The sequence below is a fragment of the Biomphalaria glabrata genome, chromosome 13 (assembly GCF_947242115.1).
Source record: "Biomphalaria glabrata chromosome 13, xgBioGlab47.1, whole genome shotgun sequence".
In the NCBI taxonomy this organism is placed as follows: Eukaryota; Metazoa; Mollusca; class Gastropoda; family Planorbidae; genus Biomphalaria; species Biomphalaria glabrata.
The window spans coordinates 30,536,230-30,599,491 of NC_074723.1; the positions used below are offsets into that span (position 1 = coordinate 30,536,230).

At 35.1% G+C, this 63,262-nt stretch overlaps 3 protein-coding genes across 6 annotated transcripts; 1 reads left to right on the forward strand and 2 right to left on the reverse strand.

Moving 5' to 3' along the window:
• Positions 1-1,458: 1,458 nt before the first annotated feature.
• LOC106062018 (GDP-fucose transporter-like) lies at positions 1,459-11,037 on the reverse strand. Of its 2 annotated transcripts, none has more exons than XM_056008802.1 (3): positions 10,802-11,037; positions 7,909-7,983; positions 1,459-5,626 (listed from the first exon to the last, which is right to left on the reverse strand). In XM_056008802.1, the coding sequence occupies exon 3, from the start codon at positions 5,520-5,522 to the stop codon at positions 4,500-4,502; it is 1,023 nt and encodes a 340-aa protein (XP_055864777.1). In that variant the 5' UTR covers positions 5,523-5,626; positions 7,909-7,983; positions 10,802-11,037; the 3' UTR covers positions 1,459-4,499. The 2 variants fall into 2 exon arrangements, with proteins under 2 accessions (XP_055864777.1, XP_055864778.1); XM_056008803.1 differs by having other exon boundaries at positions 7,794-7,983.
• Positions 11,038-11,602: 565 nt separating this feature from the next.
• On the forward strand, positions 11,603-14,270 carry LOC106062020 (14-3-3-like protein). Its single transcript, XM_013220279.2, has one exon. The coding sequence runs from the start codon at positions 11,749-11,751 to the stop codon at positions 12,514-12,516; it is 768 nt and encodes a 255-aa protein (XP_013075733.1). The 5' UTR covers positions 11,603-11,748; the 3' UTR covers positions 12,517-14,270.
• Positions 14,271-20,702: 6,432 nt separating this feature from the next.
• Positions 20,703-52,256, reverse strand: LOC106062023 (alkaline phosphatase-like). 3 transcript variants are annotated; one of them, XM_056007607.1, is made up of 15 exons: positions 52,146-52,256; positions 50,790-50,913; positions 48,626-48,717; positions 45,336-45,553; positions 44,532-44,706; positions 42,773-42,869; positions 40,653-40,725; positions 32,638-32,754; positions 30,632-30,725; positions 29,830-29,964; positions 28,285-28,476; positions 27,386-27,514; positions 25,184-25,267; positions 22,507-22,631; positions 20,703-20,967 (listed from the first exon to the last, which is right to left on the reverse strand). In XM_056007607.1, the coding sequence occupies exons 3-15, from the start codon at positions 48,711-48,713 to the stop codon at positions 20,854-20,856; spliced, it is 1,641 nt and encodes a 546-aa protein (XP_055863582.1). In that variant the 5' UTR covers positions 48,714-48,717; positions 50,790-50,913; positions 52,146-52,256; the 3' UTR covers positions 20,703-20,853. The 3 variants fall into 3 exon arrangements, with proteins under 3 accessions (XP_055863582.1, XP_055863580.1, XP_055863581.1); XM_056007605.1 differs by lacking the exon at positions 50,790-50,913; XM_056007606.1 differs by lacking the exons at positions 50,790-50,913; positions 52,146-52,256 and adding an exon at positions 49,741-49,881.
• Positions 52,257-63,262: the final 11,006 nt, after the last annotated feature.

Below are 63,262 nucleotides of genomic sequence, written 5' to 3' on the forward strand. Positions count from 1 at the left end.
TGACTCTTATAAAGGGGAAATAATAAATAAAATTAACTTTCAAAATTTGGAATTATATAGGTTGTTTCCCATCTGTTGCTTATAACTATAATGACTTCAATAGAAATGTGGTCTAGTTAGGAAATAGGGGGAAATGATAGATGATAGGCGAGGCTTAACAGTCTGAATCAGATACCAAACTGCTAGACAGCACAAAAGCATGCAGGGCAGTTAACTACATCTTCAAGAAACATGTTTGGAAAACAATATCAATAGAGTATCAAGAACTCAGCTGAATCCTAGGAGATGCTCTCTAGATAATAGACAAACTAACAAAGTGAGACGCTCTCTAGATAGACAAGCTAACAAAGTAAGATGCTCTCTAGATAGTATAGCCGCTTTGCAGCAGCACCAGAGTTTCCTCTCCGGGGCGCATTCCTTGGCCTTAGCATGCGCCATGGTCCCTTTCTCAGCCTTGCTGATGAGATCCAAAGAAACACTTCGCGTTACATTTTGGCACCAACTCAGTTGCAGAAGCTGTCGGAGGGACTTTCATAGTTGATACTCCCAACGACTAAGGGGCTTCACTCCTGATAGACAAACTAACAAAGTGGGGTGTAGTCCACAGATCAACAATTTAGTAAGTGCAAGATTTCATTATAGTCTTTACACTAAAGTGACTATACCAATGAAGGTGAAAATCACATTCCATCCACAGCTCACTGCTTCCTCCAAACACCTATAAGCGATGTACTTAACCAGCTGGGGATCTTCCGCAACAGGACCCCATTTTGAAACACTCAAAAGGAGATGGGAGGCGTGGTGGCTTAGTAGTAAAGCACTTGGCTTCCGAACCAGGTCAATGGTCATTTGCTTGAATCCTCGTGTAGACTGAGAATTTTTTATTTTGGGATCTATAGGGCGCCTCTGAGTCCACCCAGTTATAATGTGTACCTGATATTAGTTTGGCAAAGTAAAGGTGGTTGGTCATTGTGCTGGCTACATGACACTCTCGTTAACCATGGGTCATGGAAACAAATGACTTATCATCATCTGCCCCATAGATTGCAAGGTCTGAAAGAGAACTTTTTTATTTTTCAAAAATGGTGGTCATACTCAAGTTGCCAGGGAACACCAGGTGACAGCACTGTCCACCAGTGATATGGAAGTAGAACAATTTGCATAACAAATATCATCATGTACATAGGTCCCTGATATTTATTATGCTATTATATAGTTCAGTGTTTCCCAAACTGTGTTCAGCGGACTACTGTTCTGTGAGGCCTGAATAGGTGTTCCAAGAAATACTGGAATAATTAACAAGTAGGCCACCACATGAATTAATCTAAAAATTAAGCAAAGTGTTCCATTATTTAGTCAGAATGTGTGAAGTGTTCCGATAAGTAAAAAGTTAGGGAAACACTGATATAATTGTATCCAAGATAAAACAACAGTTTACCCTTACATAAAGATACTAAGTTTATGTTTCAAGTATTTTTATTCAATAGGTTCATTAATTCGCTAACTAAGAATACATACAAAAAATATAACAAATTTGAACATCAGAGCTATCACAGATACTGAACACAAGATTATAATAACCTTTCAACTGTATCAACAATAATCTATCACAGATATTCAACACGGAGTACAACCTTCTAACTGACCCACTCATGTAAGTCAGTTTTACAACAAAAGTAAGAGAACAAACATATAGTCAGTGGACAAGATCTTTGTCAGGACTATTTCAACACTAACCCCCCCCCCTCCCTCTTTTTTTTCAGGTAAAATAAAAATCCCAGTTTTGAATAAGAAATCCCAAGAACTTTAACATGGCTGAAGTAAGTAATAGATCACCCTGGGCACAAACAGAATGTTATTTCAACACTATAAAAGATCAAGTTGACCAATGTGGTCAATATTATTCAGGAGAAACAAAATCTTGCTTAATATAACATAATCAGTGGCATAGCTATGGTGGAGGAATGTGAAAATCCTCCGAGCCCCCACTTCAGAGGGGCCCCCAAATGAGTCTTCTAAAAATTCTTCTTACATTAAATATTACCCAATTATCTCACGTGAAAAATGCAGGGGCCCCTAAAGTGGTCAAGCTATGCCACTGAACATAACCTTGTTCCACAAAGTCAAACTGATGTAAAATATAACCGAATGACAAGAAGGATTTTTTTTTCTGTAAGTTAAAAAAAAAAACAGAAGCATTATCTATAAGAAAGTACTTGGAAAAATAACAATCATCAATAAAATGTTTAGTATATTGGCACTCTTTGTGAAATGTCAAGACCATTCATGTAAAGATTTCATTTCTCCTCTAAAAAACAAAAAATAAGATAAAATTGATAGAAAAAATAATGTAATATGATAATAATTTGTGGGACATGATAGCTGAGTCTTAAATTGCTAGGTGTCCCAACTGATGGGTCTCAAGTTAGATGAAGACTGGGATTTTGAATTTGAGATTTTAAGGGAACTCTGTCTACCCAACTCTAATGCACATTAGTTAACCCTTTAGACACGTCTGGTAATTAAGCCTTTAAACACTAGCATTGTAAATCCATTTGGTATGCACTCATAGTAAAAAAGCTCAGCACTTTAAGGGTTAAAAAATAAAGGCGGCTGGTCATTAAACCCTCCTTAACTGTGGGCCACAGAAACAGATGGCTTATATCACTTGTCCTATAGATCGCAAGGTCTGAAAGAGGTACTTTACTCTTTTTACTAATAATTTGTGTATAATATTCTACACACTAATTTGGCTCAGCATTTCATTGATTCTTTGAACGTAGACCTATCTCAACTAAAACAGACAATAACATTTTAGGGGCTGCACTGAAGACGATGTCTTGGTGATAGTATGATTGAAATATTGATCTAAAATCAGTGCAGCATACAAGTACATAACTTCATAGAGAGAATGCAGTCACAGCCAAGAAACATTGTAAGTGTTCATCTCCTTTTACAGCAAAAATAAAGTCTGAATACTCAGGTGGGAACAGTATCTTAATGGGTGGGTAACTGTATTTTAATGGCAAACAAAAATATTGGCAAGTGGAATGCTGTATTACATAAATATAATTTTTAAAAATTTGTACAAAATATATACATAATGATAAAAGCCAACATGACTTTTATAGCCAACATGATTTTCACAATAATGTAGTGGCTACTTTTATAGCCAACATGATTTTCACAGTAATGTAATAGCTACTTTTAAAGCACAAGGTAAAGCATCAAGGTTATTCCTCTGTTTTTCAGTTATAAGCCTGTGTTGTTACTTTAAATCATTTTTTTGATAATGTGGCAAAGTTTGGTTGATCTCATTTGTAAAACCTTAGCTATCTTTGTATCACTTCGCTCAACACTAACTGTCATTTGCTATACAAAAAAATTCATGATGAGATTCAAAGGTATCTAACGGCTAAATGAAGAAAGATTCTAGGATTTAGGAAGGGGTGGTGTACGCTACTAATATTGGTTACCGTATTTTCACGCATATAACCCGCATAAGCGTATACCCTGCACAAATTACAAAATAAGTAAAAACAAAAACGTACAAGCTGCACCTAACTTGCCATAAACTACTGGTACATAAAGTTGTTGCTCATAAGAGTCTATCCCACGAAACGCTATCATGCTCCAGTTGTTCCTACATGTGATACATAAGAGTGCAACATGCAAGTTAAATATAAGTATAGGTCATATCTGTACACAGGGAACTATAGGAAGTATAAAAACCCAATGGAATGTCCCTAGTTTCCATATACTATGTTTATGAGTAAAATAAATTTTGTAAACCCTACACCTTTGTACACCCCCGCACTGCTGCCAATTGTTAGTAAACGCTTGTATAACCCAAGGTTATATGCGCAAAACTACGGTACTAACATGGGCTGAATAATTCCATGATCTACAGAAGAAAAAAAAAGCCTCTTAGCAAAAGCTGAACTTGAAAAACAAAAAATAATAATTGGCTGCCACTCTATAATCAGACAAATATTTCTGCAGACAGGCAGTGCTTACTTCAACCCATGAGAAGCAGCTCTTGGACAATTTTAAATATAAACAAATACCTCTTTAATTACAAAATGCTTTTCTTTTCACTACATTGCCAACTTGAAGTCACTTTAAGAATGTACCTCAAAGAAGACATGAAACAAAAGAATCAACTTTATTAAAAAATAAAAACCTACAAATGCTACCTTTAGTTGAGTATATAAAAAACTATTGTAGTAATCTAAAAGTATAGTAATGTTCTATAGAAGAGTGATCTAAAAAATAAATTCTAGGATTTGAACAAAAAAATAAAATAAATAAAGGGCTTTACATGCTCTTTTTTATTTTTACTTTAAAATAACATGTAAAAAATTGTCATATTTCTGATAATTTTTTTCTTTGCTGGCAATAATTTCAATATATTTATATACAAAATATATAAATCACATCATAAAGATCACAAAATTTAATAGGAATCTTTTTTCTGGGATAAGTAATTTGATTGGCTATTATTTATTTCGGTTCGTTGGATGTGGTGCCTGGATCTCCACGTCCATATTCAAAGATGCCCTAGTCTGGGGATTAAGTTTGTGTGCAGTGTAGGTGGCGATGCCTGTCATTACCAGCCCATTGCCCAGCCACCACAGCCAAGCTCTACTTTCTCCACTCCATATAACAGCGAGGACCGTCTGAAAGAGAGATTTGGCGTTGATGCTGATGTTGTGAGTCAGAGGCGAGGTGAGGGAGATCTGTAAGGCGCTGAGCCAGCCCATGGACAAGCTCATTATGCCAGACAGGAAGAGCAGCATCCTGGCCGTAAGATCTTCTGACATGGACGAGTAAAGAAAATTGTTAAGCTGCGATGTAGAGAATATCAAAGGGGTCAGACCCAAACTGCTGATGAGACAATTGTTAAACGTCAACTGTACCGAGGATAGCATTTTTTTCTTCTGTACTCTTTTAAAAAATATTCCACACAAGGCAGCCAGAAGACTGGCAACGACGGCGTACATGATGCCTAAGGGATTGACGCCCGTGGACAACATTTCCTGATCCACGCCAATGTAGAATCCCATGACAATGAAGAGGCTGGCCACAACGACCCTGGAGGTGATCTTCTCCTGCAGGATGATCATGCTGAAGGTGATGACGAAGATAAGCGTCAGCGACCTGGCCACCTGGTAAAAGGCCACGCTGATGTACTTAAGCATTAAATTGTTGAACACCAAGGTGCCGGTGAAGGTCACGGAAGACATGATCATGTCGGGGTGTAGAAGGGTGGACAGATCCCACTTTGCTCGCTCCCAGGTACCCCCCACAATAATGGTGCCAAGGTTGATCACTTGGATCAGAGCTACTCCAATGAGGTTCTGTATCCAGACAATGAACAAGGAAATATCTGCGGATGGTGCCCTGCCGGACACTAGTGCCTTGTTGATGAAAACCATAGACATGGCACATGTCCAATGGGCTACAAGGACAGTTCCTATAAGAATGTAACTGCTTTCAGGGGTCACTAGTGCTCCTGCCATTTTCAAAAAATATCAACCACCGAGAGTATATTCTTTCACAAAGATGTTTCAGATATTACCAACTTGTGTCTGGTGTAAGGTCAACTCCATGTTTCCATTCATTGCTGAAGAAAAAATCAATTATTAGAGAATTATTAAATTAAAAGTAATTAAATATTTTCTTTTATTGTTAGATACATTCCAACCAGTTGAGCTTTTCAAATGCACTTATATATATACAAAATGTGATCTTTTAATTTGTAAACAAGTTTTGAAAGTGTATAAAAAAAATCTGAAAATTTGATTCTTTTCCAACTAAATTAACTTTATAGAAAAAAAAAACACTTTAATGAATAATGTGCGAAAAATGGGGAATAATGATTTATAATTCCTCTAATAGTGAGCCTAAGAGATTCATGTTAAACATAAAGATGACAGCAAACTCTCAACATTGAAGTTTTCTCAGCCTCTTATGTGCTGCAGGACTGATTGGGAACCAAACCAAATCATATATATTTGTATATATTTAATAATCATTTTAGGATTTTTTTTATAAAGTAATAATAATAAATAATTATAGCTTTTATATTATATTATAACGCTACTTTCATGCTTATAGCATGCTCAGAGTGCTATGGTCCAATCTCATTTGTGGACCAGTGGGGGATGGGGTTATCTGGGAGAAGGTTTTCCGTGCTGCCTTTGGGAACTCAGTAAACACCACTCTGAACGAGTCAAATGTCAAACCTTGAGCCCCCTTCATAGGTAGCCAAACTAAGTTCAAGCATACTTAGCCTCTCGACCACGCTTCCCACTAAAAATAATTTTTTTACCAAAATGATTATATTTTAACTAAATATAAGGTTGTAAAGGAAAATATTATTCTGTAAACCTAGACAACTACACAGTCCCAGCAAAATTTTTTTAAACACTTATTCAACTCTCATTGAAAAAAAACCCACAAAAGTTTTAATAAACCTTTTAGTGTAAATAGACCTGAGATTTTTTAAATAGTGGTCAGATTGGCTTTACAAGCAAACTGAGAAGATAGTTACAAGTTGATGGATTGGACCATTGTAAAAATCAGAAGGTGAACTACAAAAGATGTCATTCATGAGACCCCAGTGACAGCCCGGTACATGTTCCTGAAACTGGTAAGCAGAGGTAGCTATCCTGTGAAACTAAAATGGTTGTTTCAGTGACCATGAGTATAAGAGATTTCTGTGACACTTTTTTTCTGAGAGAAATGTTCAACACGTTGTGTCAAATTTGGTGTCTTAGTCTACTAATTGTCAATAGACAGTAGTAGAATATTCTAGGTAACCTTTTTACTGTTTCAATTAATATCAAGTTCTCAAAAATTAAATACTAGACATACATTTCTTGGTTTAAATTACGATGACCAGACTTTGTTTTTTCAAAAATGACTTTCACAAATTACAATAATAGGATGTATACCCATTATCACATATTTGACTGTAATGGTTAAATAAATATAGATTGTATTTCATGTATTGGTATCTTTGAAATATTTTCTTTGTTGATTATTTTGTTGCAGTGCCAAGTACAACGTAATTTGTTCATATTCATTTTAAACAAGACTATCTCATGAAAATTAAACCCAAATAATAGTTGTCCCAATCAATTTACAAGTAACACAAAAGTTAATATTAAAAATAGTTGTATACCAGTGTTTCCCAAACTCTGTTCTGCTGGTCATTAGGGTGCCATAAGGCCTAAATAGTTGTTTCGTTAACTATTGAAGTAATTTAACTAGTAGGCCGACAAAAGAATGACTTATTAAGTTATTAAGTAAATGCAGAAAAGAAAGGATTTTATTAGCTCTTCTCTGTACCGCAAAAAATCTACATCACTATAAATGTTGAACTGATCTCAGTTCTGAATCCAATTGGGTACAAAGATCAAGCATTAATTGATTTCTGGATGAGTTTGTCTGAAAAGTACCACAATATTTCAAAACAAGGTATTTCACTTTTGTTTTCTTCAATCTATTTGTGCCAAGCAGGATACTCTTATTATGTTTCAAAAAGTCAAAGTATATCAGGCTTGAAGCCACACCAGATATTAGAATTTAGCCTACCAATATCTTGGCTGATTGTTATGCTCTTTAAGGTAAAAATACCTTAATTTTTCTAATGCTCAAGTCTATTTAATTATAGTTTTATGCTTATCCATTAATAATAATGCTAAATTTAGAATATATTTTTAATATATAATATTATTTATGTTTTTATTATTATTTTTATTGAAACAAGTAGGAGATAATCTAACCTAAAAAATTAGCAAACTGCTAAACTGCTTCTCTTAAATTCTCTGATTGTGCAAAGTGTTCTGTAAAAGAAACAGTTTGGGAGGCACTGGTGTAGACAATTAGAATACAGTGTACCTTCTGATCATCTCGGTTATACTTGACTCATTCCAAGCTACCACTAAGCTTGGCCTCCTTTGGTCCAAAGGGAAACTAGAAAGAGAAAACAAGTTGAAAGTTTTGTTTTAAATTGTAAGGATAATTAAGAGCTGAAACCCTGAGAAGTCTGAAATAACCCATGTCTTTGAACCTAGTGCTAGCTTTAATGTTGAATTTTACATCCTCTGCCCCATTCACGAAAAAAGATAGGTGTGTTGAGGTAGGAGAGAGCGGGTCATGAAATTTCATTGTAACAGTTACTGTTACACTAATTCACAGGCTAAAAAAGTATGTTAGTGTCACGTAGTTGTCCCAACTCTGTTTTTTTTCCTCTACTCATATTACTTGTACGGGGCGAGAGTGCCTTGTATTTTTCAATTTTTTGTTTGAATTGTTTTTGCTACGTCAAAAAGTTTGGTGAAATTTATTGGTCATTCGTTGTCCTGAGACAGTTCACCCTCTGAATTTGGTTGAAACGGATGGTGTATTAGTCCGTAAAAGATTATTAGTCTGTACTAGTTTCTTGGACTTAGATCTAGACTTTACTAGATTTAGTGGACTATAGTAGATCTACCGATCATCTTAAATCTAGTACATTGACGCTGCTTCTGCCCAGGTACTGGACCTAGATCTTGTGGTACTGTGGTAGATTCAATATAAGATTGTATTTGTAACTGTAGTAAGTAGTGTAAGATTCTAACAAATTATTCTAATTATCTAGTTCTAATAGTTAATAGATCTACTCATTGATATCGATCTATCATCTAAGTCTAGATCTAGATAGCTACTCTAGACTAGATAGTAGATCTAGATCTATCTTTATTTTTTTTTTATCCATACGGCCACATGAGGAGACATAAAACCCCAGTGCAAAGCCCTCAACCCCCTGGATGACAAAGTGGTCATCATCGAATCATGATGGACGAACTATATATTATATTTATATACAATTAGCCTTTTTATAAAGGCATTTATATAATAAAATATAATTAGATTATTATTTAGCAGGCACTGCCACTTGGACTGGACTTGTGTATGTCTGATCTCTATGTGACACTATCATGTGACTATGTCTGTCTATATAATTAATTAGATCTATATAATGACTGGTGTTTTTGTTGTATATTAGATTTTAGATCTAGAGTCTAGACTTAGACATAGGTATTTGACATCCTTACTCTACTGACCTATAAACTGCTAGACTAGCTGCTATATAGTATATAGTTTTGAAACAGGATGGCTGGACTTCAAAACCCATGAGCCCATGGTGTTAGTTGATTGATTGTTGTTTTTACATTTGCTTCGTTTTTTAAAAACCCTTGTGATAATCTTAAAGTAGGATTCCTAAGCCTAAGCTTTAGAATGATAAAACATTGTCGACAAATGAAAGTCGTGTTTATTTAGAAAATTTACAGTAAAGTCATAGGTAAGAATGATTTTGCATATTTACTATCATTTTTAAGCAAGCTTGGTATATTTGTATTGTTATTAGACCTAGATTTATGCTTAAAGTTTGTTATTTCATTATTTTTTTAATGAAATTTTGTCCTCCAAAATTAAAAAAACTTACCCTAACACAGTGTTATCAGTTATAAATGATGCCAAATTAGGCAATTTTTCGAAATGGGTAAGTGGAAAAAATATAACTATCATAACAATCTATGACTATAGTATTAAAATAAATATTTCTATTATAGAAATCTTTTTTTTTTCTATACCTAGGTTAACTAGGTACACAAAATATAAAAGGAAATCAGCTTATTAAGGCAAGTTTGGGCCCATCCTGATGATGTTAAAGGGAAACTCCGATGGTTTTGACAATTTTTGATATAATATGTGTTTTGATTTACAGATAATGAATATATTCTTCTTTTTTTTTATTTGCAATAATAACTTAGTAATTGATGTTTTTCCGACGTAATTTTCCTGCGCATCCAAAACAGTCAGACTTTCACCTGGTTTCTATGTGACGTCACAAAGGTGTTTTAATCTATTGACTTATTGTATAACAGGAGACCATACAGCAAAGTTTACATTCTCGTAAAAGAAATATATCTTCGTCTATGCAGTTAGATCTAGGATCTTGTAAGCAAAGAAAAAATGCGTATTAAAAGTAGATTTACATGCTTGACTAATCACGGCAGTGTGTATTTTCTCGCCAGACAACTCAACACACAACAAACACTATCGCTTGGTTGTCTTGTCATGACCGACTACACGTAGTCTCGACTAGCCTTACACTGACCAGCTTGTTCGAATCATTTCAGACACACGATCTATTTACTTCTTGGGATAGGGAGAGGCTTAGATGAAAATGTTACTTTTTTTTTCTGGAGTTGGTTATCCTAATGCCTTTGGATCTATCTATACATGTTTATATATATATATAACTGTATCATAGCTCTGGACTAGGCCGTCACTAAGCCTAACAGCCACTGTAAGAATGAAGCTATATGATTGGTTAAATCAAGTTTCTCTTTCAGTATTGTTTAGGGAAGTGACGCATGAAATAAAACAAAATCTCGCAGAACCCCGTTTTTTTGGGGGCGTGAAGAATTTTCTGTCTAATTTATTAAATATAAAATTTTCTGAGCATTTAAATAAAAAATGATATAATGTTTACTATTACAACTTTTTACGCAGAATTTAAATAAGTCAATAACTAAAATTTGAAAAACTATCGGAGTTTCCCTTTAAATGAAGTCACTCCATGAATGATGTAGCGACATGTGGCGTCAGACATTAGCAATTCTCATTGTAATATGAAGTATAATATAATAAATAATAATAATAATTAGATTATATATTTATCTATAATTAAAATAGTTTTATTATTTTGAATTTATTTTTTGTCAAAGTCAAAGCAAAGTACCTTGATCTACTTTAGACACTATCATGACTATGTTACGTAGATCTAGAAATCTAAATCTAGGTCCTAAATGTATTAATTGTAGACTAAATCTTGATCTAGTCTACATTTAGTATTAAATCTAGATTCTAGACGACTCTAGAAGTCCAGAGTCTAGACTAGATGAGAGATCTAAAATCTAAATCTAATATTCAATATTTTTTTATATTGTTTTGATTTCGTAGTCTAAATCTTGTCAATTTGAGGTTTAAATAATTCGTTATAAATAAGCCAGGTTTTCTAAAATGTTTTGATAAAATAATTGTAATAGTGATGATTTAATATGCATGTTAAAATATAAAACTAATAAATTGAAAATATGTTTTTCAAATATAAAAAGCGTTTATTAAAATCAATTATTTTGTAAAATAAAGGTGTTATAGTTATTGAAATAGATACCAGACAGACAGCAAGAATGAAACTAAGCAAGCGAAGATAATTGTCAAACACGAAATATAAACTGGCAAGATTTTCCGGATGTGAGTCAGACGAAAAAAAAAAGTCCTGTAAAAGCCAGCGGCGCTATATGATCCATAAACCAAGGGAGAGAACTTCTTCAATACATGATTTAACAAAAACTAAAATGAAATAAAATGTAATAATTATCAAAAGAAAAAAATCTAAAACCTTAAAATTTTGAAAATATTTGTGTGAACACTTTTCTTTATAAATTCGTCAGAATTGTGTATAGATTTTAGGAATTTAAGTTCAAGACATTTTATTTACAAGGGAGCGAATGCTAATGACTCATTCAATAACAATTACAGCGCCGCCTTCAACCGGTTTAGATTTGTAATCCGCCATTTTTCACTTGCCGCATCCGTTTCTCTTGAGAAACTTGGATAAACAATATTTTACACTGTGTTGTGACTCTGAAAGTGCAATTGCTTAGCGGCATTTCGTAAACCACGATGACGAGCAGTACTGCTAGTGCATTTAAGTTCATTGATGGGCTTAAAGATGTGGAGCAACTTGTTACTTTCGCAAAGCTCGCCGAACAAGCAGAAAGGTATGATGATATGGCTAGAGCAATGCGGAAGGTGACTGAACTTGAAGGTAAATTAACACAAGAAAAACGTAACCTACTGTCTGTTGCTTACAAAAATGTTGTGGGTGCACGTCGCTCCTCATGGCGTGTTATCTGCATGATTGAACAGAAAGCAGAAAACGAGAAACGCAAAGCTATTGCTCAAGAGTTCCGCGTGAAAGTCGAATCGGAACTGGACTCAACCTGCAACGAAGTCCTTGGTCTCTTGGAGAAGCACCTTATCACTGATGATTGCTCAGATGAGGAGAAAGTATTTTACCTCAAAATGAGAGGAGACTACTGGCGGTATATTGCTGAGTACAAGTCTGAGCAAGGTCCAGAGCGTACAGCAGCCATTACAAATGCTGAAGAGGCTTATTCTAAAGCTATGGAGCATGCCAAGAAAAACATGCTTTCAACACATCCCAACAGGCTGGGTCTTGCTCTTAACTACTCTGTTTTCTACTACGAGATCCTCAATTCGCCAGACAAGGCATGTAACTTAGCTAAAGAGGCCTTTGATGAGGCGATCAGTGATTTGGAGAAGATACAAGATAGTGATTGTAAAGACAGTACGCTGATAATGCAACTCCTTCGTGACAATCTTACCCTGTGGACATCAGATAACCAGGCTGAAAATTGTGATGATTAATCAGATCTGAACTAGATAACACAAAAAAAAAACTAAGATGAACTTTATATCAGGCTTGTGAAAAGGCTACTGAGGGGACCGGAGCATGCAGTTTATCAAAAATGTCAGTTTGTTTTTGCTGTGATTCAGCTTATATTTGTAGGGCTAATCTTTTTTTTTTTTAATCGGTACATTGCTGTTAATTTGGATTATCTACATTCTCTCACGATGATTGACAACCTTCATTCTTTCTTAATTCTGGAATATTGTTCAATTGGACTATTAAAAAACCATTATAGAAAAATCAATTATAAAATCTGTGTCTAGATTAGATATAATTAAGATAAATTAAATGTTATGTTAAAGTTACCTAAAAATTAAGCTTATTATTTGTATGCTCATACTGCTTCCTTTTAAAGTCTATGATTAATGTACTCTTGACATTCAATGTTTTATGTTGTAGACTGTTTCTACACCATAGTATGATTTTTCAGCCCTGATAAGAAAAGCTGTGTTTTGTTTTGCATGACAGTTTTTTTTTTTTACTATTATTATATTAATAATGTATTATCCTTGATTTCTGTCAAGAAATCTGAGTTTCTAAATGAAAATGTTTTTTTTTTTTTAATGTAGTTTCTACATCCAAGTAAATCAAGTAGATCATGGCTTATTTTCCTATTTTAATATTTTTTTTCTCCAGAATCAAAATTTGAAATTGACTTAAGGGGCACTGCTTTTTCACTGTGCACTATTTGTTAAATTGCCTTGTCAAAAGCTCTGTGCTGCTGTTTTGTCATAACATATTGTAATGACATTTTCACTAGTGTAGTCATTTCTCACATTAGTTTTTAACATGTCAACATTCATTTGCATTCATCAATCTATATAAGAACCATAGTTTAGTGAAAAGCTTAGCTGACTTATTTAATTGGTCATTTACTTTTCAGGTTAATCATGTTGGTTTCAATTTTGATCATGAGATAAAAATTTTTTTTTCCAATCAAATTATAGCTTGTGTGATAATTTGCATGGTCTTATTGAGTCTCCCTCATTTTGTACACTTGGTATGATTGGTGTGTGGTGGGTTTCAATGTCCCATTTTCAGCATTCACCATCAAAGATTTACTCCTTAAGAAAATTCAAGTCTTATTAACCAGGGAGTTTTGTTTCCACTTTCAGGATAGTGAATCTCGGTGGGTGGTGCTGTCTAACTAGGAAATGTTTTTTATTGCAGAAACAACTGTTACAGATGATTGTCATTATTTCTAATCTGTATTTTTTTTTATACTCGTATTTATAATCATTAGTAATTTTAGCTCATAAGAAAATCTAATTTTGTTACATTTACTACCCTGTTTTTATAGCTTTTAAATACGTTTATCATGAATAATAAAATAAAATGTCATCATTCTGATGTTTTGGTCACATATACTTTTGATGTACAGTATCTTTTAAATTGAAACTTATTTTCGCTAAATGTAATAATGACCACATTATTTAACAGAAAGGAAAAAATCCTACAGGTGGGGGAAATGTAGTTATACTATAGTAGTAAATGCATTACTTCTTTACAAAAAATTCTCAATCATTGTCAGTTTTCTACTTACATATTATTGATATCAGCATTTGTGACCTATTTTGAAAACTGGTATACTAATAAATTTATTAAAATTAAATTCTGTACTAGGAACAGTTACCATTTTTTTAACCATACCTTTTCCAGGATAAGATTTTTTTCCAGTTAGCTGCAATATTATTAAAGAAATGAAAATATCTTTGTTGAGTTTTTTAAGGCATGTTCTGCTTAATAAATCTTGTTCTGAAAACTATTAATGTCATAGAAGATGATTATCAAATTCAAAGTAATAAGATTGTGATAAAACTGTCAATTGAATTCAAATTATATTGTTCTTTAAATAAAAAAAAAGCTTTTAATTTATTAAATTAGCTAATTTATATTCAAATACAGGTTTTTAATTTAAAATGCATTATAGGAATATGCAAATTTAAATATACACAAGTAAAATGTGTTAAACATTACAACTACAGTAGCCACAGTGGTTCACATATTAAAATAAGAAAATACACATTAAAATGTTTAATTTTTAATACATCACAATTTTACACTTCTTCCAATTGTTTAGTACATTCAACTTACTCATAAAAAAGTTACATGATGGTAACCTTTCATCTCAATTCTGTGTAATAGTACAATTTTTATTAAAATCACACATCTACACTTACTATGTCAGTAATTGGATGCTAAAATGAGGTTTAATATCAGGACGCCATCAACAGTATAGTGCTGTGCTTTTAAAATGGGTTTAGAAACAATATGTGAACTACAAATGAGCTTGTTTACCTGGAATTGTCAAAATACCTGGCAGACTGCCCTGTGTAATAAAATGTGGGAAACCAATTGCTTAAGAAGCACAATAACCCATTATGCCTCACACCTTGCTACATCTACTATGGCTCTTGCACCTCCAGTGTAAGCAATTGCATGGCATAATGGCTACTTATAGTATTGTTTTGGTAGGTCTTAAGTTCTGACATTTGATTAATAATCCAAAATGATAATTATGAAGACATTTAATGCATATCAATAAATATGCCGGTATGTTTTAAATAGGTAATCTTTATTGTCTGTAAGGAAATTTGACTTACAATTTGTGCTTTACACCAATCAATACATAACTATAAAAAAACAAAATTTACATTCACACCAGACTCTCATAATTTACATGTGAAAAGTTAATATCAGATTATATATTCTATTTAATGATTTGATACAAATGAAAATTAAAAATGTAATATTACATTTTCCTTGCGAGTATATGTTCGTCACGATGGTCTAGAGTTCAAACCTTCCACGCTGCCACACATTGCTGTCTTGTAGGTTGGTCTAAGACTCAATAATCTTCATTTCTAAATGAACGCTCGAAATCTATAAACTTATTTTTAAAAAACAATTAGTCCTAATTGGTAGGCATTCGGTAATAAGAATACACAGACTTGAAGTAAATAGTTCTATAATTGTATAATGAAACTCGACGTTAATACATGAAATGGTGACCAAAAAGAACTAAAGAAAATTACTGAGATATGAATAATAGGCCAATGCGTTTAGGACTTATCACAGGATTGTCCTAAGATCAAACCCCGCCCACCGTCGTCACCAGCTGGACAGTAATTGCTGAAGTCTTATTGAAATTTGGAACTGTGGAACATTTGAAATTGACGATACCAGCATGCTATGCTCGTATAATTATAGGCTCTTTAGTATTTGCTTTGCATGCTTATTTTTGTATTAAATGTACAATAATTCATATTTATAGTGGCTTAGGTATATTGGCCTCTTTAGTTACATAAGAAGTTGCAAATGGAAAAGCTAGTCTCTCGAGATGTAAATTGAATTTGAACCCCCCCCCCCCCCGGGCCACCACCTAAGGGGGGCCCAAATTAGTATTTTTTTATAGTAAGAATTAAATATTACGCAGAATGCAGGGGCCCCCAAAGAGGTCAAGCCCCCCGGGCCCCCAAACGATGGAAAATTGTTAGCTACGCCCCTAGTAAAATGCAACAGATGTTTTATTACTAAGCCAAATGGATTGCTAAGATAAGAATATTTGTTTGTAAGCAATACGAAGATAGGCCTAAGGGTGGGGCCTGAGTCAGCCTCTCTAAGGTCACTCCCTGAAACGAAGGCAAACACATCAGTAAATAATAGGCTACAGTACTACTACATAGTAACACTGGTAAGACTAGACCTACGAAAAGTAAGGGAGATTATTTTGATAGTAATTTCCTCTCGTCTTTTATTTTTACATCTAGCCAGATTCAAGATGGCCTCAAGAGCGAAAAATCCAAGCAACATTTAGAAAAATGCGTTTTATTTTTTATCATTTAAAGTCGTGTTCTACATGTACGTTTAAAAACAAATGCTAATCAGGCATCCAACATGGCGGCCGTAAAGATATAACGTAGAAATCAAATCTGCTGCCTTGCATATGAAGTGGAGGGATCCACGAAGACTAGAGCCCCCGAAAATAAAGGCAGCTATCAAGAGAACTGAAATGGGAACTACCCCAGATCCATATATAGTAAAGTTCCCCTTTCAGTTAAAAATCAAAGTCTTCATCAGGATTCGAACCCGAGACCCGGTTAGTAAGCCAAGCACTTTACCGCTCAGCCACCGCGCCTCCAACCCAAGTCCTTATGCGCAAGGCTAACAACCCGAGCTGTTATATTCCAAAAAATCCTTCAACAACTTAAAGTTAAGGGCCTGAATGGAAAGACGTGATGAAGCAGGACAGATCCGTCCAAGGGCTGTAACGCCACTGGGGGTGGATAGAAACCTTGTCAAATTAAATCAACAAGATAGGCCTGCTACATACTGAATTAAGCCAATGTCTCGGTCATGTATTAGTCAGTGGCGTAGCTAGGGTATATGATGCCAAGTGCGGTAGTTCGTCGTGATACTTTCCCCCCTACCTTTTCTAAAAAAAACGTCCTTAATACAGGGGCCAAAACCCAAGGTAAGTGAAAAACGAAGACTGCATAGCTGCTAACAATGCGCCTGCTTCAGGCATAGAAGAAGAGTTTTCATCTGTTCTAGTCAATGTCTCTAAGTTTCTATAATTTATGAAAATGAATCCATAACTATCTTAACGACTTCTCTGGCGCTCCGACGCGTTTTAACCAAGCGCTTAAGTCAAGTTTCAGTTGTTTTGTTGAGGACGTCCTAGCGGTGTGCTGAAGTCGATACAAAGGTGTGTTAATGGTCCAGTGTACCGAAAAAAACGTTACTGAATAGATTTTAACTTCAGCCCGAATTCCAGCCAAACTCACAGAATGGTGGGAGCAGATAATGAATTAAAGTGTCAATGAAAGTGCAGAATTTGAACGCCGTCAGTATCCATGACAACGTTACCTCAACATTTGGGAAAAAAATGATCTAGTTTAATGATGTCAGGTGAACTGTAAAAAAAAAAATCGAAAAATATTTGTCTCATTATCACCAAATGTATAGGCTCTTTTTGTATTTGTGGAGACCTGTACGTATTTAGTCTGGAACTAAGCTTAGTTCGGAGCACATTTTCTCTCAGGAATGGGTCGTACTTGGATAACTATTTCACATTCTCCTAGAAATGACCTAGATTTCGTCTTTGTCATTCTTGTTCGCGATGCCTATTGAGTGCCAGATTCTGCTATTTTAGAGTCTAAGACATTTATTTATAAGCTCTAGATCTGGTTGAAACCAGCGTACTGAATAATGGAGTACCGGTAACAATATGTGCCAATAATAAAGTGGTTGTTTAAAAGTGCGTTGCCTTCAGATATCTAAACAAATCTAGTAAACTTGATTCAACATGGTTAACAGCTTACGTTTAATTTAAGAAAGAATATAGGAGATTTACAAAAAATAGCTGAGTAAATTAATTTTTAGTAAGCATTTCAAATTCAGTAGTTTGTCTTTGTTCGTTGATTTTATTCAGAAAAAGTATCCTTAGTTTGATGCCCTTCACCACTTGATGCCCCGTGCGGCCCGCACCATTCGCACATGGCTAGCTACGCCACTGGTATTAGTAGTTCACACCATGTATTCAAACCATATATATAGCTCGTCTATCGTGGTTCGATAATGACCATTTTTGTCATCCAGGGGGCTGAGGGCTTCATGTGGCTGGTGAGACCTATGAGAGCCAGGAATGTTCGACTGGAGCTAGTGTCACTGGCCTTGCTTTTCTTCTCTGGCGCTTTTCTTCTGCCAGCGCTGTTCTCTTTTCCTCAGCAACCTGTGCGCCAGTTTTCACAGCTCTGTCATGTGCCTCTGTCTCCCAGGTGGCTGGGTCTATGCTGAACGCCTTCAGAGAAGCTTTGAGGGTGTTCCTGAAGCGTTTTCTTTGTCCACCCTTGTGAGCGCTTTCCTTCCCTTAAATGGCCACACAGGAGTCCTTTAGGGATGCGGTGGTCTTCCATTCTGCAGATGTGTCCTGCCTATCGCAGCTGGGACTGCATCAGGATTGTGTGGTTGCTTTGCAGATCCGCTCTTCAAAAGACTTCAGTATCTGGTATTTTATCTTGACATTTGACATTCAATATTTTTCTTAGACAGGTCATGTGGAAATGGTTCTATTTTTCATTTTTCAAACTATATATAGGCCTATATATATGTTATGTTTCCTTTAGACATTTACAGTTAAACATAAACAAGAGGGTAATTAAAATATTATTTATTATTAATTATCATCAGTTCGTGAAAATAAACGCGTTCGTTGTGTATATAGGCCAAATTAAATACTAGGAGAATAATATTAGTCAGCATGAACACAAAATATTTTATTACATTTCATATAATGAGAATAATTCAATATTAATAGATCAAATACGCATTAAGCATAGAAATTGGCTTTCACTAAAATCGTCTTGATGGTGCTATTTTGAAGTCCATACATAGTTGATAAATGGCAACATACGTTATACTGGGTGCAATAATTCAAAGAGAGCTAACCAACAATATTTTTATATAGTCATCATTGATGAGTTGTGCACCTTGTCACGACCTTTCAATGGACACTTCATTAAAATGTGAATTGGTGACCATATACATAGAAATATAGGCATATAGACTGGCCAACAGGGCAATTACTATTCGCTCATTTTATTATTTTTTCTTGATCAATCTTGAAAAAATCTTCATTGTTTTTTTTTCTTTGAATAATATGGCCGACTCATAGACTTATATACACTATATCTAGACTGGACATGGAGACTTTTTAACACTACAAAAAATATGAAAATTTTGTAGAAAGTTGGATCAAGGCGTTGTTTTGTCAAGTAGTTAAAAGATGTAAAGGCAATTTTTTCAACCCTAACCTATGAAACATAGAATTTAATTTTTAGATCTAGATCTAGTAAATGAACATCAAAATAAGAGTAATCTCGTCTCATAATTATTATTTTGAAATTTTTAGATACACAATCTTCTTTATCAAAAGACTGAATGCAACACTAAATTGTGATTTTTTGTGTGTATTTTTGATAATCAATTACTAGATCTAGATCTAAAAAATAAAATTATATGCTACATAGGTTAGGGTTGGAAAGAAAAAAACTTGACTTCTTTGAACTACTTGACAAAACAACGCCTTGATCCAACTTTCTACACAATGTTCACGAGCGATCAGTCGCGGATAAGAATGTATTTCCGGTTTCCAGTCTAGTAGTAGATATAAGTCTATGGGCCGACTTCTCAACGTCTAATAATTAACTCTTTCCGTAATTATTTATCACATTCTGGTGGAATCAACGCTGGTATCATCAGTTAGGAGAGAAAGAGTTAAATCTACAGTTACGTCAAAATCCTATAGTATAGAAAAATGATCAGAGTGTACTCTAGTGTTCATTGTCGCATGGCGCGAGGCAAACACTACAAAGATCAAGGGAAAACTTAAAAAAAAATAATGTTTCATTCTTAACAGATTGGTGATTTCTAAAATAAGTGAAACAATGTCAAGGACGCAAAATTGAACTTAGAAATGGCCAACTAAATAAAACTTACAAACAGAAGAGCTCCGAAGTACACAAATATTTTCATATAAATAAAAAAAAAACCCTAGCTTAGTCACGTTCCTCAATCCATACACCGGATACACACAAAAAGCGTGCCATTTAACAGGTTTTCCACCTTGTGTAAAAATATTCAATACAAATGCTTTGAACAACGTGTTCCCACATGACATTGGACTGTGCAGATAATATTCAGTCAAAATATTCTAGAGAACTATGAACAAAAAAACAAACAAAGGATGGGTCAGCGGGCTTGTTTGTCATATATGGTACATAATACTTTTAAAATATTTTATTTATTTGTTCTGGTGTTATTCCAGCCACGAGATACATACGTTTGCATAGAAACAAAGCATTAAAATAAACTATTCTTACAAGTTTCATTTTCACTTCATGTATTCTGAATAGTTACGTATCATTTTCCTTGTTCCTGGCAAATAAAAAATATTGGTCGGTAGCGACCGTTCAGAAAATCATTAACATTTGAATAAACTGTCACTAAACTGTCACTATTTTTGTATTTTATTAAAAAAAGAGGGAAGCTTTAAATGTTCTACTCTATTATCTCCCCCCTCCCCTTTGTGTTTATAGAAAAGAATTACTTAATTATGCTAAAGCAAAAAAGGAAAAAAAAATGATTTGTAAGTTCCAATGTATAAACTTAGTGATAGTTCTGTACAGCACTACATTCTGTCATTCATTCAACACAGCGTCTCTCTCTACAGATGCAACAACCATAAAACAATAGCAAAAATATGGAAACACAGTGACCACTAGTTGAACAGCTTATAGAACCAGACGATGACATGTTATATAGATCAGTGACAAATAAGTGAGGAGAATGTAAAGCTGCCTGGGAATAGACGTCCTTGAACTTGAGTTCTCTACATTTGGAATATTCTGAAGATAGACACACACAAAAATGTGAGAATAGGCCTATTCGTATAATTAGTTTTAAATTTAATAAATGAAAAACAAATACGACACTGACTATGGTGAATGACATTGGACTACAAAAGACGTAGGTAGCTAAGCAAATACAAACCAAAGGTTATATTTTAACTGCCATTATGAATGTGTTTTAGTGGAACATTATATAAGGATCTTAATCTCTTGTCACATTGTTGATTTAACCCAGTGGCGTAGCAACCATGGCGCGAAGGGTTTCATTGTACCAGGGCTAACAACCAAAATCAGCCCACAGGGGGCCTTAAAAAAATTAAAAAACAAAAAATGTGAAAAGAATTTAAATGTTTGAAATTCCTACATCATTGCAATTCACTGACTCTGACGCAGTGTGACTCGAGTTGTTTTGTCATATCCAACTTACAGGAGAGGAGGGTGGACCAATCATCACATTCGTAGACTCAGTCGCACGGGTATCTTGCTACGCCAATGATTGGACTTTCATATTTGGACTTGGCGGTTTCAAATTTGTTACAGCAGGGGTTGTAAGCCAGGGACAATCTTCCAGCGTGTTCAAAATACTCTTCAATTCCACGCATTTTAAATAGCCTCTAACAACCATGACTAGCATCTGGTATGGTTTATATGCTAAGCCCTGTGGAACTGCTCTTACTGAAAGATGAGTTGAAGTCAGATACCTGGCGCCTCTAAGGCAACGATTTTCGTGCAGTCAAACTAGTAAGACAGCTCATCAAAGAGCTCTTGAGCTATAAAGGGGAAGTAACCTTTGAGGGATTTTGGGCACGACATGGCCTACTTTGTGCCGATGTACCAAAATCCAATAATATATTGTATGTATCATATAAGAGCGAGATAATCCGTTTAAAATCCCAACTTTCTTTGTTACAATTAAAGGCTTTCAGCATCTGCCCATGTAAACTTTATCTTTTACTCCAATAAAAAAAAAATAAAAAAAAAAAGGGTTGGCTTACTCTAGGGCATCGGTTGGTCGTTGGTTGGCCACATGACACCCTCGTTAACCGTTGGCCGCAGAAACAGATGACCTTTAGATTGTCTGAAAGGGGAATTTTTCTCATTCTTCAATCTCATTAATCCTATATCTCAAATGAACCGCGCAGTGGTTTCCAGATCAGGCGGTTCTCCCTATAGTTTCTCCTCTATAGGAACTTTTAACTCTTAGGGATATGTTTGTTTGTTTTACATGTTTGGGATGTTCCTTCAGAGTTGAAGATAATTTACTTCTTATTTCAAACCTCCCACAAGACGGCAAGGATGGGAGCGGGTTGGGTTTGAACCCTGGACCATCGATAAGTCCGAACGACAGTCCAGAGCGCAAACCGCACGACCAGGCAGCCATCAGGATTATCCGGCAAAATTATATGTTTTTTTTTTTTAATTGTGTACAAGAAATGTATAGCATGAGTCTGTGACACAAATAGACGATGATTCTTTTATTTGTTTCATGATTAAACCAAATAGACTAAAATAATACATAAACAGCACACTACTTACTTGAGCTGGTCTGGCACACAACTTGTTTTCTTCCTTTGCATAGGGCCCTATACAGGAGGCGTACGCCATAGCTACGGGGATGTAGCTTTGCTCATGAACTCCAGCGTACAGAAATGATTGCGGCCCTTTAAAACAACAACGTTAGCGTAATACTTTTAAAATGTATTGATCTATTCAAAGAAAAAAATTATAGAAAATTACATGTCATTTCATTCAAAGACTATTCTCTAGGGAAAGAAAATGAAACTCTACTAATCTTTCTTTCAGTTAGTAAATTTCAGCAATTATGCCTATTGTCAGTGACTAATTACTAGATTCACTTTTATTATTTATCACAGTCATGCTTATATCCTACCTTTACCGATCCAAATGTGCAACAAAATTAATGGACCTCATTCACCAATCGTAAACAAACAACATTTAGTCACGTGATTCTCTATCTCTTCTATACAAATTACGATCTAGTTTATAATACACAATGGCTATCACGTGACAGCTTTGTTTCGTTGTTTTATCAATATTATCACGTGACTAAATGTTGTTTGTTTACGATTGGTGAATGAGGTCCATTACGTAATAAGTAATAATAAATTTTAAACGTATTTAGTATTTTAAATTATTGACCATTTTCTTGATTCATTAGATATCCAACACGATTTATCTTGATTCATTGGATATTCACTATAATTTATCTTGATTCATTGGATATTCACTATAATTTATCTTGATTCATTGGATATTCACTACAATTTATCTCTATTCATTGGATATTCACTATAATTTATCTTGATTCATTGGATATTCACTACAATTTATCTTGATTTATTGGATATCCACTACAATTTATCTTGATTCACTGGATATTCACTATAATTTATCTTGATTCATTGGATATTCACTACAATTTATCTTGATTCATTGTATATTCACTACAAATTATCTTGATTCACTGGATATTCACTATAATTTATCTTGATTCATTGGATATTCACTACAATTTATCTTGATTCACTGGATATTCACTATAATTTATCTTGATTCATTGGATATTCACTACAATTTATCTTGATTCATTGGATATTGACTACAATTTATCTTGATTCATTGGATATTCACTATAATTTATCTTGATTCATTGGATATTCACTACAATTTATCTTGATTAATTGGATATTCACTACAATTTATCTTGATTCATTGGATATTCACTACAATTTATCTTGATTTATTAAATTTTCACTACAATCCATTATGATTTATTGGATACCCCCTACAATTTATTTTGATTTATTAGATATTCGCTACTATTAAGTTTGATTTATTGGATAATCGCGACAATTTAACTTGATTCATTAGATATTTACTACAATTTATCTTTCTACATGGTAAGAGCTGCGTTTTGTGTTGTTGTTTTTTTTTACAAATATTGTGAAAGTTGGACAATGAACACTGAGGCTGAAAGAATAATTCAAGTGTGAATGCAAAAGAAAACTGCTGGGTATCAGATATACAAAAAGAAAACCAATGATTTTGTACTTTTAAAAAGGAAACACTCTGGCTGGCAAGAAGGAAGAACTCTATCTTGAGAAGAGACGAAATCTGAACTGGTTTGACATAGTAAGACATGACTCACTTAATAATAATTTTATAACAATTATAGCTTTTATGTAGCGCTACTTTCATGCCTATAGCATGCTCAGAGCGCTTTGGTCAAATCTCAGTTGTGGACCAGTGGGGGGAGGGGTATCTGGGAGAAGGTTTTCCGTGCTGCCTTTAGGCGCTCAGTAAACACAACTCTGCTCGAGTCAGGTGTCGAACCTCGAGCCCCCCTTCATAGGTGGCCAAGACAAGCCAAGTTAAAGCGTACTTCCCCGCTTTCATCCTTCAAGGTACAGAGAAAGAAGCAAGTCCAAAGTGAAAGTCCTCTAGTGAAAAGAAGGCTGGAAACTATAAAAGAATAGACGGGCATCTTTCATGATAAGAGCAGCTGCTAACAAGAATGAGAGGATCCATTTTGTTACGCGTATCGTCAAATCTCCCCCTTCGATGAAAGTGAAGGAAATGTAAGATAAGACTTGTAAGTCGGAATAACAATGTTTTATTCCAGTTGTTATTTCTTTCTGTTGCATTTTTTTATTGTTATTTTCTAAGCACACAAAAGTTACATCTTATAACTAAAGTTACCGTAGGCATAGATAGCTACACCATAACAAAAGTTACCGTGGGCATAGATAGCTACACCTTAACAAAAGTTACCGTGGGCATAGATAGCTACATCTAATAAGTTACCGAAGGCATAGATAGCTACACCATAACAAAAGTTACCGAAGGCATAGATAGCTACACCATAACAAAAGTTACTGAAGGCATAGATAGCTACACCATAACAAAAGTTACTGAAAGCATAGATAGCTACACCTTATAACAAAAGTTACTGAAAGCATAGATAGCTACACCTTATAAAAAAGTTACTGAAAGCATAGATAGCTACACATTATAACAAAAGTTACTGAAAGCATAGATAGCTACACATTATAACAAAAGTTACTGAAAGGCAGTGAAAGCATAGATAGCTACCCCTTATAACAAAAGTTACTGAAAGCATAGATAGCTAGCTACATCTTATAACAAAAGTTACTGAAGGCATAGATAGGTACATCTTATAAACAACAGTTACCGTGGGCATAGATAGCGACATCCTCGCCTCCGTGTGTCTCTGACTTCATGGGTACTGCTGACTGTGAGACGTAGTTCACATTGCCTGGGGCCAGAAGACAAAAACTTTTTAAAAAACAAAGCTCTTATAAGAGGAACAGCCGTTAAAATAAAGGCCATAGATCTTAAGACTGCAGGAATGATATCCATTGTTTTTTTCTACATTAAACAAAACTTATTAAAATTAAACGCCTCTAATTGATTAGTTAATTGGTTAATTATGTTTATTAATTCATGCATTGTAATCGACCATAAAGAATTATGCAAAAATTTAACTTTATCAGTAAATGGGAAGTGGGAGTACTAGCGGATTCAAAACTTTGGAGTGTGTGTGTGAGTGTGGTGATTTTTTTCCAAACCCTAACCCTAACGTACAGTAAACCCTAACCCTAAGAATAAACGCGCTTGCAGTATATATATATATATATATATATATATATATATATATATATATATATATATATATATATAAATGTTTCTCAACCTTTGGCGAAAAAAATAAAAAGCCATGTTGAGCCCTTTCTCTTGATAGCTTGGGGGTCTGGTGGAGCGAAGCCCCGACGCCAAAAGCGTTTTCTTACATTATTCACATCTGAAACGCATTCTCGTGACATCTACAGCTCATTATTCATCCTATTCAAAAAGGACCTTTTGAAAAATGTTTTACTTGAAAATATTCTATATGAATTTACAGGCCCTTACTACATTGCAAATAGAACCGATTTGTTCCTTGAACAGATAACATACCCCAAATATTTAGATTAAGACTTTGAAATATGCAATTGGTAAATTATAGATGAAAGATTGTCATCTTATCTGGTACCTCTCTAGTTTTAAGTTGGCAATGTTTTATTGTAGGCCTAAACTAGGTTAATAAAGCGCTACTGTTATGTTTGAATTCACAAGTAGAATGTCGTATTTTGGCATTACAATTTGTAGGAGCAATATAGAGTGTGGTAGTCACAAAATACATTCATATTAAATTTATTCATTAAAATTAATTTGTGCAAAGACGTCCGCTACATGGAGTCTGGGGATACCGGTACCGATAATACGGCCACATCACATTCGACGTGGTGCTCTCTAGCCCACCGAAACGTTGGCGCCGAGTGTAGGAAATCAACAAGGGAAACGGGAAAAATTTTCTTTATATGCAGAATTCGTAACTGAACGACCCCTAGTGGTTTTGGGATTTGGGAATTGTAGGCAAAATCATGTGAAATCGCGTCACATATGAATAAACTTAATACCGAACTACAATGGAAAATTGTTAATCTCACACGTATGTGGACATTCTTAACAAAATTCCAAGTCTTCTTTCAGTAGGCTGAACAAAGAAACCTCGTCAACTTCCCAACATGAAATGTTCTACTACAAGATTCTACAGCTACTCGATCATCAGCTAGATATTTTTTCCAAAAACAAAAAGATCAAAATCCTGGGGACTCTTAAAGTATATTTTTAGAGAGAGTTTTGTGGATTTTCATTATTCAAATTAAAAAAAAAGAAATAGGTCTCTTTGAGAATCAAGTTATGGCCTGTGTCAAGCGCACCAACATCTGGAACTGATTCCGTGATTGATTTGCAAAGCCACAAACCCCCCAGCTAGATTGATCTCTTCGCCTTGTTGTGTAAGATAAACATTCAACAATCCATTAATTAACAGAAGAAATTAAAGTTTGTAACAAATTGATTCTGCTCTATTTCATTTTGCTGTTGTGCTAATGTGGCCCGCGATACGAGTGTCTGATTCTTAATTGGCCCACAAGCTGAACAAGGCTAGATATCACTGGACATAGTGCATAAACAATTTTGCGGAAACAAGTCCCACGGTGTAAGGGCTGAAGCTAGAAACTAGATCACAGAGTACAAACACTATACATGAACCTAGATAAGATTCAGTGGCGTAGCTAGGGTGGGGGGAGGAGGGGGGAGAATTTGAAAATCCCCCCGGGCCCCCACTCGAGGGGTCCCCAAATGAGTGTTTTTTTACATTGAAAATTTGGTATTAAGCAAATGCAGGGGCCCCCAAAGAGGTCATGCCCCCCCGGACCCCCGAACAATGGAAAATTCCTAGCTACGCCCCTGATAAGATTGCTGAATTCTACTTTAAAAATGTAATATCTTTTGATGATGAGATAAGGGAGACTATCGTGTTATTTACCAGTTTCCACCTCAGTGATATTGGGTCGTGGAACTTTGTATCCGGGACCGTTGGCGTAGACAAGTGTCGTGAATGGCAGATGGTCAAGAGTTCTTTTGGTGTTGATGACGCCATCGAGGTCACTCAAAGCTGCGATAACAACAGCAGAGGAAGAGTTTATTAAAAAGAGTGAGAGAGAAAAGGAGAAAAGAAAAAAAAAACAAGAGAGAGAGAGAGAGAGAGAAAAATGGAGACAAGAAAGAGGGTGGAGAGAGAAAGAGAAAAACGTAAAGGAAGAGGTAGTGAAAAGACATGGAGAGAGAGACAGTGTAACAGATAGAGAGAGAGAGAAGTGGAAACATACAAAGAAATAGAGGAGAGATTAAGACAGAGAGAAGAAGAAAAAGAAGAAAGAGAAAGGAGTGGAAAGATAGAGCAGAGGGAAAGAGAGATAAAAGAGGGATAAAAAAGAGAGAGAAAAGATACACAAAGAGAGAAAGAGAGGGGGGATTAAAGGGAGGAGAGAGAATAAAGAGATAAAAAGAGATGGAGAGAGAGAGACAGTGTAACAGATAGAGAGAGAATTGGAAACATACAAAGAAAGAAAGGAGAGATTGAGAGAGAGAGAAGAAGAAAGAAAAGAAAGAGAAAGGAGTGGAAAGATAGAGAAGAGGGAAAGAGAGATAAAAGAGGCATAAAAAAGAGAGAGAAAAGATACATAAAGAGAGAAAGAGAGGGGGATAAAAGGGGGAGAGAGCATAAAGAGATAAAAAGAGATGGAGGGAACAATGAAAGATATATATATGTATATATAAAATGTAAAGATAGATAGATAGAGAGATATAAATAGATAGATAGATAGATAGATAGATAGATAGATAGATAGATAGATAAACGGATAGAAAGATAGATAAACTGACCGAAAATTGGATTTCCTCTGGTCGCATAACCCGCGATGCTCATGACGTGTGAGTGGTCAGCTGTGACGACTGTAAGTGTATCTGAGCTGTCTGTCAGGTCCAGCACCATCTTTACGGCTTTGTCCATGGCCACCACGTCGTGTATAGCCTTGACTGGCTGAGTATCATGATGTGCAGAGTCGATGCGACCCCCTGGGAAGCAGAGTAAAAATCTACGAATGACCATTAATTTCCAAATAGCTATTTATCTACTGATACACAATTTCAAGGCGGCTCTTTTTTGAACCAGCAGGTTTATTCATAAAATGGGCTAAAACATCTTTTATCTAGCACCCAAATCATATCTAATTTGTTTGCAAACAACTCTTTTGCGTCATCAGTTTCTGTTCAAATCTGTCGTATTCACAAAGTTTATTAGAAAATTTCATCTATGGCGAAACAGCTATAACTAGTTAGATTTCTGGAGTATCTGGTGTTCATAATGAAGGAACCGTTGAGACTCTATTTTTCGGAAGTTATAAGATCATTTTTTTTTATGCACGTTGTTACACTCAAAGTTTCCATGCTCTTCGGTTTGTAGTTCATTTGTCACGAACTCTGTCTGTCTGTCTGTCTGGTACACATTCTGTACACGTTATTTCTCCCACTTCCCATTCTCCGATCAAGTTGAAACTTCGCACATTTATTCATCGTCCTTGACATTATTTAGGTCATTGCGAAATATCCCCAATAGAGTAGTGTTTAATACCTCAAATCAATAGATGATGATGACTAATACTGACAGAAAACTGCTGCTTCGGCCCAACCCCTTTTTAAAGTATCCAATATTTCAGAGAGAAGGATTTAACGACATTTTATTACTTTAATTTGATTACTGGCTGGATAACGTAAAAGAATGGAAAGGGCATCTCTCTTGATATCCTGCAAAGAACAGCCGCTGATCATATTGTTACACGCACCCTTACGTCGAAAGTCAAGGGACAGATGAATTTTCTGACCTTTGAAAATTTTAAAATTAATGTGTTTTCTGTTTTGTTATGTTATTCAGGGCCACCCTTCTCATCCCATCTTACTTTATCTTAACTTATCTTATCTCACCTTATCTTATCTTACCTCATATTACCTCATCTTACCTTATCTTATCTTATCTTATGAATCACAGACTTTAATAAAAAAAAAGATAATTACGCCATATCAATGTGTCAATCTAGCCATGCACGTAACTTAGAGTCTTATACTCTGTCAAGTCTGATTCAGGCAATTCGCTTTATGCTATAATGACATCAAAGAAGAAGGAGGACTTGTACGAATTTGTCCTACCATTCGGAATAAGATATACCCTTTGTCCTTCTGTCTTTCTGTATTGGCAAGTAATTGCTCTGTGTTCTGATTAATTCAATAAGATTAGCTGATTTTTAAGGACTAAAAGTTTAGAAGCCAAAATATTATTATTATTTTTTTAAAGATGTGAAGAAGTCATCCACCAATGTTGGGCAGAAATATTAACTTATCTTTCTAATTGTCTTAGTTATAGAGTACTTTTACCTTCGACCAAGAGGAAAAATCCGTTTTTGTTCCGCTGTAAAATGCGGACTGCTTTTTCAACCATCTGATGGAGTGCTGGTTCCCTGGAAGCATTGCGTTCGACGTCAAAGCTCATATGGCCTTGTGCGAATAAACCTTTGAATAAGAAAACTATTTTTTTCAAGGCTTTCATCAACTCAGTCCGTTCAGTCTGTCTGGTACAAAATTCTGTATACGTTATTTCTCCCATTTCCCATTCTCAGATCAAGTTGAAACTTTGCACAACTATTCAATGTCTCAAAAAAACAACCTCTAATCAGTGAAACAATTTAAAAATTTAATTATTTAATTAATACATTAGTAGTTATTAATTTATTCAGTTTAATATTGAAAAAAGGAAATAATTCTTACAGGATTAAGATATATGGCTGCAAATGTGCACTTCTTCCTTTATGTAAGCTTTTTTTTTCTTTAAGTATTTTTTAAAAATATGTTACTTGTTATAGTTTAGTGTTCCTCCAGTTGTGTATAACAGGGATTGGGTAGCCTTATAACAGAGTTATAGTAGCTTACTTAAAGGATTAAGGTTGCCTACTAACTAACACAGTTAAAGCAACAGACTGACATGAATGCCAACTATACATCAAGGAATGGGTATTTAGGTACAAAGACAAACCGAAACTGCTAAATACTATCACCTGTGCATTGCAGGTTTTGGCCAATGAATAGTAAATAGACAGATTGTTGAATAATTTCTGTATCATAGCGGTAGTGTTAAAGTTGATGGCGCTAATGATGTATAGTTAAATTTGAGGTCACTTACCCAAGAGATAGTCAGTGCTCGATACGTCAACTTGATCAAGACCCTGTCTGTTATAAACAAACACACCTTTCTCTTTTTTCTCCGCAACCCATTCCTGGAATACGAAATCATAGACAATACGTTTGTTTTTGATACATCGCTTCCAAAGCTCGACTTCCAGTCTGAATATTATTGAGGAGTGAAGTATTACACGTAGATACATCGACCTATCTCTGACTTAAATTTTTTGCCACCTTATAAGCAGACAAAGTTGTTGTCTGCCAGTGGCATCCTCTTTGCTTGTCTTAGTCAGTAGCCACATTTTATTTTAGTGTGATAACTGACACCGTGTTCTGTTTCCACAGAGAATAAATAAATTACTATGGACCTCATTCACCAATCGTAAACAAACAACATTAAGTGACGTGTTCTCTATCTCTTCTTTACAAATTACGATCTAATTTTAATCAACAATGGTTATCACGTGACAGTTTCTTTTATTGGTGTATCAATATTATCACGTGGCCGTTCGTTTCGGTGACTAAGGTCCAGTTGAAAGAGTCTTCGTGTTGATAAAAGTAGATATTGAAGACTATCATATTATTACGACCATAGACATAAATAAATATAGACTGGAAGTAGGAAGTTATTTTTATTTGGGGGAAGTCAAATATGTTTTATGTACTCTATGTGAAAAAAAAATGGCGGCAATTGAGCTATAAATTCTAGGACTAACATTTCAGCCAATATATAATTATGATCTTTAGTTTTGAAAAGTACAAAACTGCCATATTCCCAATATTTTGCCTTTGTTTCATAATCATAGACATAGGCAAATATATATAGGTTTGTGATGTGGATCTATGTTTGTTGACATGGCTTCTTTATTAATGTATGGCGGTCGTCTTATCGATTCAAATTGTTAGAATTAGTTTTTAGTCAAAAAAAGTCAAAGAAAATGAGCAGAACGTGCTCTAATGTTCGTAGTACGATATTATAGGCCAAGGATAAATTCTAAAGGTTGAAAAAAAATTGAATATTATACACATTAACTTTTAGTTTCAGTAAGTCAGAATAATTCAGTATCACTGTGACTGTGACTAATTTAATATTGATAGATCTAAATCTAGTAAATATGACTAATATTTGTAATAACTAGGTCTAATACTTTTCATACTTTTAACTAACTATTAAACTAGTCAGTCTATCATCTATGCATGCAGACTATAGACTAGATCTAGTATAAGTAGGTATTAAGTATAGATTATAGATCTAGTGACAATCTTGAATCTAGTCCTAGACTATTTATATACTAACTATAGACTATAGACTAGACTATACAGATTACAATTATAGTTTATAGTATAGTATAGTAGTATAGTACTAGTAAAAGTAGTATTTTTTTTTACTATAGTATTTATATAGACTAGATCTAAATCTAGTATTTAAAACTATTTATAATAAGGCACGATTAGAGATATAATAATACAGAAGGGGTTCTATCAATTATATAGCTTATGACTGAAAAAAAACAACAACTATAAATACTTTTAATTTTACACTGCTCATAACTGCTGTATAACTCATACAAACTTATCTTTTCCCAAATGTTTCCCATAATAATTTTTACTTTATCGTCCAGTCTATATATATATGTCTATGATTACGACGCATCCTTTCAAGTACTTTCACAAAAACATTCACACCAATGACGTAATATGAACATAAATAAAAAAAAAATAAGCAAGTAAAATGTTTAAAAATATAATCTAAAAATAGACTATTCCTCCTTTATAAAACTAATGAATGACGAAAATAAAATTTAGCCTTTTTTTGTACACAGCCCAAATTCCCCCATAACACGAAGCTAATCCTGGTTAAATCTAAAAAGTAAAGTTCCCCTTTCAGACCTTGTGGTCTATAGGGCGGATGATGTTAAGGTCATCTGTTTCTGTGGCCCACTGTTAACATGTGGCCAGCACAACGACCAACCGTGACAGAGTATCTATAATCATGTGACTACATACTTGAATCAGGTTCAATCCATCAGTTCTGGACACCTCGGAAGTGTTAAACTTTGGATCAGGATCTGGGTCAGTGTAATTCTCTGGGTAGAAGTAAGCTCGACCTCCTCCCAGGATGACCTATAGAAAGAAAAAAAAACAACAAAAAAATTTTTTTTTATATATCTCATAAAAAAACATGATAACAAAGAGTTTGTGTTGTCACACAAACTCAGAGGCGGCCCCCGTCGAATCCGCATATTCGCGAGGAATGACATTGAGATAATCAGTCCTGCGCGCTAACCGCACGACCAGGCATTGCTCTAAACCTAATAACAATCTGGTTACAAACTAATAGCCTATTATTGATAAAAAGATATATTACACATTACGGAATGACAACTACTGAATATGTACAGTATGACTATATTGTTACATTACGCTGTTGCACGAAAGTCGCTGCATAAAAAGTCCATTTAAAAAATGTGCGTGATATTTACATACAAAGTGCATTCTTAGCCTTTATAAACAAACATAAATGTTTTCTTTTAATTTTAGCAGCTAGTTGACCAGAAAAAACGTCTTTAACTATTATTTATATTTGTTGTAAACATTTCTTGTACATTTTATAAATATATTTGACTTACTGATACTGAAAATACACAAGTAGTATTCATTTTTGTTAGCATATTGTAACATTGCCTCCCTTACATTTACGTAATTGTTTTAGAATTGGTGTATTTTGTGCAAAAATCGCTTGCATAATTAATTTTATAAATTAAACGGTTTGCTTTTAGAAAACCAAAAGTAGCCGTTGCACCTAAACTTTTCAAGCCGAATCGCATGGTGAAATAATAATTTTCATATCTCTTTTAGTTTTCGAGATCTGAGTGTGACAGACGGACAGATGGACATTTTGCACAAAACCTAATAGCGCTTTTCCCTTTACAGGGGCCGCTAAAATAGATTACAGTTTACGATGAAAGGAAAAATCTCATCTATTCAATTTTTGAACTATATAGGTATTCATCATCAATATCATCATCATCATCCTCCTGACCATCGTCAACATCATCATTGACATCAATGTCATCGTGTTCTCATGGTAATCGTCATCTATTATTCAATATCCCCATCATTACAAACCCTATTATCAATATCATCATCACGAAGACCAATATTATTATCGTCATAGTCATCGCTAATTCGCTATCATCATCATAGTCATCAATTTCATCATTGGCACAGTCATAATAAAACCTTGTTAGACTGAATACTCACGAGGCTTTTTCTCGTAGAGTACTAAAGTTTATACTTTAGTAAACTGTTGTTTTACTTTAGTTGTTGTTAAAATGTATATATTTATGATGTTTAGAGCTTATTAGAATGAAAAACATCTTTTTTTTTTCCTTTCTAAATATAGAGCAAGAGAGACAACTGTATTTTTTCTCATGCTTGGAATTGGTAGAGTTATCTCTCTTTTTCTTGACTAATGTGAATTGCATGATTACATGATAGACAGACAGCCAGACTTCTGGCAACGTAAACTAATGATTGGTCGACTTAATCACGTGACTTGCCCTGGTGCGCAGTGATAAAGAGTTGGGTCCTGTTAACCATGGTTAACTCTGACGTATTAAAACAAAAGCCTAAGAAGCACTGGAGTCAACAGAAAACTGTATCACAGTTTACATACCTCCACCTAAGGAGTTATTGCCACACTCCATAGAACTTATATCAGGAGTCTAAATCAAATTAAACAGTAACGATGGAGTCCATCTTACATTTTAAATACAATTTAGTATTTGTCTATTTCTCTCAACAAAACATTCTATTGTTGCTTTAGTATGTAATAATAATAGAATATAAATATAAAAATAATCTAGTAGGTAACATCATGTCTGTCAAAGATTTGTTTCAGGGTTAAGCTTCACTATTGTAACTCTGCATGCTGCCCAGTCGTGAGGTGTGCGCTTAGGACTGCCACCACGATGGTCCAGAGTTCAACCCCTCCCCTTCGGTCACCCTTTGCTGTTCTGTATGTGGTTCTGGAGGAACGCAAGAGACATGGTACATAATCAAACAACCAACAGTTTCACAACCAACAGTTTCACAACTAACAGTTTCACAACCAACAGTTTAACAACAGTTTAACAACAGTTTAACAACCAACAGTTTAACAACAGTTTAACAACCAACAGTTTCACAACATCTGCTATCTCTAACAAACTAAATGCCATGTGTTTATTTTATTCTGTGTTGCTGTTTTATTGTGTGTGTCCTTGACGAATTTCTACTCAATGACGTCATTACAACTGTGTTAACTCATACACAACTTGGTATCACTCAAAACACACATTTAAAACAAAGAAACTCTTTTATACTTGTATGCAAGAATGTAGGTAAGTCTTCTGCATGTTGGGCATCCACAAAAAAAATCCACCCGCCAAAAAAATCATGGATCTGGAATACTAGACGATACAAGAAAATTGACCAAGCCTCATATACATGGAGAGAGAGAGAGAGAGAGAGAGAGAGAGAGAGAGAGAGAGAGAGGTAGTTATGTTGATTACATGTTATCGGGGAGGGAAAATAGTAAAATTTATGCCTATCTATCTATCTATCTATCTATCTATCTATCTATCTATCTATCTATCTATCAATCTATCTATCTATCTATCTATCTATCTATCTATCTGTCTGTCTGTCTGATTGTTTGTCTGTCTTTCTGTCTGTCTGTCTATCTATCTGTCTGTCTGTTTATCTATCTAATCTATCTGTCTGTCTGTTTATCTATCTAATCTATTTGTCTGTTTGTCTGTCTGTTTGTCTGTCTAAACTCTAATCTATCTATGTCTTATATGATCATATTTTGAGAAACAAAGTTTAAAAAGGTATATCGTGCTTTTTAAAAATTGTAATTTCAAGAAACAATTTTAAGAACGCCCTTGAATCCACACAAATGGGTACCTGACATTAGTTGCTGAAAAACGTCATGGCTGTTAGTCCTTGTGCTGACCATACGACACCTTCAACCTTACGCTATAAAAAACAAGATTGCTATATTATCTGCACCATAGATCGTGAGGTCTACTATATACATGTAAACATGTACTGGCTTCATAAATGTGCACTTTACAGATTTTTGAAACATTAACCTTTAATTACAAATATACATGTTCTTCTTTTGTTAGATAATTGAAAAAACGAGTCCTGTGCTGATATTTTACGAATGTATTTGTAAACACATCCAGAGCAGGTTGTATCAGTGTGTTAACACGTTCTGTACCTCATGAGGGTTACGAGGCGTATATATTGAAATATGTATACACGTACAAACAGGACAGCACAAGTACACGGCTATAATAACCACATTATCTACTGAGGGGAGAGCATTACCGTGTTGGGTTTTATTCTAGTGGGTCAAATTGAGTTTGTGAGTATCTGTGTGCGAGCATGTGTGTGTGTGTGTTTATGGCCTTATTAAAAAAAAAAAAGATAAGAAAAGCTTTTCATACAAGAAAGAACCAACGTTGTCTGCTTCAAATAACGTTATATAAATGCAAATTAAAATAAAATACAAGAAAAGCTCGTAGGTGCCCCCCCCCCCCTGCGAGTCCGTCGTAGTCGACAGTCTGGAGTTATTTAAATATTCCTAAATTGACCTAAAGTATGAATAAAAGGCTCCGTCAGGCAAAGTAGAACATTTCTAAGATAATCATAAATAAAATGTTAATTAATGAGGAAAAAAAAACGACACGAAATGAACTAAAGAATTTTTTTAGGACTAAAAATAATTTTTAGGCCCAATGGTCTTTAGCCTTATAAAAGTGCAATTTCAAATTTTAAATAAAGAATTAATATGTTAAATAGCAATACATGTCGGTACAAAGCTTATATCAACTCACTCTGTCTGTCTGTCTGTCTGGTAAAAGGATAATACACGTTATTTCTCGCACACCCAATCTCGGATGAAGCTACAATTTTGCACAATTATTTCTATTACCTGACAACACCAGAATCAATATAAAAAAAAGTAACCATTTTGTTAATTTACTACTGGCAATTAATTATTTTGTTTGCTATCTCGAACAAGGGAAATAAATAGTACTTGATTAATGTGGTGGTATAAGCTGAATTAGAGCCGCTTTAAGGTTTGTAGGTAACAATAGATGACTAAAAAAAGCTATTTGCATAAGCAAATCGCTAGCACAGTGGTTGAGTGTCACCTTGTTGAGGCTTAAGCACTGAGTCCAAATTCAGGTCGTTCCTTTTTTTTTAAAATAACAAAGCTTATATCTACTCACTCTGTCTGTCTGGTAAAAAGTGTGTACACGTTATTTCTCCCACACCCATTCTCGGATCAAGCTGAAACTATGCACAATTATTCGCTGACATAGACAAAACATGAATCAATAAAAAATGTAATGAATTCTACAATTATTAACTGGTAATTAATTATTTTGTTTAATAGCAAAAAGGGAAATTAATACTTCAGTATTCACATATATGGCTAAATTTGTTGGGTTTAGTCTCCTTAAATAATTGTTAACGCTATTTCTCCCTCACGCATTCTCTGATCAAGTTGATACTTTAAACAATTACTTATTTTACCTAAAATTAAAACCTGAATAATAAACAAAAATACTCATAGTCAATCAATTACTGGTAATTAAATGGGATAATTATTATAGAATACATTTATGGTAGATATGGTTTTAAGGGAGGAGTTTTCCCCCTTTAGAAAAGCTTTTAGATATATTTGGCTTGTTTGATAGTTTTTAGGGTTCGTATAAGTTTTGTAAAATGGGGTTTCGGACTGTTTATTAAGTAGAGTATAGATTGGGGATGAAGTTTGCCTGGTCGTGCGGTTTGCACACTGGACTGTCGTTTGGATTTATCGATGGTCCCTGGTTTAAACCCTGCCCGCTCCCAACCCCAGTCGTTCTGCGGGAGGTTTGGACTAGGAAATAAATTATCTTCAACTCTGAAGGAACATCCGAAACATGTATATCTAATTTTATACTTAATGTACATTTAACCTAGTGCACCAGTGTTATACTAGTACAAGCGTAACAATTTGGCCAAATCGCAATAATTTGTTAAAAAGTAGGGTTTTTTATAAAAATAATTTTCCTGTTTTAAAAACAGTTTTTATTTCTGTCAATATAATTATTTAACAAAAATAATTACAGAAAATTATTTGAATACTCAATAGAGCTTTTAGTAAGTCATAAACACAAAAACACGGACAGACATCCCAAACACAATGTTTCCCCATATTGACCTATGGCATACAGTTTTTTTTGTCTCAGGATGTTGAAGATTGACACACCGATCAATCACGTTTCTTTTCCCTAGAGCAGTGATTCCCTAAGTGGTCTATGAGGACCCCCAGCGGTCTATGAGCACTTCCAAGGGGTCTATCAAATCACTTTCCTTTCCCTAAAGCAGTGATTCCCTAAGTGGCCTTTGAGGACCCCCAGCGGTCTAAAAGCACTTCCAAGTGGTCTACGGAAGTGAAAAAATAAATTGGGGGGTCTATGACCTGTAAATGGGGGTCTACGATAGTGGATCTCATTTAAGCATGTCGAGACTTTAAATTTCATTTCCCATTAATGAGCTGTGCCTTAGTTAGTCCTTTGAATTTTAACCTTGTTAGTGGAATGATTTTTTTTTTAATTTTAAATTTTAACACCTTATTTTAACTAGCTTAATTTTGTCTACATTAAAATAAAATTATACATGTACGAGTCTAAATAGTACGGTAGAAAAGTAAATGTTGGCTATTAGAAGTTTGGCTTATTTCCGTCCTTGTCCCAACAACGATTGTCTATGTGCTTTTTACGTAACAAACTTTAAAGTTATGTCGCTATGAAATCATCAAAGGTGGAACATCATTTGAGACAACGCCAACATGATAATATAGATTGAAATTTGAAATACTTTCGAACACTTTAAGTTCGAAATAGATCCACACTAGAACAAAAGTTGGATTAAAAATCACAAAAGAGAAGAGGTTTGTGAGCGTCTTACAATATTTTTAATTAGGCCGATGTCAGACTCCAGAAAACTGCACACTATATGCAAAATATAGCCAGACTTTGAAGAGGTTTTACAAACTGTTTTATACAATCCTATATCTGTATTCATGATAAAAATTCCTGTAAGTAACAATACAGTTCAAAGGTGCAATGGTTCTTATGTAATTGCATGCAAACGACATACTTCTAAAAACTAAACTGGACCTGTTAACCTTGCCGGATAATATAGTGTTATTATCATATTTTTGTTTTCTTTTAAACCAAGAAATCCATAAAGAAAGTAACTGCTCTTTGCCTAAAATTTGATCACTTGCTCCTTCACACAGAAGTATGATAGTTGTCGAGAGGCTATTTTTTTTTTCAGCGTTTTCGGTTGCTAGAGATCCTATTTTAAAACAAATAAACAAATAAGCAGGAACCAGACATAGTCTATCAACAGACTTGTTTCATACATTTAACGAGGTTTACTTGCAGCTACAAGGTGCTACAAGGTGCTACATAGTGCTACAAGGTGCTAACCTAACTTTATAAAAAAACGAAGGCATAACCTCAATGTTTCTTGTGAGGATTAAGTAATAAAACATACAATGAACGGGATGAATTTTCCGAATTTTCAAATAAGTCAAATATCATCTAATCGAGAAGTTATGATGGTAAACCTAACTGATTGGAAGCCCAATATTGAAAATTTATTATCAAAGCTACACACTAATAGGCGTTCTATTTTGTTTAGTCAAATCTTGTAAAGCCTATTACCATTTATTTGGCTTCATTTTAAATTGAGTTTCATCAATTTTTATATGGTCTAGAAATCTGTGAGAAAAACACACATTTGAAATTGATACATTTTCCCCAAAAATGCAAAAATACTGTAATCTGAAAAACATGGCAATAGGTCTACGAGACAAAGAAGTTTGAGATCCACTGACCTAGAGCTTTTCCAGTTACTTACTAGTGTTGGGTGGACTCAAACATCGTAGTCTTCAAAACAAAGCAAACGCAAATGACAGCGTATTGGCCTCTTTAAGACCATGATTGGACGGAATGAAGAAGTCATGCTTAGAAAGAGAGGGAAGAGCGCAGACACGATGGATTGAACAAAATGGTAGAGAAGAGAAGAGACTTGGTCTAAGAGAAGAGGCTTGGACAAAGTTTAGAGAACAGACTTGGACAAAGGAAAAAGAATTGAACAAAGTTTAGAGAACAGACTTGGACAAACGAAAACGAATTGGACAAAGTTTAGAGAACAGACTTGGACAAACGAAAACGAATTGGACAAAGTTTAGAGAACAGACTTGGACAAAGGAAAGAGAATTGAACAAAGTTTAGAGAACAGACTTGGACAAAGGAAAAAGAATTGAACAAAGTTTAGAGAACAGACTTGGACAAACGAAAACGAATTGGACAAAGTTTAGAGAACAGACTTGGACAAAGGAAAAAGAATTGAACAAAGTTTAGAGAACAGACTTGGACAAACGAAAAAGAATTTGGACAAAGTTTAGAGAACAGACTTGGACAAACGAAAACGAATTGGACAAAGTTTAGAGAACAGACTTGGACAAAGGAAAAAGAATTGAACAAAGTTTAGAGAACAGACTTGGACAAACGAAAACGAATTGGACAAAGTTTAGAGAACAGACTTGGACAAACGAAAACGAATTGGACAAAGTTTAGAGAACAGACTTGGACAAAGGAAAGAGAACAGACTTGGACAAACAAAAGAGAAAAGACTTGGACAAACGAAAGAGAAAAGACTTGAACAAATGAAAGAGAAAAGACTTGGACAAACAAAAGAGAAAAGACTTGCACAAACGAAAGAGAAAAGACTTGGACAAACGAAAGAGAAAAGACTTGGACAAAAGAAAAAGACTGGACAAAGTTTAAAGAAAAAACATGGACTTAAAGATTTCATTGATCCCAGATACCAGACAGTAAAGAGACTAACACGAAAAGAAACCTATTATTGATGCCAATCTTCAGTTACTTAGCACTTACATTAATGTCACTATTCTCTTTAATAAGCTGGTAGGCTATGTCTTTACATTGCTTCTCAGATGAAGGAATCAACCTGAAAACCAAGTAGCTACTTATTAATTAATACAAAATTTAGTCATAAATAAATTAACAAATAAATAATATAGGAATAATCCACATAGCCCCAATCAGGAAAAGCGAACGGTAAGAGACAGTAATATTACAAAGCTTATATCAACTCTGAGTGTCTGGTAAAAACTGTGTACACGTCATTTCTCCCACACCCATTCTAGCATCAAGTTGAAACTTTTTACAATTATTTATTGGCATCGACAAGACATGAATCAATAAAAAAAAAATTAACAAACTAGTCTATACATTACTGGCCATTAATTATCGTGTTCGATAATGTCACACACTGGTTTTAGAACCATTGTGACACAAAGTGTTTTAGTAGTGATTTAGTAATTTTGTAACTTCTTCGTGCGTTGTCACGAGAAAATATCGGGTCTGTGACTGACCACGGGGTGAAAACCGAGAGTTGATTCAGAGCTCCAGTGGAGTAAGGAGCGAGATATTTGTTCTCTGTGTAATATCGTATACTGTAAAATGACTTAAAAGAGATTTGATACGATAGTTGTACATCCATGATTATTCTATTTGGATTTCTGTTTGACACAATGTACATCTCCTGATGGCTGGATTTGTTATGTCATTATGTACTATTTTAAATGATTATTAAATATTTGTCTGCCGAGAAAGTGTTACTTCTGTATACTTGTGTCGTGATCTGATTACTCAGCAGCCTTAGTAGAACTACGCCACAACAAGTTTGATAAAGGCAAAGTAATATAACAGTAGCACAGAGAACATTCTAATAAAGCCAGAAGAGGCCCTGATATCATACATTATCAAATCACCCTAGGAGAACAAGAGAAATTAATCCTTCAATATTAACAGATCTGGCTAATTAGGTGGGCTTAGTTCCCCTAGATAATTGTACACTTTATTTCTCTCACACCCATTCACGGATTAAGTTGAAACTTTGAACAATCAAAGATTATACCTAGCCAAACATGAATCAATTAAAAAATTAACAAATTAATTAATTATTGGTAATGAACTAGTGTGCTTGATATCGAATAAGGGAAGCAACATCTACATTAACGCGAGATGTAGTTATAAGAGTGGATCTCTTCCACTTAGTCTAATCTTTCATTTCGACTCCAGGAGGCTGTCTGGTCGTGTGGTATGCGCTTAGACTTATGTCTGTCGGGCCAAGCTTGAACCCTGTTTGCTGCTATCCTCTGACTTCCTGCAGGAATTGTGGGCTGGACGTATATATTGACGTATATTGATCTTAGAGAGATCAAATGATCTGATCTTGGAGATCGATTAGTAGAAAACTACTGAACTTGGAGAGATTGACTGATAGAAAACTATTGATCATGAAGAGATCGACTGATTGAAAACTATTGATCTCGGAGAGATTGACTGATAGAAAACTATTGATCTTGGAGAGATTGACTGATAGAAAACTATTGATCTTGGAGAGATCGACTGTTGGAAAACTATTGATCTTAGAGAGATTGACTGGTAAAAAATTACTGACTTAATAGAGATTGACTTTTAAAAAATACTGATCTTAGAGTGATTGACTGATGAGAATTATTAATAAACAACATCACTATTTAGCAGACTAGAACTTCTGATCTAGAAGAGAACCAATGATAGAGAAATACTGATGTGGTAGAGAACCACTTAAAGATAACCGCGTACCCTTGAGAGAACCACTTATCTAGACAAAACCAGGACCAGATTGTGGACATTATCGGCCAGTTCTGCTCGAAGCAAAGACTCTCAAACCACGGCTGTAGGTCTGCCTGTTTACGGAAGAACACTAAATGCCCCGGATGTGCACGTGCAGTGACGTCATAAAAACGATCCAGTGGTAGTATAATAAGCCTGTACAAAGATACAGGCATTCTCTCTGGACACGACGTGTGTAAACACAACCACCCTCACCCCTTCATTTCCACAACGGCCTCTTATACATTCCATTTCTTCATGGTTTCTGTTTCCTGTTGACCTCTGAACTCACTTCTCCCCCCCCCCCTTGCCTCCGCTGCTGGGCTACTTACCTGTCAGATTCCCAGTCTCGGTCCGGGGAGTGAGCGTAGGCACCCGCTGGTGTGGCGTGAGTGATTCTTGTGGTAGTGACTATACCTGTAGATTTACCTGCCACAGGAAATCAAAACACGGAAATGTTAGGTTACAATCTAGTCCCATGAATATCCCAGTGCTATAATGTCTTTACAACATATTTTACCCCAAATTATAACAGTACTTGGTAATCTTTATTTTTTTATAAACGAGTAATATATATATATATATATATATAAATCTTTTTACAAAGCTTCTATCAAATCACTATGTCTGTCTGTCTGTCTGACTGACTAACTAGTAAAAAATGTGAACCCGTTATACACCCATTCTCGGATCAAATTGAAACTTCGCACAATTATTTATGGACATCGACACATAATTCAATAAAAAAGTAACCAATAAGACAATAAATTAGTAGTAATTCCTTTTTTTTTAAATAAAAAATAGCAACAAGGGAAACGAGTACTTCAGTATTCACATATAAGGCTATTTGTTGGGTTTAGTCCTCTTAAATAATAAATAACTCAATTTCTCCGATGAAGTTAATAATTTAAAAATATATTTATTGTACCTAAAAAAAAACACGAATCAATATAAAAAGCTCAATTAGTCAATTATTGGTAATTAATTATTTGTTTAATATCGAATAAGGGAAATAACTTTACATTATTAGTAGATATAGTTTTAAGGACGGAGTTCTTCCCCTTTAGATATGCTTAGTTTTTGTTTTTTTTTTAAAGGATTTTTTTTCTATTTTGATTGTTTAACATATATTTCTTCCTTATAAAGCTGATGGTGCTCTATAAGTTATTCTATTGATCTCCTGTAATGCCTTCTTGATTTCTTGAACATTAGAGTCGAGTGCGGTGATTCCCAATTAAACTTTGTGACCTAATATTTCAATTTTGTGTTCATTGATGAGAAGACTTAAACCAAATTAATTTTAAGATGATTAAATATTATGTACTATTATAACGGTCAAACTAGAGTTTTCGCTCAGTGGCCAATCAGCTAGTGATTTTTTAATTTTCAATAAGATGTAGATAAATTGTTAATTTTCTAGTAACATAGTTTGAGCCGTTATAGAAATACAAGAGCTTTTTCCACATATCTTTCCCCCTCCCCCAAGAAGGGATTGTAAAGTTACTACTTGAAGACTAAAGCTTGTCCTCGATTCCAAAGAGTGCAGTATTTCATGGGCGACAAAGGAGACCCATATGTGACCTACATATTTTGTCACGTCAAACACAGACAAATCACTGTATGTCTGGGGTAGCTTTACGTTTTCATGGCACCGCTAACGTCTGTCTATCGATACATAGATTTAGATTTCGATTCCAAGCTGTTTAAGATATTTGTTACAGATCAAAGAGAAACGTTTAGAAAAACAACAACAACAACAAACTCCACAAGGGGCTACATGGTAGGACAATATTATATAGTTTATAAGACGAGATAATTTTTCTTCAAAATATTAATCGGATGCTATTGTTATTACTATTAAACAGTTATTTTGAAAACAAAAGTGTTAAGTTCAAACACTGACTGGTCGTGTGGTTTATGCTTTGGACTCTCATCACGATATTTCCAGGTTCGAACCCTTGCCTGTCACAATCCCCCTGCTGGAGGTTTGAGCTAAAAAGAAAGGAACCTCCGAAACATGTAAACCGTTCAGACATCTTATTTAGGGTTTTATTCCCACATAGTCTGTTACTCGTTCTTTTATTCCCTTACCTGCGTTTGTTGCCCACCGTAAAATGGAATGCACATTTGCCCCAGTGGTGGAGCTGCAGTTGCCATCTTGTGCTCGGGCGTTGAGCCCCAATATTTTTCTGTTGGTCTTGACACCGCAAAGAAATGCGGTGGCAGCCGCTGCAGAGTCTGTCACCTGCTCGTCTACGGCATATGTCTGTGAAATGGTCAGCAAAATAATCATAGAAATAAAGGTTCCTTCTTGAATACGTTTGAGAAAAAATAAACAGTAAGATAGTTCAATACTTCAATAGATAGCTAAATAGCTAGAGATAGATATAGATTGATAGATATAGATAGCTAGAGATAGAAATAGATAGATAGATTGATAGATAGATAGATAGATAGATATATTGATAGATATAGTTAGAAATAGATAGATAGATAGATAGATAGATAGATAGATAGATAGATACATACATACATACATACATACATACCAGTGGCGTAGCTAGGGGTTTGGGGGTCCGTAGGTTTGACTTCTTCAGGAGCTCTGCATTTTGACATTTGACATCATGACATGAGATAATGACTCGTATTATTTAACGTAAGAAACAAAATTTCGGACACTCATATGGGACCCCTTTCAAGCGGGGGCCAGGGGAGATTTTCAAATTTGGACCCTCTCCCTCACCCTAGCTACGCCACTTATACATACATATAACATAAATACGTACATACATATATAGTAGACAGATAAGTATACAGACAAACATATAGATAGAGATAGAGAGATAAATACATATATAGATAGCTAGAGATAGATAGATAGATAGATACTCTTACCTTTGATAACCCAGTTTGTGGAAACTTCTCGAAGGTCAAAGAAAACTCCTCCCCCTTTTTCCCCTGCAACTGCCCAGCTAGTATCCTTCCAGCTGTGACAGAGGGAGGACCCATGCCGTCTCCTATGAATAAGATTATGTTCTTAGCGACGCCTCTGTTTTGATTTTCCAGCGCCTTCTGCAGTTCACCGTGGGCTCCATCCAGCCAGTAATCACCAGCTGTGGAATGATTAGCAAATAGACAAGGTTCAAGGTTTGTCGTTCTTACTTTTTATTACTTCTCTTTTACTTTTATACTTCTCTTACTTCTCTAATCTCTTTCTCTCCTCTTTTTTACCTCTTATTCAGTCAATCATTTCTCTCCTTTTTTTTTGTCACGCTCTCTTTTTTGTTTCTCTTTCTTCTTTCTTTGTCTAACTTTCTCTCTCTATTGAATATTTCAATCTGTCACTCATTTTCCTATTTCAATTTGGCAAACTTAGCATATAAATAAGAAAGGGGGGGGGACCACCTGAATTCGAACTCATGGCTCAGGCATTCTCGAGCATCTCAAGCCAACACGGTAACCACTCTGCTAGTGGAGAGCTTATGGAAGATTGTATAGTTATGTATTGTTTCTATAGGGTCGACCTATTTTTCAGGTTTGTGTTCACTAAGACTCAGACGACGTAATAGGGGAATTATTCAGCTTTTACCAACACTTCAGTAAAGTACAAGTTTTTTTCCTTGTTCGAGATATCAAACAATAGTTTATTAAGTAACTTTTTTTTTTTATTGATTCTTGTGTTATCAGCTTATGGAAGATTGTATAGTTATTTATTGTTCCTATAGGGTCGACCTATTTTTCAGGTTTGTGTTCACTAAGACTCAGACGACGACCTATAAATGGGACTTATTCAGCTTTTACCACCACTTCAGCTTTAGTCAAGTACGATTTCTTTCCCTTGTTCGAGATACCAAACAATAGTTAATTAAGTAACTGTATTCTTGTGTTATCAGGTAAAAGAAATAATTGTGCACAATCCGAGATTGGGTGTGGGAGAAATCACCAGCCAAAAACAGACAGACAACATGAGTTGATATAAGCTTTGTAAAAAGCTAAAGTTTATTCTCAGCCTATGTGTTCACAGTACGATTAGTTTTGTTCAAGAATGTCTTTTAGCTAGATATATACCATTAAAAAACAATTATTCAATCAATGCTTTTGAAATCCTCCCATTGTTGTGACACCAGCTAAGACTTTTATTCCGTCCCCTATTGTAATTCACACTGCATGTTGATCTATTAAATGTTTGTACAAAGTTCTATTTTAGTATCATTTGCTCTTCCCTAAACAGAAGACAAAAACAAAACAAAAACAAAACAAAAAAAAAGGAGGTGTCATTGACACACGGTCTATTCTGTGTCGCATGTATCACACTTGACAGAACGCAGTTTGCTGTTGACAGATCATCCTCCGATACATCAATCTCTCGTATAGACTCTCCCTCTCCCATTTTTTTAACGCATCGCCTTATATCAAAGCGCTTTAGAAAGTTTCGTTTCTTTAATAAATATAAACCATAGACATGCATTATACCTAGACTGGACATGGACATATCAATGTGTCAAATACCTTATGGCTCTGGTAAATCAGGTCAAGTTTGTTTTAGAGACTATCTATCTATCTATCTATCTATCTATCTATCTATCTATCTATCTATCTATCTATCTATCTATCTATCTTTCTATCTATCTGTCTATCTATCTATCTATCTATCTATCTATCTATCTATCTATCTATCTATCTATCTATCTATCTATCTATCTATTTATTAATCTATCTTTTTATCTATCTATCTAATCTACGTATTGGTCTATCAAGATTCATTTGTTTTATTCTATTACCCTTTTAACTTTGGATGTAAGATATACCTTTGATAGAAATAGTGATGAAAACGCTCATACAAAACAAATATTTGGTTGAGACTTAGAAGACTGGGAAGACATTACTTAAACACTTTTTTTTCTTAATTATTTCTCTCCGTAATTATTTACCACATTCTGGTGGAATCAACGCTGGTATCGTCAGTTAGGAGAGAAAGAGTTAATTTTAAAGAATTACATGTACAGGGAAGTGGATAATATCGCGTTACAATGTTGAAATTTGAGTCTATGATCAGGCTATTTGTATAACTCTTGTTGGTTTGAGTCTTTGTTCAGGCTACTTGTATAACTCTTGTTGGTTTGAGTTTATGTTCAGGCTACTTGTATAACTCTTGTTGGTTTGAGTCTATGTTCAGGCTACTTGTATAACTCTTGTTGGTTTGAGTCTATGTTCAGGCTACTTGTATAACTCTTGTTGGTTTGAGTCCATGTTCAGGCTACTTGTATAACTCTTGTTGGTTTGAGTCCATGTTCAGGCTACTTGTATAACTCTTGTTGGTTTGAGTCTATGTTCAGGCTACTTGTATAACTCTTGTTGGTTTGAGTCTATGTTCAGGCTACTTGTATAACTCTTGTTGGTTTGAGTCTATGTTCAGGCTACTTGTATAACTCTTGTTGGTTTGAGTTTATGTTCAGGCTACTTGTATAACTCTTGTTGGTTTGAGTTTATGTTCAGGCTACTTGTATAACTCTTGTTGGTTTGAGTCTATGTTCAGGCTACTTGTATAACTCTTGTTGGTTTGAGTCTATGTTCAGGCTACTTGTATAACTCTTGTTGGTTTGAGTCCATGTTCAGGCTACTTGTATAACTCTTGTTGGTTTGAGTCTATGTTCAGGCTACTTGTATAACTCTTGTTGGTTTGAGTCTATGTTCAGGCTACTTGTATAACTCTTGTTGGTTTGAGTCTATGTTATAACTCTTGTTTGTCTGACTCTATGTTCAGGCTACTTGTATAACTCTTGTTGGTTTGAGTTTATGTTCAGGCTACTTGTATAACTCTTGTTGGTTTGAGTTTATGTTCAGGCTACTTGTATAACTCTTGTTGGTTTGAGTCTATGTTCAGGCTACCTGTATAACTCTTGTTGGTTTGAGTTTATGTTCAGGCTACTTGTATAACTCTTGTTGGTTTGAGTCTATGTTCAGGCTACCTGTATAACTCTTGTTGGTTTGAGTTTATGTTCAGGCTACTTGTATAACTCTTGTTGGGAAACAAAAACTGATTTAGATCTACTATTATAGTTTGATAATAAACTACTAATAGAGAATACAAAAAAATGTTACCGTGTAGACAATGCTACACCCCTTCATTCTCGCTCCTTTTGTAAATGTGTACTGTAGATAAAATACATTAACTCTTTACTTACTCAGTTCTCGTTGGTAAGAGATATCCTCCTTGGTCACAGCCATGACAGCTGTCGTCAAGGACGCTAGAGTTAAACATATCCAGAACATGACGCTGTAAAAATACAAGTGTAATGAACGGGATAAAATATAGCTTACAATATAATACAAATTGTCTATTAGTCAATAGTTGTCTTATTAGTTATTCTGTTGTGAGATTCAATTACAAGTTGCTTATGTTGTTTAAAAGATTTAATTAATAGGCAAAAGATCAGCATATATATGAGAGAGAGAGAGAGAGAGAGAAAGAGAGAGCGAGATCAAATTTGAGTTATAAAGTTTTGACAGTGATATTCATTTGGTCATGACTAATGACTTGGTCATGACTTAAAGACTTGGTCATGACGTAATGACTTGGTCATGACTTAAAGACTTTGTCATGACGTAATGACTTGGTCATGACTTAAAGACTTTATCATGATTTAATGACTTGGTCATGACTTAAAGACTTTGTCATGACTTAAAGACTTGGTCATGATTTAATGACTTGGTCATGACTTAAAGACTTTGTCTTTTCAACGTGCTTGAAGCTAATTTTTCAAGTATCGAATGCAACCATATTGTCTTTACTTGTTTTTATTTCGATGCTTTTTTATCAAACTGTTCTGCTTCAATAATTTATTTATCAGAAGTTCTATAATTTACGGTTAAAATGTGTGCAATGCAGGAGGCGTTATAATATGCTAGGATGCAATATATATATATATTATAAGTTCTCTAAACGGAAGAAAATATAATTTTGTACTTCGGACATAGAAATGTCGGCTTTAAAAAACATACTGGGTTAAATGAGAACGAAAATAAAAGAAAAAGATGCGAGCAAAATATTGATACAAATCAACAAGAGTGTAGTTCGCAATGTTATTTCGTTCTTTAAAAGAGACAGAACAATACTAACTAACTGGCATTCCTACCGGGTGCAATCCTTGTGACGTCATACTCCATTGACGTCATTATTAGCAGTAAAGCGTAAGCACCACGCTGCACCTTTCTGCACTATTTAGCCAAAAGCAAATGTAGCTCAAGTGCGCAGCTCTGAGCTTAAGAGTCTTACTTTGCTTCATAAATAACCACTTACCTAAATTACATTCACGGTTGTCACTTCAGACTTCCCTAAGGAATGAACACACACTCGCAAACAAAGTCAAAGGGGACACTGGTGATATTTTGTTGACGACAGTTAGTCCAGATTTGCCAGTCGACAATAAATAGGCGCATATTGTCAAGTTGAAAACAAACAAATAAACTACAGACATTTTGGCTTTATGAATTAGGAACTCGGCTTTGGGCTAGTGCAGTGTTTCTCAAACTCTTATAAGTGACGTCTCTGTTAAATATCATATAGACAGGTACAGTGTTGAGTTGGTGAAGACGTATTGACAGGGCCGGATTTAAGTTAGTGGAGACCCCGGGGGGGGGGGGAGGATTTTTAGTGGAAGCTTCTACACTTTTCTACACAAAATCTACCAATTAATTATGAATCTATCTAAAAACATGCCATATTTTAGAAGAAAGAAATATAGTATTTGCAAATTTAATATAATTTTCCTTCTTTTTTGAGTTTGAGTTTGAGTTTTGAGTTTTTGGAACACAGGCACAATTTAGGCCATGTCGTGCCCGTAATCCTAAAAGGGTTACTCTCCCTTCATATCACAAGAGCTAAATTTTATACAGCTAGCTCATTAAAAGCAAGATCTATTCACAGTTAAAATAGTTAAAAATGTATTAATTAAATAAAAATCTGTAGTAAATATTATATGTTCACGATTTCTTTGCCCTATCTCAAATCAAACCTTCGCAGACAACCCCACCTCCCAGAGAAAGCCCAATACCTTCCCAGGTTCGACAATATCGAACAGTGTTTTTTTTTTTTTAAATTAATGCGCTAATGTTAGTATAAATAATATTATTTACTTTATGGAGGGTGAAGCTCTGGGTTGACGCACTGCCGTAAATCCGAAGCTGCCACAAGCGGACACTTCTTAATCACGGCTTTGAATGTCGTTTCTACTTGATTTACTTAATAACTTGGTAACTACTCAAATATTTATTTGTTACTAGGCCTACAAGGCAAATAAAACAGACATTTTTGTCTTGGAATAAAATAGACTGCTTTCGCGCACCAACCTTTTTTCTTGTCCGCATGCCCTTTACTTGTAGTAAGCGCACCCCCACACAGTTTGAGAAACGCTGTGCTGGTGTCCAACTAATCTTTAAGTCTTAATTTTCATGTCTCTTTGTTTGTCCTTTACTGAAATTAAATTCCATTATAGAGAGGAGTAGACAACATTGCAACAACTGTCTGTAAACTGGAACCCACAAAGGGAAGAAAAAGTCTGGGAGACCAACGCAAACATAAAGGAGGTTAGCAGAAACAAATACTTACAAAACAACAATCAAAGCGTATAATAGGGAAATAACTGTATATTTACTGTATATATTACTGTATATTTATTTCCCTTTGTCCTACATCGAACAAAAATAATTAATTACCACTAATTAATTTAATTAATTGATTTTTTAAAAATTGATTCGTGTTTTGTTAGGGACAATGAATGATTGTGCAAAGTTTGAAATTGATCCGAAAATTCGAAGCGGGAGATATAACGTGTAGAAACTTTGTACCCAGACAGCCCGGGCATGCTACCCTACCTCATAGTAGCGTCCGGGTGGAAACGATCGTAAGAGGAAACGATTAGGCTAAAGGGTAGCGAAACAAGACTCCCATGGGGGTGCCTAAGGGGGTGCGAGAGCATCCTCATTGCACTGTGCGGAGTTGTAAAAAAGCTCCCACAACCTTGTCACAATCCAGGCGCTGTTCCTCAAGGGGCCGTTACATAAATGGCGTGTCCCGCACGGTTAGCCTGGTATAGAAAAGGACAATTGCGGGGGTCTTAGTGTACGCGGCCTCTTGCCGCGAGTCTGACCCACCCGTCAGACAGAACAGTGTACACTGTGCTCATACAGGCCGGTGAGAGGGAGCTCTTGTTCCCTTTTGCTGGCCTAGAGTTCCAAGAGCCGAAGGACAGTTTAAGAAGAAGAAGAAGTACCCAGACAGACAAACAATTGGAGTGACTTGATATAAGCTTTGTAAGAAAAAAAGACAGCAGGATGGCCTTGACCCAAATGAGGGAATTGTCCAGAACAGAGTTCGATGGCGAATTACTTTTTGCGGGCTATGCTTCACTGGAGGTCAAATGGACTGTATCGATCTATTATTTTTTAATGTAAACTAGCGAGTTATTATTATTATTTTTTAATAGGGTAACTCTTTAGTTACTCACAACCTTACACTTCCACACCCCATAATAAAAACCTCCTTCGAGTGAATACATTTATATTTTGTTTTATATAAAACTCATTTGTAAAATAATTGTACAATAATCGCCAACGAGCGTTTTTCTTATAAGCTCATATCATACAGACAGTGTATCACATTACAACCATAAGAATAGAAAAAAAATTCCACCCCAAAATACTCACCTATGGTGGAATGAAAAGATATCCAAAAACAAAATATTCCTTAAGTTTAAATTGTCTGCACACCTTGAAACTGGGTATAAAAATTATGAGCAGCGAAGTTTACATGTAAGGGAGGCAATGTGAAGACGAGGTTTTAGTGTATTCAGTTCACGTAAGGGCTGGTCCACTTATGACGTCCACAAATGGCAATTGCTTTGACATTGGTATGACCTCATTATCATCTATTGTTTCGTCAACAGACAATGGTCTGTAACAAAATGTACGAGTTGTTTTTTTTGCCGACGGAATTGAAGATATTTGTAGTATGATACTGACTACAAAAGTTAAAAGATCATTAGATGCTTATGTTTTGAATACAATTAATTTTGGGTAACTTATAGTCTTGAATATGAAAATACATTTTCAAACTTATATACACTAGTTCACACTGATTGTGTTTACCCCTTCCCACACACACACGCACCAGCGCTAATAGGCCTACACATTGTTGGACAAGTACGTGTGTGTCTCATAATTTTTAAAATGCAAGTAGGGCAGGCCTAATCTGCTTTAAGAAATATGACAATTACTATTTCTCTATTTTCTACCTCTTTTTTTTTTCTCTTCCTGTTTTTTTCGATCTTTAATTTTCTCATTCTTTACAGATTTTCTCTTCCCTTTTTTTTTCTGATTTTCTCTTTTTCTTTTTTTACATCTTTCTGCCTACTCTTTTGTCCATCTCTCTTCTCTCTTAATATCATGCTCTTTTTCTCTAACATTTTCTCTTCCTTTTTTTTTCTCTCTTTCTGTACTGACCTTTCTTTACATATAAATAAAAGGACATTTAAAAAAAAAGCTATTTTAATTTCCTTTTTAAATTAGATATCACCAGCTCATAACAAACAACACAACATACTTTATTATTAGTTTAAAAACATTGAAAACTATATATTAATATATTTTTTTCTGATAGAACAGAAAAGCATTTATTTAAAAAGCCAAAGACTATACAAAACTTATCTGGAGAAAAAATGGCGTTCCATAGGATCAACCAAATACTTACAAATTGTCCAACCTAATTTGTTGTTATAGAAATTATTTCTTTTTGGTATTAATATTAGTAATGCATGTATAAATTTAAAATTTGGTATGGAAAGTTTGGAATTAAAATTCTGTTTTGATCTCCTTGTTAGCCTTGATTGCCCTTCCAAGACTGTATTTCAAGCTAGAGGCCCTTGGCAATATTTTGATTAAGGCCCGTATCCATTTCTAAAGCTTAATACAAATTCACTTAATTTTAGTTGCGTATATGTAAAAGCATGCGTTTTTTTTTCTTTATTTTAAATTATAATTATTGAAAATTTATATTGTAAAATACTGTATACATATTAAATATGCACATTTTTTTCAATTGGATATTTTTTGAGTTTGTAGTCTCTCCTTCAATCCTAGCCATGGAACTGAGATGCTACAGAAGGATAGTAGGTATCACATTCAATGACCGCATCACAAAACAAGAGATTAGAGGCAGGGTTACTGCACCGATTGGATCCCATGATGACATGCTAACTATCGTGAAAAAATAAAAGCAAGCTTAATATCTATGGCCATATAACAAGATCTTCGGGGGTCGCAAAGACCTTCCTTCAGGGAACAGTACCAGGTAAAAGAAGAATAGGCAGAAAACAAAATCGATGGGAGGACAACATAAAAGAATGGACGGCCTGCCATTGAAAGAGGTTCTAAATAAGGCAAAAGACAGGGAGGAATAGAGAAAGACGGTCGACGAGTATTGCAAGGTGCCCCAACGGTCATATAGACTAAGGGAAGGGTAAATGGTAAAGGTAAAAAAAGACTCTCCTTCCATCCACTGGAGAACGAGGCCTACTACGGCAGAACCGGTTGCATTGTCTAAAGTCCAACCATTTGTCTTGGTCTACGTAGGTTGGAATAATTTTTCTTTTATTCGATTGTGGACGTCCTACATGGATGACGCCTAACCGTGCTAGAAATGACGGTAGGATTTTTAAAGTTATCTATTCAGTTCTCATTACACCGGTAAATTTCTAGGCCAGTGCGGGGGCTACTTCCCTGGGCTTTCTTTGTCGATAGAACAGGGGCAGATAATAATTAGGTAAGCTTTTTTTTTTCTTCATCGGTAGGGACAAACACATCCGTTAATTCTGCGATTAGATCTGGCCCATGGTCGAGACAGAAAGTAATACATTGGGTCAATCAAGGAAGCTCTGCATTCGACGGTTCTAAAACTGGTGGCATCTATTTATTTTTATTTTTTAAACTCTAAACTCGACCCAAGCACCAGCACCCATTTTGTTTTACAAAACTTATACAAACTCACTATGTCTGTTTCTTAACGTAGTAATATGATAACACCCTCCACACACATTCTCGGATTAAGTTGAAATTTTGCACAGTTAACTTTGGTAAAGACAATACATGAAAAATATATATAAATATAAAATAAACCAATTGGTCAACTCAGAACTAAAGATTAATTATTGCTTTTGATATCGACAAAGGGAATCAATTATTCGGTATTCAGAGAAATGGTTAAATATTTAGGGTTTATTTCTACCACGCCTATTCTGGGATCAAGTTGAAACTTAAAACAATCAACTTTTGACCAAACAAAACATGAATCAATAAAAAAAAATTAACCCCTTAGTCAATCAATTATTTGTAATTAATTATTTTGTTTTGTATCGAAGAAGAGAAATAATGTCTCCGTTATTGTATTGAGAGATATAGTTTCAAATATAAAGTTATTTCTCTTTGATAATATATCTTCTCTATATATAATTCTCTTCATAACTCAGGAGTTTGGATACCACGTAATGGAAAGATCACTCTTTTATTTTTGCGAACGGACGGACTAGAGTTACCTTACGTAATTTAAGAGGCGAAAAAAAGAGGGGGGGGGGGAACAACTAGTTTTTAAATAAGTTAAGTATTTTTCTTTCTTTTTTATAACTGATTGACGTAGACGTGACTTCATTGACCGTATAAAAAAAAAACGCAGGTTATATATAAAATTTAAAGCCCCTAGAAATCAACATTATGCAAATTTCCCCTTATCACATTTTCTGGGTCCCCAAGCTCTTTTGGGGTCCTAAGGTAGAACTTTTGGGGTCCTAAGGTAGAACTTTTGGGGTCCTAAAGTAGCACTTTTGGGGTCCTAAGGTAACACTTTTGGGGTCCTAAGGTAGGACTTTTGGGGTCCTAAAGTAGCACTTTTGGGGTCCTAAGGTAACACTTTTGGGGTCCTAAGGTAGGACTTTTGGGATCCTAATGTAGCACTTTTGGGGTCCTAAGATATATGACTTTTCGCTTATGTTGCCTATAGGTAAAACCAGCACTGGAAAATCCATGATAGCAACATTCTCATCCGCGATATGTGAGATCTCATAGCTGGATTAGTCCAATACAGTAGCGCCGAAGTGTTACTAAATGTAGTGATTTTACTGATGCTGTTACTCCAATCAAACGGGACTATTCATTTCTTATTAATCTCAAGGTTCCATTTGGCGTTTATTTTTGTAGCTCCATTGTTTCTATGAGTTTGGCGGTTCCAAACAAAGGATGAATATTTTTATATTGGGCCTTACAAAAGTATAACAGCATTTAAGTTTATGCATTTGTTAAAAATGTGTTCTTGATAAACCATAATGATTCACAGAGGCGTAGCTAGGGTTGGCTTCACCTGGAGTGATTAACCAATAGTGAGACCCCATTTGCACACACGCATACACACATACATCCAATACAGGTCACCATTTTTCTAAAATAAACTTTTCTAATGTATGTATTTGGTTTATTCGTCTCATAAACTACATTCATTGTAAAGCTCGCCAATTTTTATTTGTATTTCATTAATTGTTTCTGACTGCTCCGACCGCTGATTGGTGTCACACAGTGCGGATCGCACCCCTCTCTCCTCCCTAGCGACGCTGCTGTACCAAATATATTTGTTTAAATAATACATGTAATAGCTAGCATTGCGTAATTGCAGTTAATTAATGTTAAACGCGATTCTGTCATTATGACGTTAGAAATGCAACAATTATCTGTTTCAACAATAACAACAACAACAGCAACAACAACAACAACAACATGAATGGATTAGCTCACCCAATAAACACATTTTGTTTTCTCTTTTTTCTCTGTCATCAGGTAAACCTTTTGTCTTTTTGAGAACGACCTCGAGAAATTAAAGGTTAAAAAAAAAGACTATTAACCAAAAAAAATCTAGATTAAAGAAAAACTACGTTTTTAAAATAAACTTTTCCACGGGTTATTCTTATCAAAACGGAAATTTCCAATTTACCTCAGAAATAGAAACAGAAAATTTTTACACCCTATGGGCAAGAAAAGCAGGATATACTAGAGAGAAAAAAAATTCTTCTATTTTTTTAACGTAGAGTAGGCCTAGGGGCGTAGCCGTATATAGCGGACGCTTGACGGTGACATTACAGTAGGTCATTGAACAAAGGGCGATAGCTACTGGACGTAATCATATGACGTCAGCAGGTGTCTGGGAAAATGCATCAATCGTATTAGGGACATGACGTGAAAAGTAAAAAAAAATTCGATTACATTTTAATCTGTTCTGTATTTGAGAAGTTTATACCAGATTCTTTCACAGCTGTTCTGTATTGGTACCCCTTTAAGACCTTACGATATTCAGGGTAGGTAATGTAAAGCATATCTCTTCCTACAGCCCACGGTTAACCAGGGTGATATGTGGCCAGCACAACGACCCAATATATGTCAGGTATCTATTTAAGTTGTGTGGACTCAAAATCCAGAAACAAATCCCGATCTTCACCGAGATTCGAACTCAAGTTCCTTTGGCTTTAAAGAAATTTTTTTAATACTCGGCCACCACGCTTCTAACAAAGATATACAGAGCTAAAAACAGTGACCAAAAATATTAGATCTAAATCTATATGGGTTTTTAAATGCATAAATCAGATACATAAAAAAAAGCTTGCTATAATTATAATAATAATAATAATGATAAGGGCGGTACTGCTACAGACCTGCCACATCACCAGATAATTCCTCAGTGGAAACTGATAAAGGGACTACGATGAATTTTGTTTCCTTTTAACAAAACTCGACCCTGGCAGCGCCAGTGATTAAATACTCGTTCGTTTCTGACATAATAATAATAATAATAATAATAATAGTAATAATATTACTATTAAAAGAAGAAGAAGAAGATTCTCGTTGCCTGTCAGAGGGCGGTAATGCTGTTTATTGTCTATTCTTCTATTGCTGCATGTGTGTGTGTGGAAGGGGGGTGGGTTGTAAAAAGGGGTCACCGAGCATAAAAGGTTGAGAACCGCTGCATTAGACAGTTTGTTTATATCTTAAGGGAAAAAAACTACCTAAATCGCCACACTGTGAAAAACTCTGGCTTGACCGTTGTATTTAAAGAAAAAAAAATAATCATCTTACGATTAACTTTGACCTAGGTCTTTTGATTTTGAACCCGGTTACAGCGGGAATAGCTGTAGTAGACTCCAAGGTTTCTTTGTATTCAGAGTTAAATAAATCTATAGATATAAATGTAAGCTACATACATTGTGTCCCTTTGTTTATCAATCCGGAAAAGGGCAAAGATTTTGAGACCCCAAACGCAAATTAAAATGTGTATGCTACGCATTTATACAATATTATTTGTAAAGACAGCACAAATGAGGAGATTTCAAACAGTATAATAATGGTCTTCGGGTCCCCCGATTAGCTTTTGGCCATTCTCAAAAAGCCATATAAGATCCACAGCACTCGCAAGGCCTTTCTGCAGGAAACAGTACCAGGGAAAAGACAAAAAAGTTATTGAAAGATATCAAGGGATGGATTTGCATGTCCAAGAAAGACTAACCCTGGCCAAAAAAAAAACTATAAAAAAAAACAGAGGAACGGAGAGAGATTGTTACCATATCATATGTGGTGCCCCAACGGTCTATAAAACTTATGAACAGGTGAAGGTCAAAGCCATGATTGTTTATACAGCGATGTATATTTATACTACAACCGCCTTAGCATATAGGTAAACAAACTCGTCAACAAAAACCCCAAGCGAATATTTTGTGTAAACAAAATTCACGTTCCTGAAACTGATCTAGCAGTTGTCAGCATTATGTATGCCACGCTTTATCTCCCTTGACATCAAGGGGGGCTTAATCTATTTTTGGAAATGTGACGTCACGGGGGAATTAAAAAAAATAAGAATGACGTAATACCTATTTATAAGATCGTTACGAAACATCTTGTGATTGGACATAGTCTGGAAGTTACTTATTGAGATTTGTCACAAAGATGCTGCCAACTTTCTAGCATGTTTTAAAAGTTAAATAAAAAAAAAATAGAGAGAGAGCTTACACTAGAGCGCTCTGAGGTCTCAAAAGCATGAAAGATTCAATATACAAAAGTAATGAAAAAAAACAAAACAATTACAAAATGGTGTAGCACAAAGCCGACGTTTGAGGAAGTCAGGTGTGTGTGTGTGTGCGCGTGCGTGCGTGTGTGTGCGTGTGTGTGGTGCTGACTTAAGCGATTCTTTCGAAGGGGCAGTGGCGTGGCATACATGACGCGAATGGTTTCAACGAACCGGTCCAAGACCGTTTAGGGGCCCACACCCGATGGCATAACAACCCATGGGGCCAGGGCCGGATATATCTGTATGCAACATAAGCTACAGTGTTAGGGTCCCCAAGAAATATTTAGTAGTTACATATAATATCTGAACTAATATAAGGGCCCCTTATCTCAGTAGCGACCTTTTAAGTCTAAATACGGCACAGCATGGCGATTGTGACGCGTGACAAATGACCAGTTGTGACGCGTGACAAATAAACGATTATGACGCGTGACAAATGATCAATTGTTACCTGCCTTACATGAGCCCTTGGGGGTGTCAAAAAAGTGGGAATAAAAAACCCTGAAATTTTGTAAAAAAAAAAAAAAAAAAAGTTTCCTTCAACCATCCTAAACATCATATCAAAAGTTATATAAACTTCAAAACTATCCGTGTTTTCATCTAGACCCAAAAGTCTATACACAGACTGCTTCGACGATTGTAATGTAGTTAACTGCTTTCAGCAGGTTTATTGTAATGGTGTGACGGTACGTTGGTGGTGACGTTTGTGTCCCATTCTTTTTTTGGGTTATTTCCCCTCTATGTTAATTGAGCCGTTGATACTATTTCCTTTTTATTCTGATTTTTTAAAAAATAAAATGTAAGCATCTTTTTCTTTTTTTTATTTTTCTATCACCAGAAATGTATATTAGATATTTAACAAGCAAAAGAAACATATAATCTGTTACTTAGGGAGTCGTTAAAGGTGCTGACTTTTTGTGCTGCTCATCTTGACTGAACCTGGAAGGAGGTTTATAACAAACATTTGAAGATAGGACGACGATCACATGGAGTAGTGTCTTATACTTGAAGGACAGCCTTGTCGTAGGGTACCTGCACTTGACTGTCGTTCGGATGGTCTCGGGTTTAAACCCCGAGACAGTATCAATATTGTTTGTTTTCCAACCGAATTGTTTAACAATAAAGAAAACATGATAGGCCTAAAAATTACTTACCTTGATCAACAAGCTTGCCAAACGTACATACACCATGAACGACTGAGAACGGTGGGTGATTCAAACAAGGAGCACACTGATGAAGTTGAAAATGACGGACGGAAAGTAATTTCATCGCATAGGGAATGTGAGTTTTAACTTAAGCAAGCAACAACCTTTTAAATAGTGGTCATCGCAAAAATTATCGTTTAGGTGACACAAGTAACAACGATAATTTCTTATCAGTACATACATTCTTTAAAAAAAAAACAAAAAAAACAACCCCTTAGCTCGACCCATAGATTCAAAGCAATATAATAGACCTGTTGGGTAAGGGTTTTAACAAAAATACTAAAAGAGACCCAGTCTGCACCATTTGTATCTACCACGGTTGAAAACACTCAAGAAATATTAAAAGTTGATTAAATAGCAATATTTTCTCTGAAACTGTTTTGTGAGCTCAGATGACGAAGTATCCAATTAAATTGCAATTAAAGAGTCATTTGTACTTTTTTTTTGATATTTGTGAGGATCAGAAGTCTTCAGTATTGGCTGAATAAATACTCCAAGAAATACAAAATTACCAACTTTTAACAATTACCTGCGAGGCCAAGGCATTGATGGTTTTCCAATAAAAGTGGACAGCACAATAGCCTTCTGGCATTGTTTCAAAAAAAGTAGCCGCTAGCGCATTATGTTCACTGTGTTTAACAGTAAACATGGTCTAAAATGATTCTGTCAGCTTGGCTCATAAACATGCATTAGAATGTCTTTTAGTAAATGTACTGATACATACAAGCTACTCGATTTTTTTTTTGTCTTACACAAATTTGTCATATGGGGGAGGGGAGGGGGCACAACATATTCTTGAACACGGGCCCAAGGGTACCTTGCTACGCCACTGCGAACGGGCCTCGCACTTTTACATTAAGGCTTTGCTTATGAATATCTTCGGGGTTCACTGGAAAATTATTAATTGGTTCTTTTTAAAATCTTTCCTTATGGTCAAATTTTAGAAACCTCGTATTTTGTACTGTACGCAAGCTTTTTACGATCGTTTAAGTGGCCGTAGGCATTTTCTAATTCCTTATGTTTTGACGTACCAATAACTCTAATTTGGAAACTCTAAGGGGCATACAGATATGCCCAAGGTTAACGAGATTGTCATGTGGCCAGCACAACGACCAACCATATATACCCAAACTTACCCATTAGAGCTGGGTGGACTCAATGATTGGTCAAAGGTTTACATGTGCATTTATTTCCGATTGGTCAAAGGTTTATATAGGCCTTTATTTCGGATTGGCCAAAGGTTTATGTATGCATTTATTTCCAATTGGTCAAAGGTTTGGGTATTGCAAATGTTTCCGCAACTCGTGCAGACAGAGCCGTTGTCCGCCCAGGGATTATAATTGATTGATTATAGCTCATGGATCATGACCTTTAATATACAATAATGTGTTTGTTTTCTTATTGAAAGATAGAGATGACATACGCTGTCACTTGTTTAACGCTAGTACTATGTAAACAATTGACAATTGAAACAATTTTTGTTGTTGTTTGGGCTTGTCACTGACAGAGTCAACACACAGCCTTGCACGATGGCTGACAGGTCAACACGAAAATATGGTAAATATAATCTTTAAGTTCTCTTAATTTATACACTTTGTATAATTACAGTTACGTAACTCATGAAGTATGCAATACATGCTTTTATATGGCTCTATTTGTTATGTTGACTGTAGACATACCTTTACACATCTATCTATCTATCTATCTATCTATCTGTTTGTCTATCTGTCTATCTGTCTGTCTATCTTTATGTCTATCTTTCTGTCTGTCTATCTCTCTGTCTTTCTGTCTGTCTGTTCGTCTGTCTGTCTGTCTATCTATCTAAAATCTATCTATCTATCTATCTATCTATCTATCTATCTATCTATCTATCTATCTATCTATCTATCTATCTATCTATCTATCTATCTATCTATCTATCCGTCCGTCCATATGACTATCTATCTATCTATCTATCTATCTATCTATCTATCTATCTATCTATCTATCTATCTATCTATCTATCTATCTATCTATCTATCTATCTATCTATCTATCTAACTGTCTATCTATCTGTCTGTCTGTCTCTATCTTCTGTCTGTCTATCTCTCTGTCTTTCTGTCCGTCCGTCCGTCCGACCGTCCGTCTGTCTGTCTGTCTGTCTGTCTATCTATCTATCAATCCATCGATCGATCGATCTTATTAGGCACCGGCTACGCCCGTTGATTTGTTCCTAGGCATTTGATTGATCATTATGTCCGGATTTGTTTTGCTAGACTTTATATTGCTTAGTATGACCAGAACGGCAGACAATGGTTATGCTTTTAATACTTAATTTTTTTTTTGCTTTAAAATGTGGCAAGGTATGTAGGTCACAGCTGGGACTGCACATCCACTGGAAATACTGCATTCCTCATTAATCTTAGGACTCGATGGCAAGCCTAATTATTATTATTATGACCAGAACACACCTTCCCTTTCCTGTTTTTTTTTAAATACACGGGCCACATTTTAACGATCAACCTAACATACATGTTTAGCCCCTTGAATTAGTGTATATGTTACAATGAAATTTCACGACCCGCTCTATCTTTCTCTCTCTCTCTCGCTCTTGAATCAACATTTTTTTTTCTAACCTGTGCATCGTAATTTCTGCCATATAGATTTGATTTGGAAAGACCCGCTTTATAATGCGTTCTCGACACATGCACGTTGGTTTTAATAACACTTTTACGTATTCCCCCCTCCCCCGCCTACATTAAAAAGTTAGTCCTACGTACACAATTCAATTCCATGTCTACATTTCTCTTTTCTTATATATTTAAGAAGTTACTTAAAAAAAAAAAGAAGATAATTACGTCTTATGCATTTCATGTGTCGGTCTATTCATGTTCATCAATGACTTAAACTCTGCTAAACTACTGGTATGTTGTTCTCTAAATAAAATGAAATATAAGTTTGGTTTTAAAAATTATTATCCTTTATTTGACCTATTTTTAATGTAGCGAAATGACAATAGATCTAGAATCTAGGATTTATGTGGTTTTTTTTTCTTTTTGGCAGTAGTGCTCTCTCTCTCTCTCAAAAAAAAAAAAAAAAAAGAAAACTCGAAATAAACTGGCAACACAATTGCAGACTCCTTGGCCCACCTTGGAGAGCTAATTCCACCCACCGAGCAGGCTGTAAGTTTTCATCATACTCTATAATGAAAAAAAAACAGAAATGGAAAAGTGGTTTGAATGCTGGGACAAGTCCCAAAAAGCCCATGGAGTCTGGGAACGCATGAGGCGGCCTGACCGCACTTCCCCGTGGTGGAGGCTGTCCAGGCCTGAGCAAGCTATTATAGCACAGTGCAGGACAGGCCACTGTCCTGTTGGCTCATATTTCTCACGGCTATGGCCAAATTTTGATTCACGGTGACATGCTTCTGAGAAGAAGAGGTAAGCGTGCCTCATATTCTGTTTGACTGCCCCAGACTTGCTGATCGC

Excerpts from the sequence above, each read along its gene's own strand:
- LOC106062023 (XM_056007605.1), bottom strand. The coding sequence starts at position 48,713 with ATGTTCTGGATATGTTTAACTCTAGCGTCCTTGACGACAGCTGTCATG. Across the intron at positions 44,707-45,335 it reads CACAAACTGGGTTATCAAAG|ACATATGCCGTAGACGAGCA; the intron begins GTAAGAGTATCT and ends ACCATTTCACAG. Across the intron at positions 20,968-22,506 it reads TGTGTGCCAGACCAGCTCAA|AATATTCCAAATGTAGAGAA; the intron begins GTAAGTAGTGTG and ends GTCTATCTTCAG.
- LOC106062020 (XM_013220279.2), top strand. The coding sequence starts at position 11,749 with ATGACGAGCAGTACTGCTAGTGCATTTAAGTTCATTGATGGGCTTAAA.
- LOC106062018 (XM_056008802.1), bottom strand. The coding sequence starts at position 5,522 with ATGGCAGGAGCACTAGTGACCCCTGAAAGCAGTTACATTCTTATAGGA.